Here is a 72,089-nt window from a genome sequence, read left to right as displayed (position 1 = left end):
GCCAGAGATTCTACAGTTGGACTACACACTAAGTCCACATCTACTCACTCCTCTTAGCATGTTCACATTATGAACCGCATGTATATACACTATTATGTGTGTTAGTCACTTTATCTTCTTTGTAGATCTCTTTTGTTGTTGCAAAGAAGAAGAAAAAGAATTTTTAGCCTCTCACATTGTGTGCTCTCTTCTAGGGTTTGTGTGAGTGTGTGTGCGCTTGCAAGAGCTCAAGCTCTCTTCTCTCCTACATCTTTTCATGGTATCAGAGCCTGTTCATGCTAAGGGCTGAGCAGCAAGCAAGAGAAGCACAGGATGCGGTACGAGGATAAGAGCTTCATCTACTCTTCCCCCTTTGTGTTGGCTACTGTATACACCCTTATCTCGGGAGATCTTTGGGAGGCACCGGTAAACGAACTCCGATTGAGGAGCTTTCTTTGCAGGAGGAAAGCTATAGGGAAACTATATAGTTCTATTGGACAAAGTTTTTTGGGCCGAAAACACGTTTTGAGCGTGTTTGGACCTCCGTTTTTCAGTTCGCCCCAACAGGCATTCACAAGCACTGCGGGTAAGCTTCGATTCTCTGCAGAACTCTGTTTTTGGAACTGCAACAAGGGTGATTGGTTGTGTAGACACTGTGTGTGCTGCAAAGAGGTCTTAAAGTTGCCATTGGGTTTATGTATGCAAAGTAAGGTCACTGGTTGTGATAGTTTGGGTGTAGTATAGTATCGTTACATAGAATACAGTAGTTTGTGTAGGTTAAACAAGAGTGCTGTTGTTGGTAAATTTGTGTTGCAAAAAGATGTCGAATGATGGAATAAACCAGATTGTTGCAGAGAAGCTTGACAAAAACAACTTCCATGCTTGGAGGTTTAGATTAACCAATTTCCTGATGGGAAAAGGTTACTGGGACTACATTGAAGGTGAACATAAGGAGACACGTGAGATGCTGGAGAATAATCCAACTACTGCAGATATAAAAGAGTTCAAGGATTAGAATCAAAGAGCAAGGAAAGTCATGTATTGTCTTTCTATCAACATACAGGACACTATGATTGGGTATATACAGGATGCCAAGTCACCTAAGGAGGCTTGGGACACCTTGGTGAAGCTGTATGAAACCAACACCAAGGCACAAAAAATTCAGTTGAAGAATGATCTTCATACTGTGGAGAAGAAGAATAAGTCCGTGAATGATTATGCCTTGAAGATCAAGGGCATTGTGGAATCCCTTGTATATCAATTGGTGTTTCTGTGGATGATGATGATAAGGTGGAAGTGTGTCTGCATGGGCTCGGGCCATAATACAAGGCGTTTAAGACATCTATTCAGACTCGGGAGAACATTCCCAACTTCACAGATTTGGTATCAATGTTGATCATTGAAGAGAAGAACTTGGGTGAAGATCAACAGTCTTCACAAAAAAAAAAAGTTCAGAGCAGCAGGCCTTCTACACAAGTTCAGGTAGAGGGAGAGGTAGAGGTCGTGGACGTGGCCAAGTTGGTGGCCGAATAGGTAATTATAATTATGGTCAACATAGCAGCAACAGTCCCAGGATGATTCACTGCAAGATTAAGCATAAAGGCTTCATACACATAGTTGGCACACATGACCGCCTCAAGTCAAAATCTACGTAAATCCTTGATTTTAAGCATACACTTGGCCATCTCCATAAGAGTATGATTACGTCTCTCAGCAATGCCATTTTGTTGAGGAGTATAAGGTATAGTACATTAACGAGATATGCCACAAGACTACATAAAATCTATGAACTCATTGGATAAATATTTGCCCCCTCGATCTGTACGCAAAGCAACAAGCTTATGGCCACAAGAATTTTTAGTGAAGGGTTAAATAAGCACGGAAGGATGATGAGTATAGTCATCAATGAAAGTGACAAAATATAGCTGTCCCCCAAGAGATGAGCTTGCATTGGGCCACAAACATCATCACTATGTATACAAGCTGTAATGATCGAAGCCATAATTCATGTTGCATAAGTCTTCATGCATCAAGCCCTTATTCATAAGATTTAATCCATATGCATAAAGCCCTTATGCTTAAGCCTCTATGCTTAAGCTCATATGCATAAAGCTTTGAGGGTTAAGCATAAAGTTCTTATGCATAAAGCCTCCTGCAACAATAAAGCCTCCTGCAATAAAGCTGTTATACATATGTGTAATGAAAAAATTTACTCCCCCAAGCACTTGGGGGTGCACCATAAACAATTAAAGAAATGAAATATAAAGACAAGTACTCTTACCTTGAAAAAAAGATAAGTAGGCAATGCGTTGCGAAGTTGAGCTTATGTTGCAAGGACAATCTACAAGCATAAGAATATATATATGTTAATGCTTTATGCATAAAGCTTTATGTATGTGGCTTATGCATAAGCCTTATGCATATGGCTTATGTATTAAGTTCTAAGCATATGTCTTATACATTGAGCTTAATGCCCTTATGCATAAAGCTTAAACATTATTCTTAAGCCTTATGCTTAAGGGTCAAAGCTTTATGCATAGAGGAAAGATGCATTAAGCCTCTATGCATAAGGCTTAAACATCATGCTTAATCCTTGAGCATAGAGGATTAATACTTAAGCCTCTATGTATAAGGCTTAAACATTATGCTTAAGCCTTAAAGCTTTATGCATAAAGCTCATGCATAAAGCCTCTACGCATAAGGCTTAAACATTATGCTTAAGCCTTGAGAGTAAAGGCTTTATGCATAAAGTCTTTATGCATAAGACTTCATGCAATAAGCCCTTATGCATAAAGCTTAAGCATAAAGACTTCATACAATAAGCCCTTATACATAAAGGCTTCATGCATGAAGCCATAATGCATGTTGCATAAGCTTCATGCATCAAGCCCTTATTCATAAGGTTTAAGCCTTATGCATAAAGCCCTTATGCTTAAGCCTCTATGCAAAAGACTTAGACATTATGCATAGAGCCATTATGCATAGAGCCATAAAGCCATTATGCATAAACATTATACATAGAGCTATTATGCATAAAGCCCTTATGCTTAAATATCTATGCATAAGGCTTAAACATTATGCTTAAGCATCTATGTATAATGTTTAAGTCTTTTACATATAGGCTTAAGCGCATAAGGTCATTATGCATAATAGCTCTACGTATAATGTTTATGCATAATGGCTTTATGCATAGTGTTTGTCTTTTTTGCATAGAGACTTAAGCATAAGGACTTTATGCATAAGGCTTAAGTCTTATGAATAAGGGCTTGATGCTGCATAAAGCTTATGTAACATGCATTATGGCTTCATGCATGAAGCCTTTATGTGTATAAGGGCTTATTGATGAAATCTTTATGCTTAAGCTTTATGCATAAGGGTTTATTGCATGAAGCCTTATGCATAAAGGCTTTATGGATAAGGGCTTATTGCATGAAGCCTTATGCATAAAGGCTTTATGGATAAAGCCTTTACTCTCAAAGCTTAAGCATAATGTTTAACCTACAAAAACCACATTCAGAAGCCACCATCCCCATCCCCCAATCCACTCAGGAGGAAGATCCTATCATCTCTACAAGTGACATGTTTGAGCCACAAGACTTCTTTCCATATGACCGAGGTGCTTGGAGCCTAAGTTGAGGTTGCCCCTCCAAGAAATTCACCAAGTGACCCATGAGTAGGGTCCTCTTCTCCTCCACAAATCCATCACCCACTCCCATAAGAGTTCTTTACAAAGGACCGAGGTGCTTGGAGCCTAAGCTAAAGATGCCCCCACCAAGAAAGTGACCAAGTGACCCATGAGCAGGCTCCCCTTGTCCTCGACAAATCTATCATGCACTCCCACATCATCCTAACCTCTACCACATCCTAGAAGACTTCTCTTCATAGGAGTGAGGTGCTTGGAGCCTAAGCTAAAGATGGCCCCACTAAGAAAGTCACCAAGTCACAAATCTATCACCCACTCCCACATCCACTAAGAAAGTCACCAAGTCACAAATCTATCACCCACTCCCACATCCACTTTGATTTTCATGCCATCATCAAGACCATGCCCACCTCCAAGAAACTCTCGAAAGGACCATCTTATTCCATAATATTGTTCTCTCACTGTCTCATGGGACTCAACCTATAACGACCTTCTGCCTCCCTCACAATCACTTTAGAAATCAACACTCACCGGTGGGTGGACCTTATCAATGTGGCTAAGACATCTAAGTGGGACATCCTCCTACAAGAACATGAGCTCAAGGGTTGGGATGTGTTTATCCAAGAAGAGTGTCAAAGATTAATCACTCCCAACAAGCGAATAATGTGAAGAATGCAAAACTATAAGATAAGTAAGAAAAAATAGAAGTTCAACTCCTAGCCATCTCATTAAAAATCGACAATGGGAAAGGATCCATGACCAAGGTCAACACATAGTTCACCAAAGAAGATCTGATTCAATGGGGATAAATTTGAAGACATCATAGTTCCCAAATTGGTGCATGCCCTTGGTGTGGGCCCTTGGCCCACGTGCTCACTTTCCTCACCCAGGCTGGGGATCAACACAATAGGGCATCACCCGCGCCATCCTAGCCAAGCTTCTTTCAAGCCACCAGCTAGCAAATTGGGCTAAAGCCTTTAACACTGAACTCAAAGGCTTGTTCAAGAACCTCACATGAAGGTCCGGCCACATGCTTACAAATATCCTTTGTCATGCGCCATGCCTTGCCAACCCTTTCCTAGCTTATGAAGCAGTGTCTCTTTAACAACCCCAAAGCCTAAACTCCCTTTGAAGAGGTAAAATCTAGAGACATCTTGAAACCCCTCCATTTCCTTGCCACGTCCACCACCACCATGGAGGAACCTACACAACTAGCCCACATGCCTCTAGCACAAGAACAACAACAACTACTACATTCAAAAGCCACCATCCCCCATCCCCCAATCCACTTAGGAGGAAGATCATATCCGCTCTACAAGTGATATGTTTGAGCCACAAGACTTCTTTGCATATGACCGAGGTGCTTGGAGCCTAAGTTGAAGATGCCCTCACTAAGAAAGTCACCAACAAGTGACCCATGAGCACGGGTCCTCCACAAATCTATCACCCACTCCCACAAGACTTCTTTACATAGGACCGAGGTGCTTGGAGCCTAAGCTGCTGAAGATGCCCCAACAAATAAAGTCACCATGTGACCCATGAGCAAGTTCCCCTTTTCCTCCACAAATCTATCGCCTAGTCCCACATCATCCTAACCTCTACCACATCCACTTTTGTTGGCATGCCATCATCAAGACTACCCCATGCCCACCTCCATGATACTCTGAATAAGGACCATCTTCTCCCATAACATTGGTCTCTCACATACCATCTTATCTCATTAGAGTCGACCTATAATGACCCTCTAGCTCACTTGTAATCATATTAGAAATCAACACTCACCAATGGTGGGTGGAGCTTATCCACGTGGCTAAGACATCCAAGTGGCACATCCTCCCTCCTACAACAACATGAGCTCAAGCACTGGGATGAGCTTATCCAAGAGGAGTGTCAGAAGCTTAATCACACCCAACAAGCGACCAATGTGAAGAATGCAAAACTAAAAGCCAAGTAAGAAAGCAAAAAGAGAAGCTCACCTCCCAGCCACCTCATAAAAATTCCATAGTGGCAAATGAGCCATGACCAAGGCTTGACACATAGTCCAATGGGGCTAAATATGAAGACATCATAGTCTCCAAATTGGCACGCGCCCTCAGCCCACGTGTTCACTTTCCTTACACATTAGAAGGCTAGGGATTGACACAAGGCATCACTCAGCATCTTAGCCAAGTTGCTTTCACGCCACCAGCCAGCAAATTGGGCTAAAGCCTTTACTAGTGAACTCCAAGGCTTGTTTAAGAACCTCACCGTATGCAAGGTGCACCCACATGCTTACAAAGAGATCCTTTGTCATGCCATGCCTTGCCAGCCCTTTCCTAGCTTATGAAGGGGGAATTTTTTATGGTGAGCATTTTCACTTTTTGAGAATCAGGCAAGCGGATTCCAAAAATATACGCTCCCTCCCTCCATCAAGAGAGAGAGGGGTGAAGAGAGTTGGAGAGACTTTCATGACATAATTATTTAAGAGAAATAGGGTGAGAGAGAGCCAGAAGGAGTGAAAATAGAAAAACATGACATCACATCCTCTACATCATCTCGAGGTTATTACTTTAAAGTGAAAATAAAACCAAGTTCATTCACGTAGAACTTCTAAATATAGAAATGTGAAAACCATTATCTTTAATACTATGGGCCTCTCTTGTCCTCCGAGGTGAAGGCACAAAGTAAGCGAACCGCGTTCGTACCCTTCCCGCAATTCCTCTAGCAAGACACGCTCAGACGATTCATCAATAAAACCATAGGCTCACCATATCGCAATTAAGCCAACCACTTTGGCCTTCACTTGAGAAATAGCATCATCATTACCAAGAAGTGGAAAGGATGTGAGACCTTTCCATACTTGTGCACCATCTATGGTCTTCTGCTTGACCTCCACATTGGGCCTCCCTCTAGATACGCGCAACAACAACTTCAATGCTAATATTTGATGAGGTAATTACAAACAATACAAAGGAGGGTTTAGGGTGGTGTACTCTACTAACAAGGCTTGGTGGCAATGGTGATTAACAAAGTGCTTTGGAGCTTATCTCTATATTTATAGTAGTGGGAGTACTTTTGCAACAAACAAAATAAAAACACATTTTGTCTTTTTTAATGTCAATAATAAAGGCATCTTTCCTCGAATTTCTACACCACAATAATAAAGGCATCTTTTTTACTTTTTTGTAGAAGAGCGAGTATGTATTGTATTTTTTGAATACATGCAATTTCAAGTAAGGGGCTGTGTTTTATAGAGCACCTTGACCCTCTCTCTTCTCTCTCTAGCTCACCGTTCCCCTCTCATTTCTATAAGATTTCAAACCATTAAATGCTTGTAACATGAATACCATTCATCAATACATGACCACGTTCTACAATACCATACATGCTTGAAAATGCACAACCCATAGCGAGAGGGAGGAGAGGGGGGGAGAAAGATATTGCACAATTGAGCCCTCTACAATGAGGTTACTTCCACAGAGGTTACAAAAGTCCCAAAATACAAGTCAATTGATAATCCATGCATTCAATTGTCTAAATTAGGGTAGGTTCTCTTACAAGACAAGGCATTGTAAAGCTCAAGGTCCGATAGGATAGGTTGGTGGATGAACATATTCTCATTGGTGGATAGGATAGGATAGGTTGGTGGATGAACATATTCTCATTTTGGCTCAAGCCTAGCACATGCAAATAAATGAAGTACAAGTGCTTGCATGTAAGATATCTCATAGGACTTAACTTATGACGACCTTCTACCTCCCTCACAATCACTTTAAAAATTAACACTGACCGGGTGGAGCTTATTGACATGGATAAGACATCTCAGTGGAACATCCTCCTACAAAAACATGAAATCAAGTGCTAGGATGAGCTTATCCAAGAAGAGTGTTGGAAGCTTAATCACTCCCATCAACAAGTGACCAATGTGAAGAATGCAAAACTAGAAGCTGAGTAAGAAAGCAAAAATAGAAGTTCACCTCCCAACCACCTCATCAAAATTCCACAATGGGAAAGCCATAAATTCCACAATGGGAAAGGAACCATGACCAAGATTCCATGCATGGTTCACCAAAGAAGATCTAATTCCAATGGGGCTAAATTTGAAGTCTTCATAGTTCCCAAATTGGTGGCCCACGTGCTCACTTTCCTCACCCATTAGAAGGCTTGGGATCGACACAATAAGGCATCACTCACCATCCTAGCCAAGCTATTTCCAGGCCACCAGCTAGCAAATTGGGCTAAAGCCTTTACTAGTGAACTCCAATGGTCATTTAAGAACCTTGCATACAAGGTGCGTCCACATGCTTACAAATATCCTTTGTCATGCCATGCCTTTCCAAGCCTTTCCTAGCTTATGAAGTAGTGTCTCTTTGACAACCCCAAAGCCTCAACTTCCCTTGAAGAGGTAAAAGCTAGAAACATCTTGAAACCCTTCAGTTTCCTTGCCCACAGCCACCAGGATGGAGGAACCTACACAACTAGTCCACATGCCTCTAGCATAAGAACAACAACAACAATTGCATTCAGAAGCGACCATCCCCATCCCCCAATCCATACATGTGGAAGATCCTATCGGCTCTACAAGTGATATGTTTGAGCCACAAGACTTCTTTGCATAGGACCAAGGTGCTTGGAGCCTAAGCTCAAGATGCCCCCACCAAGAAAGTCACTAAGTGGCCCATGAGCAGGTTCCCCTTGCCCTCCACAAATCTATCACCCACTCCCACAAGACTGTTGTGCACACAACGGAGGTGCTTGAAGACTAAGCCGAAGGTGCCCTTAAAGAAAGTCACCAAGTGACCCATGAGCAAGCTCCCCTTGTCCTCTACAAATCTATCACCCACTTCCACATCATCCTAGCCTTTATTACATCCACTTTGGTTTGCATGCCTTAATGAGAGGACCATCCCATGCCCACTTCGTGAAACTCCCAAGGACCATCTTATTCCATAAGATTGATCTCTCACACAAACCATCTTATCTCATAGCACTCAACCTATAATGACCCTCTAGCTCACTCACAATCACTTTAGAAATTAGCACTCACCGGTGGGTGGAGCTTATCGATGTGGTCACATCCTCCCTCCTACAATAACATGAGCTCATGTGCTAGGATGAGCTTATCCAAGAAGAGTGTCGGAAGCGTAATCACTCCCAAGAGGCAACCAATGTGAAGAATTCAAAATAGAAGCCGAGTAAAAGCAAAAAGAGAAGTTCACCTCCCACCTCATCAAAATTCCACAATGGGAAAAGAGCCATGAGCAAGATTCCACACATAGCTCACCAAAGAAGATCTAATTCCAATGGGGCTAAATTTGAAGACTTCATAGTTTCCAAATTAGCACGTGCCCTTGGCCCATGTGCTCACTTTCCTCACCCATTAGAAGGCTAGAGATCGACACAACGGCGCATCATTCAACATCCTATCCAAGTTGCTTTCAGGCTACTAGCTAGCAAATTGGGCTAAAGCCTTTACTATAGTGAACTATAAGGCTCCTTCAAGAACCTTGCATGTAAGGTGCATCCACATGCTTACAAAGATCCTTTGTCATGCCATGCCTTGCTTGCCCTTTACTAGATTATGAATTAGTGTCTCTTCAATAACCCCAAAGCCTCAACTCCCCCCGAAGAGGTAAAAGCTAGAGACATCTTGAAATCCCTTAGTTTCCTTGGCACGGCCACCACCATGGAGGAACTTGCACAACTGGCCTAGATGCCTCTAGCACAAGAACAAGAACAACAATAGCCACCATCCCCATCCCCCACCAATCCACTTAGGAGGAAGATCCTATCTCCTCTACAAGTGATATGTTTGAGCCACAAGACTTCTTTGCATAGGACCGAGGTGCTTGGAGCCTAAGTTAAAATGCCCCCACCAAGAAAGTCACCAAGTGAGCAAGCTCCCCCTTGTCCTCCACAAATCTAACACCCACTCCCACAAAGACTTTTTTTGCATAGGATTAAGGTGCTTGGAGACTAAGCTAACGCTCAATTTAGTCATCTAAACCTTGGTAGTGTGCTATGTCTCCAAAGGCATAACATGGTTTCAGCTTTGCCACCACTTGATGTACTCGTCAAGCATGTCTACGAGGGTTACATATTTGGCAAAATGCATCATGCATTATTCCCCAAAGATGGTTCAGTGAGGGTTGCCCAAAAATTGCAACTTATGCATAGTGATGTATGTGATTTGCGATGCGGTCACCATTTGTAGGAGGATGCCTTTACTTTGTCACCTTAATTGATAACCTTTCCAATTTAGTTGGGTCTATGTTATGAAGGCAAAATCAGAGGTGTTTATGTGCTTTAGGCACTTTCAACACACATGGTTGAAAATGTGTCAGGTTGCAAAGTGCAAACCCTTCATATAGATAGAGGGGGCGTACATGTCGAAAGAGTTTAATGCATGCTTATCAGAAAGGGGCATTCAACACTAATGTACCATGCCTTATACACCATAGCAAAATGGTGTATCGGAGATAATAAATAGGTCTCTCATAGACATGGCACAATGTATGGTTAAAGGCCAAAGCCTCACAATTTTGGTTGGAAGCTATTATGTGTACAACATACGTACTTACTAGGTGTCCGATGAAAGCGTGTTATGTATGTAGCATGCATACTTGCCAGGTGTCCAATGAAGGCCTCGGAGACTATCACTCCTTATATGAAGCTTGGAATGGCAGGAAGCCCTCTCTGGCTCATTTGCGTGTTTTTGGTTGTGTTGCTTATACTCTTGTGCATGAGCAACAACATGCTAAACTGGATGATAAGGCAATAAAATGCATTTTTATGGGATACAACAGCTCAGAAAGCAAAGGGTATAGACTCTACGATCCGGCCACAATGTGAATTTTGGTGAGTAGAGATGTTGTCTTTGTTTAAAACTTAGCTCAAACCATGCTTTTATGTAAAAAAACATGTATGCTCACGGGACACCTTTGATACACTCCTACCTTTGTACAATGTCACACCGCCATATGTGGAGCAAATGAATGCTTAACAAAACAAGGTGCTACAAATCATCCCATACTAGCTTCTGTGAAAATCAGCTTAAATTTCTTGAATTTCAACTCATAGATCAGCCTATTGATGAGGTAATTATGGATGATGTATTGGATGAGGAAAGGGTAGAGCATACAAGAGTATGCCAAAATGGCCAGTGTAAATATTACGGGATATCAAATTAGCTACTCCTTTGCCTAACAAGACACGTGCAGGTTCTCATCATGCATCTTATACTTTTGTGGAACATGCTCTCATTGCTAGTATATGCAATGAAGGGGAATCTATTTGCTTTGAGAAAGCATGTGAAAATGATCATTGGGGTGCAAGCCATGCAGGATGAGTATGACTCAATCCTCAAAATGAAGAGAAACCTATTTACTTTGAGAAAGCAAATGAAAAGGATTGTTGGAATGCAAGTCATACAGGATGAGTAGACTCAATCCTAAAAAATGACACTTGGTATTTGAAAGATTTACCTTATGGTAAAAAGGCCATTGGTATCAAGTGTGGGTTTATAAGCTTAAAGGTAATGGTAGCATTGTGACCACTACAAGGCAAGGCTTGTTATAAAGGGTTATGTTCAAGAGAAGGGAATAGATTATGATGAGACCTTTTCGCCCACATCTCGTATGACTACAACTAGTGTATTATTGCAAGTTAGAGCACCCTCGATGTAAAGAGGAGTAAAGATTGTTTTTGGTCATCGTTTTTATGTTGATGATATGCTGCTCACATGCCCTAATAAGGAGAAGATTTCAGCCTTCAAGGTAGAATTTACATGTGTCATTTGAGATGATAGATTTAGGCTCATTGCATTATTATTTGGGATACAATTTATGCAGTGTGATGATGGTATTATGATGTTGCAGTCAAAGTATGTTTAAAGAGACTACTTACATGGTTCGGTCTTGAAGACTATAAGCATGTTGCTACACTAATAGAGATTGCTTACATGGTTTGGTCTTGAAGACTATAAGCTTGTTGCTACACCATTAGAGACAAGTGCTCGGTCTCTAGGATGTAGATGAACCATTTGATGCATCACTTTATCAACAGAATGTTGGGTGCCTCATCTATCTATGTAATATGAGGTGAGACATTCAATTTGAGGTCTCCCAACTCAACAAGTTTATACACAGTCCAGGAAGTAAGCATTAGCAAGCTGCCAAGCAAGTTCCTTGTGCTATACTATGCTAAAGGGAGGTGATATTTAATTGCATGCTTTCACTGATTCTAGTGGGGCTGGATGTTAGGACACACGAGTGTCCACCACTAGTGGCTTTTGCTTTCATCTTAGTGATTCATGTATATCATGGCTAAGCAAAAAGTAGATAGTGATACTTTAAGCTGTGAAGCTGAGTACATGAAGCTTTTGCAAAAACAAACTGTGGACTGCATATGGCTTAGATGCCTTTTGTCAGATCTTGGTGTTAGATGATAGTCCCCTAACTCCATCTTCATTGACAACCATAGTGCATTAGCCGTTTGCGCGAGGAACCAGAACCATAAATTTAAGGTAAGCTATCTCATAGAAAATTTGTTATCATAGCTTGTTTGGCTAGCATGATGACAAAGTCTAAGGATTGTAGGTCTAGCTCCCTTATAGAACCCTCAGGACATTCTTAAATGTGATCCTCGAGACATTCTTAACAAAAGTGTGACATTAGAAGAATCATTGTTTGGAAGTTCAATAGGGCGCTTAGTTACATTCTCCCAAAGCGTGTCATCACCATCACATCTTTGGGTAGTGGAAATGCATCTCCATCTTAAATAGAAAAATTACCTTTATTTTGGCACTGTAATTCTATATCTTGTTCATGTTATGTCTTCGTTCATGCAATAAAGCATGAGAAAGATGTTTCTTTGCAAGATCCTCACTAGCAATGCAGCTCTTGTAGACATTTGAGTATGAAAGTTGATAAAGTTTAAATGGGCATATCAAAAATGGGTGTGTTCAAGGAGTGACGATTATAAATGATAAAAAAAATTGTATTGTTTGAAATGAAGCTTCCCTCATTATATATATATATATATATATATATATATATATATATATATATATAACCATACAAGATTTTTTATGTGCTTGGATGAGGCCCTTGTAATGAAGAACACTGTCATATAAAACCATCTTCATTATTTTAATGTATTATCAAGATTACAATAATTATCTTCAAAACCATAACCATAATTGTTAATCTTAGCCTATGGAGCCAATAAGGTTAGGATTATAGTGGAATGACAACCATAATCATAATTATGACCATAACCAAATCATAACCATAATCCTTAAGAACCATTACCAAGATTATGCTCATCACGATAAACCTTATAAATCAGAATCAGAATCATAATTAAGAATAGCGTTGTGTTCTCTTCACTTGTTTGTTTGCTGTAAGCGTTAACTTTATAAACACGTTGAGGAGCAGGGAAGCAACCACAGGGAATCATGTCTTGGTGTACTATCGAATCCGACCCAGGTGTGGTTTCGATTAATCTGCTGTTTAGTATGCTGATGTTAATAATCACTGCTTTTGTTAAGCTTAGTTAAAGCTTTCTTGTACTTCCTCCTTTTGATTAATTAAGTTCTTTTGTGCCCTCTTCCCCTTGATTAATTATAACTGGACTGCCCTAAATTTCAACTTTTTAGTGTACATTTGTTTTTTCTTCCTCCTATCAGGAGTGTCAAACAAATCCTTTGATTTGGAAAGCCTATGTCCTCCTTAAGTGTTATTTGCTAAGGTCAAAAGAATAATGGCTTCCAAATTTGTTGGAATATGGTATAGCCACAGTCATTATTATTGGTTAGCTAGGGCTAACCCTAGACACTACAAAATTTTCAAATAAGAAGAATGTTGTGATGGACTAACCTTTGGTAGGGACTGCCCTAAGTGGTTTACAGAGACTTATTACTACCTAGGAAGCTTGCCATAGTCCTTGGTCTCAAGGTTTTCTAGCTAGCGACTAGTGGATGTTGATTCATATCATCTCACGAATTGACCAGCTGGTGGTTAGCCATGTGCAGTCATGTTCTACATGATGTAGTAGCATGGTGTGTGTCGTGTGCAATCATGCTATCCACAAGGTAATGATATGAACTTGAGCAGGGGTTAGCCATGTCCAGTCATGTTATCCACATGGTAACGGCATGGGGTTAGCTGTGTCCAGTCATGTTTTGTACAATGATGGTGGCATGAGAGATGTGTGGAGGCGAGTGGATGTGTTTAAAGTAGGCAGCTAAAATCAAAGACCCATGATCACTAAATGGTGAAGCTCCTCATTTCAAAGAACAGTTTAAGTAAGCAGCTCAAATCAAAGACCCATGATCACTAAGCAGTGAAGCTCCGCATGTCAAAGCACAGTTAGTTGTGTGAATTCAGAGTGTCACACAATCACTCCTTCTGATGAAAAGACCGGTGTCTGTTGGTGGTGCTGCAACAGCTGACTGCTGCCCATATCAGATCTTCAGGCAGGACATCTCCAATTCTATCTTTTGGTTGGTTAAACTGCTCTAAATGGATAGAGCTTTGTGAGCTGCAGAATCTTACATTTCGACTTTTCTTTCCTCTAAACCAAAAACTATATTACAGACTGTGTAATCTTGACACCACCATGTCATCACATATTCTTCTTCATCCACACCACCTTGAATTAGGATTCAAATTGGTTTGCCCATGAAAATAGTTCAATTGGAGAGGCTTCTCATGAGAATATGGTATTATTATCTTTGTCTTCTTGTTTGCACAACCTTGAAGTTGGATTTGAGCTAGCTCATCCTTGCAAATAGGTTGATTGGATAGGCTTTTTGTGGGAAGGCCGCACAAGTTGTGCAATTGTAAGGCCATTGAATGTTCTTATTGGGGAATTGGAGCATCGGTTGGCAAATTTTGACGCAACTCACAAAAGTCATCCTCGAGTTGTGCTAAGTACTTTGGTTTGGGAATTGACGTATCAAATCGGACATGAATTGATTCCATGGGTAATTCTGGTTGAGGGCAAAAGGACGAAAGGACCAAAAGTATGAGAGATCGGAGCAAATCAACACAGCATGCAATGAGTGAGTGTATATATGATAAAATCCAGTACAAGAGCTCAGTGTGAGACTCTGAAGGAGTAGAGAGGGCTGCTGTCCCATGATAATGCAGGGGGTGGAGAAGGCCACAATCCAAGGCAGATAGTAGGCTGCTGTCATGAAGAAATGAGCAGAGAGGGCTGCTGCCATCCCGATGTCGAGGTCAAGGAGCAGAGAGGGGCTGCTGTCCCATGAGCTGTGGCGAAAACGCTGATGTGCTGATGTAAGCAGTGATGATCTGCTGATGTAAGCACTGATGATGTGCTGAAGTAAAACACTGATGTAAGCACTGAATGTAGCAGAGAGGATGCTCAGCCTGTAGCAGCAGCCGGAGTAGATAATCGGCCTGTAGCAGCAGTAGGAGAGGATGCGCAGCCAGAAGATGCGACAACTCCAGCAGCAGCAGAAGGTAACGATGCACTGCCTGAAGATGAAGGAGCACCGGCTGCAGCAAGACTCCGGGTTGTGATATATCTGGAAGTGAATAATGTTGAGTTTCTCTTATATGCTTGAAGGACTGCTGGTCGGTCAGGGTAAACTGTCGACCAGCAGCAAAGACAATAAATACCAAAAATACCCAAAAAATACCCTTTTGGGCTAGATAAAATAGCATGTTTTCACACACCCCCTCAAGCCATAAGGGGACCATGAGAGAAGATGAAAAAAGGGGTTTGAAGAGGATCATGAAGAGGAATGGGGCGTTGGTTTGTCGATGGTGTAGAACCGTTTGAGATTGGGTGGTACTGGATCAATGCCACAATGCAAGAGGTTTTCACATGCATGAATGCCCATTTTTGGGTTTTCATTCACACATGCGGCCCAAACACAAAAAACAGAATGCTATGCACAGGGAATGCAAGATGGTAAATGCAATGCAATGGGTTTTCACATGAGCCGTGCCCTCATGGGGTTTTCACTGACTCATGTGCCCAATACAACAATGATAAAAAATATGAAAGGAGAGGAAGATCCCCCTCTCAATATGCGGAGGGTGATGGTGGAGGACCGATGCTGATCCTTCGTGAAGACGCTCGAGGATGGGCCGGTTGACGGACTTTGTAAGGATGTCTGCATGGTTGTCCGCCGTAGGAAGGTACTAGAGTCTGATGGTACCAAGCTCAACCCGTTCCCTAGTAAAATGAAAATGGACACCCACATGCTTGGTATGGTTAGAAAAAATAGGATTGCCAGCAAGGGCAATCGCACTCCAACTGTCGACGAAGATGGTAGAAGCGGTGTCAGTGGGAACGTGCATCTCTGTAAGAAGCTAATGAAGATACATAGCCTTAGTGGTGGCATCATAGAGGGCATGGTATTCGGCCTCAGCGGAAGAACCTGCAACGGTATCCTACTGCTTGCTAGACCAAGAGAAAGGGGCAGATCCGAGGGAGTATAAATAACCACCATGAGAACGTCGAGAATTGAAATCATTGGCCCAGTTGTCGGAGTCCGTGTAACCACGCAAGGTGATCCCATGTCGGTAGTGAAGTCCAAACATATAGGTACCTGCTAGATAGCGAACAACCCTCATTGTTGACTCCAATGTGGCCCCTTAGGAGCATTGAAATACTGACTTAAAATGGATGTGCAATAGGAAATGTCAGGTCGAGAATTTGTGAGCCATATGAGTTTCCCAGCTGGTTCATAAGGTACACCGCAGTGTTGACCGATTCTGACCAAAGGCGTTTAGGCAGCTCAGCTGCAAAAAGCATGGAGTGTGCCATATCCATCACAGATCGGTTCTTATGCTCGACCACTCCATTTTGTGAGGGGAAGTTGGTGGAGGTGAGTTGGCGTTGAATGCCCTATTCTTGCAAGAACTCAGTAAATTGATGGGAGATAAGCTCACCACCATTGTCACTACAAGCAATCCTAATCGAGACGCCCATTTGATTAGTGACTAACCGAACCCACGTGGAAAAGTATTGGAAGGCATCTGATTTATGCTTCTAGAAATACACCCACATGTACCTCGAATAATCATCAACAATTAGCATGTATTAGAGAGACCCATTCAAGGAGGGGTTTGCGGATTGCCCACTGAAGTCGAAATGAATCAACTTGAGGATACCCTGAGCACGATGAGTAGCATGATGTGGGAACAGGGAACAATGCTCCTTACCCATTTCACATGGCTGGCAGACATCCTTTGTTAGTTTGAGGTTGGGTATGCCTTCAACTAACTGGTCTCGAGACAATTCATAGAGTGTATCGTAGGGCATGTGACCATAGTGAATGTGCCATAGTCGTTCAATGTCCGAGGGAGCTCTGGTCACATAGGCACGAACCCGATGAAACTCAGAATCCTCGGAAGATGGCTCAGATAAAAAAGTAGACATCCGGTATAAGCCATCCTTTTGTGCTTGGCCCATGGGCAACAGCGAGACCGGTAGTCTCATCAATTACCTCGACAACTCGCTTGTTGAAGTAAACTCCACGATCGAGTTTGGTCAGCTGGGATACAGAAAGTAAATTGAGGCCCAAGTTAGGAACAAGATAGACATTGTCCAATGTTGCTTGATTGGGGCCTGTGTTGGTGTCAAATAAAACGGTGCCAACAGATATGATGGGCATCAGTGTGTTGTTGCCACATTGAACTTCACCCTTAGCAGGTTGCTGAGAGATGAAAATGTCGCGTGCCATATGGTGTGCAGCTCCACTGTCAACTACCCAAGTGATTGGATGGCCACAGGGAAGAGTTGGGTGGGCTTCGATGATAGGCACAGAACGATCATCAGGTAATTGACAAATCTGAACAAGGGCAAATGCTTCCATGCGTGGACTGCCTTGTCTAGGTTGTTGTTTCTTTTTCCATTTGGAAGAGTAATCAATCTTAAATGTGACCTGAGTGACATTGGCCGAGGGGTCGGGATGTGGTGTAAGAGATGACGAATCAGACATCTCTTCTAGGGTGGTAAAAGAAACTGGTTGGGTGGGGGAGCCTTGAGCGACTTGACCAGTGGGTCGCCACGGAGATGATCTAGGCCAATTTGTACCATTACCTTGTTGCGGGTTCTTCGGGGGGGAACCTTGCAGAGCAGGTGCTACATTATTACCCCCTCTTGACCGCCAATTAGGAGCATTATTGCCACCTTGGTTGTTTTGGCGATTCGAGTTAGTGGGGTTGTTACCTCTATTTTCCTTGGCTTTAATGCCACACTCATCATCAACATGACCAGACGTTTGGCAATGAGTGTAGAATCTTTTCTTTTTGGGAATATTCTGCCAGTAGGTAGTGGGTGTTTGAGGTAGGGTTTTTTGGATCAGTATTGTTGCCTTGAGGTTTGCCTTTAATACCTGAGTTGCTGTTCCCCTTCCCTTGCTGCCCTTATTGGGTAGAGGTAGTATTGGACACAAGGGTCCCCTCTTGAGTAGAGGAGGAAGAGTTGGCACTGACTCATATAGGTTAGGCATAGGTTCTAGACTAATGGTCTATGTGACAAAAGTAAGGAAACTAGGAGGCAACTTGTTCAGTAAAGTGATAACCTGGTCTTCTTGAGACTTAGCAGAGCGAGTGGTGGCGTACTCCGCGTTAAGACGTTGGTATTCAACAACCTTCACGGCTAGGTCATCACTCTCTTTTATAGAGAAAAGTTGGATTTGATGTTCGAGATCAATGCGATGCGTGTGATCACGTGCTGCATCTGTCTCTGCGAGGTGTGCCCATCTCTTAGGGACATAGGGGAACTGCTGGAGTTGTGAATGAAACTCTGGCAGAAGGCCTTGCATGAGCTCCACTATGGCAGTGGCATTCCTAGCCTCCCAATAGCGGACGACGTCAGGAAGTGCTAGTGAGGGGTGGGGTTTTGGTTCAAGTCCCTTCACTAGGTTCCAGGAACCTTGGGAAGTGAAAACTTGTTCCATAAGATTACACCAGGTGGTGTAATTAGACCCATTGAAACGAGTCTTTTCTGTGAAAGCATTTTTTGGACATAAGAGACGCGAAAGGAAGGAGGTGGGGAGTCCAGGATGGTTGGTATCCATATCCGGAGTGTAAAGGGTGAGGAGGAACTCCAAAAAATCCACTAATACCAGGCATATGTGTAGGACCTGGCGAAGGTACTCCATAAGATGGAATATAAGGTTGGGCACTCGGCATAGGTGGAATACCTGGTTGAGGCACAAATCCTTGAGTGGGCACATAAGCAGGAAAAGCATTAGTGCCAGAGATGGGTTGGTAAACCACTTGATACCTCGGAATGCTAGGCGGCATCGCAGTGCCAGAAGGGATAGTGTTGATAGATGCCTGTGTTGGGTAAAACCCATACGCAGGACCCAATGGGGGTGCAGTCGGTAATGACTGCACTCCAACACTAGCAGGAAAAGACATGGGTTGGGTGGGAGGGTTTTGTGCTCGAGGGTGAGCAATATTCCAAAACACATCAGGAGCAGGAACAGAAGGTGAACCAAAAGAGAAAACAATGTTACCTCCTCAAACACTAGAAGTTTGGGAGTGAATTGTACTCCTAGACCCTCCTCTATTTGGGTTCACATAATTCTAGGGATCGAGGGTAGTTGATGGTACCATATGTTGAACCTGTGCTATAGAAGAAGACACCCAGGTAGAATTAGGAACATAAGTACTCTAAGGCACATACGAACTTGACGCGGTCAGCGGCAGGGTTGATGATGATGGATCTCTTAGTGTTAACTCCTAAGGCTAGCTTTATGACCAATACTTACCACCTACCACACGTCACATAACCATGTCAGCAAACAGTTTCACACGCACGGTTCGCAGGCGGGCGTCCGCTTACCCGGAACTACACATTGGTCAAGCAAGCATGAAAACAACATGCAATCCCTGGCATATACAACTGTCATGGACACCAGTCCAATGTACATATATGATGAGAAAGCACGGGTGGACCAATTGGGTGGCCAAATGGTGACATCCCCCCCTAAATAATTGTCCGCAACTGAAAAGCATTCAAATATGTTTGAAGCACATGCGGGCAATCTCTGAAGAACTCTTCATCTACCCATTTAGTATCAATGGGAAGATAGTTCTTAAACTTCACAAGGTAACGCTTGACAACTTTGCCTGCAGCAAGCTTGCGTTCCTTGTGATACACAATCTGCTCTGGCCGTAAGATCTCCTCAAGCTCACCCACTTCTGGTGGATCCTCAATGACCGTTTCACCGGGCTCCAGCCCTACATACTTGCGAAGGAGACTCACATGAAAAGCATTGTGTATGTGCCAATGACGAGGTAATGCCAATCTGAAAGCCGCTTCATTGATCTTCTCATCTGCTTTGGCTGCAAGATCTCCTCAAGCTCATCCACTTCTGGTGGATCCTCAATGACCGTTTCACTGGGCTCCAGCCCTGCATACTTGCGAAGGAGACTCACATGAAAAGCATTGTGTATGTGCCAATGACTAGGTAATTCCAATCTGAAAGCCACTTCATTGATCTTCTCGATCACTCGAAAAGGCCCATAGTACCTGGTTGCAAGCGTAGGATATGCACCCTCTTTGCCAAGTCTCTTTGCAAGTCTTGCTTTCTCAAATTTCAGCAATACCCAATCATTCTTTTTAACATCCAATTGCCTTCTATGCTTGTCGGTAGCCTTTTTATGCTTGTCTTGTGACCTTGCAATGGCTGTCCGCACCTGAGCAAAAGCAATATCCAATGTGCTGCATCCCTCGGTTGCATGTGCAACTCTTGAGCAATCATTGCCATTGCATGATCCATATAAGATTCAGCTTTCTTGGCTTTCAAACGGTCGTGTACCAATGGATCCTTGCGGCGGTAGAGATTCATATATATGTGTGTGTGTGTGTGTGTGTGGAGTGCGTGTGTGTGAAGTGCATGTGTGAGAGCATATCTTGATATAGAGTTTTACACCCACTATTGGGCACTGATGACGTTAGTGGGGATGTCGTAGTATCTAGTCCATACTATGCATAATGGAGTTAATAGTTATATAGTCTTGTGGGTTGACTACCATGAGTATATAACATGCACGTTCCTAAAGGTGAATTTGGGCATGTTCCAGGATTCATCTAGGTATATAATTTAGCCGTATTAGCGGACATGCAGATTTCACATTGTGAAGTTTTCGTCCGAGTTGCGGCCAATTGATATTGTGCTAATTCTTTCTATCTTTAGCGGTGCATTTGCCCTATCAACTACTTATTTGTTGTACTAATTCTTTCTATTTGCTACTTCCCTTAGTGCTAGGCTTCATTATGACTAAGTCTGCCCTGCATCTCCGGAGGTTTGACAGAAACTCAGTACGAAGGGCTTTGTGTGAATATGTGTGTGTGTGTGTGTGTGTGTGTGTGTGTGTGGAGTGCGTGTGTGAGAGCATATCTTGATACAGAGTTCTACACCCACTATTGGGCAGTGATGACGTTAAGGAAACGCTGAAGGGAAGCTTGGACCTGATGTATGCTGAAAACGCTGATGAACTGATGCTCTCCTTGTTACCTGGGAAGGAAACGCTGAGGAGATGGATGATCTATGAACTGCTGAACTGAGATAATGGGCTGAATGGATGCGCTTCTTATATATATGTGGGAATGATGCTGGTCGGCCAGTGTGCTCCAGTCAGCCAGCCCCCCAGATGCTCACGACTTGCCATAAATGCCTAACTGTTGTCAGCCCATACCATGTTGTCGGCTGGGCATAAAGTGCTGTCGGCTGGTGCTAACAGCCCTGACCTGATGCAAATGAATGCCTTACATGCTCATGAAGATTAAGGTACTGATGTTGGTGCTGAAACACCTCCATATATGATATATGCCTGAATAATACTTAAATGTCCTGTTTAATGCTTGATGATGCCATGCCACTTGTACACCTGATGGGTGTGCACGTGACAGAAGAAGAAGAGGCTGCAAATAATATGCAAGGTGGCTGTCCAACGGTGATAGCCACCTTCTACCCGATCTCCAAGTCCCGTACAGCCCAAACAATCTCCAATCAGCACCTCAAATCAGCAAACCCTTGACGCCCCACTGTCTCCAAGCTTCAAGCCACCTGGGGCTCTGATACCATGTCAGAAAGCGGAAATGAAGACAACTGCTGTAGAGAGCAAGACACAGATGAAAGAGAGAGAGAAGCTGTGTAACCCTGCTATATACACTAGAGAAAATCCCAGAATCTACAATGTGGAGTGTTGGGGCAAGGGGGCCATTTTATATGGCCTCAGGCTGCTGGTCGGCCAGCCTAAAACAGGCCGACAGCAGCCCATGCTCACGACCAGCCTATGGGCAGCCCCCCGACCAAAAAAAGCAAGTCGGCCAGGTGCCTGAAGTCGGCTAGGTCACCTGGACAGGTCGGGTACTGGAGCATGCAGGCGGCCAGCATCTGGGGACAGCCGACCAGCCACACCTCTGAAAAATGGGGAAAATACATGGAGAGTGAGGAAAAATGGGAAAACACTAAAACGGGCGGACACACCCACAAAACAGAGGCCCTGATATAGTGTACAGACAGGAGATGACTCCTAACAATTTCCTGTTGGCAGTTCTATGTAGTTGTTCCTCATAAAGGCCAAGGTTATCCATGACCAGTTTATTGGCAATGGGTGCTGCTTTGTCCTTTGTTCAGTTTGTTGCACTTATCCTCACCAAGCTTCCCCCGGAGTACGATGTGGTTTCTCGAGCTTTGCCAGGTCACAACCACTTAGCTGGATTTTGATGACCTTAGCTCCCTTCTCTTGGAAGAAGAGTTCGTCCTCGTTTCTTAGTGTAAGATGAAGGTGCCTCTTAACAGTTCTGATCAGGCACTTACTTCAGTTTAAAAGCAAGGTTGGAGTCGTTGCTTCTCATGTGGGAAGAGAGGACGGATTGTTTGTCCAAGAAGGATAAGACCAAGGGCAAGTCTTCATCTTAGAAGAAGGGTAAAGACTCGCCGCACGACAGTGATACAGATACTTCTAGTACCACATCTAGGGCTCCCAGGGCGCTTCGTGCTCGGGAGGACCAAGATGGTGTACTTCTCTAGTATACATGCTGTCACCAGCCTGGACATTTCCTAGTATGAAAGGGGTCTGGTGGACTACAGGATTTCTAAATATTTAGAAAGTACAAGCTTTGGGAATGGGGGATTATCCTAGAATACAAAGGACCGCACTCCTAAAAATTAGGAGAGTTGCTATTTTTGGCCCGACTCCGATGAAAATTTTGTTCGCGTCATTACATTTGGAATTGAGCAGATACCAAGAGTTGGCAAAGTGCCTATGACAAAATGTCTACGAGTTGGGATATTTTTAGAGATAAAGTTTATGGAAGGACCCATCTCTTAGATTGGGACATGCGGCAAGAAAGTGGACCAAAGTGAGACAAGTGGCCTGACACTTGTTAGAAAGTGGGTCAAAGTGAGACAAGTGGCCTCACACTTGTCACTTCAGCTATTGTGTGGCTCTCCACTTGTCATTGTAGCCTTCTCTTGCCATTTTAGCTCATGGGAGGCCCAAATCTATAAATTAGAGCCATCTCTCTTCATTAATAAAGGCTCTCTTGCTGCACACTAGTCTCTACCACCGTTACAGGCTGCCCAATGATGGCTACTCTCTTTCTCTCTCTCTTGAAGGCTGTCCATGAAGAATACCGGCTGTTGGGGACTGTTTTGGAGGCTTCCATCGCGAAGAAATACTGGAGGCAAGGGTATTTAATCATTTATTATGATTTCTAGCCATTGTATTTGTTGTACCAGTCCTTGTACCCGTTGTACTAGTCCTTGTACTTGTTGTACGTGCTGTACCAGCCATTGTACCGGCTGTACCAACTTTTGTACTTGTTGTACCAACCATTGTACTTACTGTACTAGCATTTGTACTTGTTGTACCTATTGTACCAGCCATTGTACTTGTTGTACCGACTGAATGGAGAGTTGTACTTGCTGTACCAACTCTATTGCATGAAGACCCGTGGTTTTTGGGGAAGAATCAGTACCCACATGGAGGTATGTGGATTATATTGTTGGTTCGGCATTTCTATAGCCTGTGTTCTGGCTTGGTAGCCTCGTGTTGGGTTGTGTTATGGCATTTGTATATGGATAATCCGGCATCTCCCGTGGGGAGAGTAAGGCCCTCAAAGCTTGTACATGATATTATTCTCCTTGGGTAATAAAATACTCCAAGGGGGGGGTCGGCCCATTCGGGCCTCTATGCGGTGTCACACGTGCAAGCTCCACTTTCAGCATTTGTGGATGTTTTGTCCAGCTTTTATGTTTCATGCAAAGTGATGATGCTGTGGCCATGTTTAAATGTTTTAATATGCATTGATGGTATCAACAAGTGTGTCAAAGGCCCTAGTCCCCCGGGCACCCGCCGCGAGTTTCACATGCAGTTTCCCCCATGTGCTTTCTGCCAGAGGAGGCTTGTGGGGAGAGGGGGCTGGTAGCAGCTCCATTATCTAGTGCATGGGAACCGTGAGTTGGAGTTCCAAGCATTAAAAATCTGGCAGGACATGGTCATCTTTGGTATAAGAGAGATTATGGACGTGATTTGTTTCGAGTTCATTGTGCGAGGCTTTTGGGACGTGATGTGTTCACAGTCCATTGTTGGGGATTATGGGTGCGGTGTGTCCAGTAACTCGTCATCTTATTCTTGGAGTGCACTGCACACTTGTGTGGGAATTCCGAGCCAAGCAAAGTTCCTTGCTGTTTGTGGTGGCATTTTTGTTTTGTGGAAACAGGTTGGCGGGTGCTCTCTTCGAGGTGATTCCGGTATCTGCAGTACTGGAGGGTCCATGGTTGCATCTTCATCAGCTTATCTTCTTCAGACTCTTGCACACTATGAGCTGCAGAGGGGGTGTTAGAATTGTGCATCTCAGTGTATTTATGCCATATGGGCTTTACCTATTTTTAGGTATTTTAGCTATTTCTCCTATTTTAGGAAGTCGTGAGCAAGTCGGCCAGCTATACGAGCAGTCGGCCAGCTCCCTTCCTTCACTATAAAAGGGGCCTCACATATTCACTTGATCCATTCCCGAGCACAGTGCAACACTCGACTTGCTGGCTATTGCCATTGTAAAGCTTCTTGCTATTATAAAAGGTGATCTTGTCCACAAGCTCTCTCTCCTTTGCTCTCACTTCTCACTTTTGTATTTTCTATGCTTCCGCGTGTGCATACTCCAACAACCATCTCCTATTTTTACAGCTGGACATATACATGGGACTCATGGGTGGTACTCTTGAGGAGTCTATGACATGTATGGGTTTACTCAAGACGGGCGGTGCCCGTGATTTTGCATGGATGGTTTCCATGACATTCTGGTCTTCGCGTTGTGCACGATGGAAGACTTACAAGTGTACAGATGATTTGCATAGCCATGTGTGTGCTAGCTGTTGTTTTATTTGTGTGACATGCTTTGTCTGCTTGGACAATGCTTTGTATTTGAGTTGTGAATGTTCTTGGGCCCTGGGGATGCCTGGTCACCCTGTGGACGCGTATGTGCACACCTGTTTGTGACTTGCACATCGTTTGCGACTAAGAGGGTATTCTTATGTGTTTTGCAGGTGGTAATGGTGAACTTTTGCCCAATTTATTGTTTATAGCCATGCTACTAAATGGTTGCAGGTACATACTCACTCACATGTGGGTGGGCAAAATTATAACTAGGCTGGACTTCTTTAATGTACAAGGACATTTATCCAGTTTGGGCATGGCATTCTATTTGGACTTCCATGAGTTACTAATTTGGGTTTGGACACACATAATTAGAAGGGTACCAAGCTAAAAGAAGCAAACCTTGGCTTGCTTGGCACTCCAAGCTGCCACGTCCTGCTCTCTTGCTTAGAATTGAGGATTCTCAGCTGGTTTTTGAAGCTACAGAGCTATGTGACTTCTTCTCTACTATTTCCAAAGCTTGATTCTTGATGCCAAATGTGTTCCAAAGCTGGTAGACTATTCTTTGGTGGACTTCTATCGTGTGAAGTGTTAGTTTTGGAGCTGATTTCTGATTTTGGAGCAATTCTGTCATGAGAATTGTTGATTTCTTGGCTGGATTTTTGTGTATTCAGTAATACCAGGGCTGGTCGACTGCCTCTTCATGCTTCTGTGGGCTGGTCAACTGCTCCCAAGGCCTCTACGAACAAAAGCGTTTTGCTATTGGCTCTCATAATCTATAGGCGACTCATACCATGGTGCTGAAAACACAAGATCCCCCATAGGCGAGGAGTGGCCTCCGCAGGCAGAGGGCTGAAGGTGCTCACCAAATGACCAAAAACGATGACGAGAAGCTGGCCGACTCCCTCATGAATGCTACAGGACCTGAAAGATAGGCATAAATGCCATAAATAGGGTGGGCAGCCCACATCAGAGGCCCAAAAAATAGGGGAGTGCTTGACCATATGAAGGGCCCTTGTAGACACCAGAATAGCCACCAATAGGAGATGATATATGCTAATACCCCCTCTCAGGTGCTAGGGTTGGCCCAAGGCCCAAGGAGCTGCCATGAATGCCAATAGCTGACTGAGATAATCCTTTGGTGAGTAAGGTTGCAGTGTTGTCCGGGGTAGGACAATATTCAAGGATAATGTCTCTTCCGCACAAAGTGGTACTAGATCTCTATCTGCTTGGTCCCTGCATGAAATACTGGATTCTTAGCAATAGCTAAGTAACTCTGGTTTTCACATTAGATAAGGGTAGGCTGTTGTTGTTGAAAACCGATCTCCTGAAGTAGCCGCCACAACCAAATCACCTCACAAGTCGCTTGATACTCGTCCCAGTCGATGAAAGCACCACTGTAGGCTGATTTTTACTCGTCCATGAAATTGCTCCAGATCCAAGAGTAAAGCAATACCTTGTAGTAGACCGTTGGGTATCCGCATCTCTAGCCCAGTCGGAGTGGCTCTAGCCACGTAAAGTGGCCCCCTCTCCATAGAAAATACCAAAATCCTTGGTACCTTTCAAGTACCACAGTACACGATTTGCTTTGAGGCTAGCAAGTTGATGAAGGATGGAGCATATGTTGCTGAGATGTTTCCCCAAGGTATTGTTCTCATTCATTTTCACATTAAAGATTTTTTGCTTGAGAAATACTATTTCCAAATAAATTTTCTAGCTTACCTTATATCTCCTGAATAGATTTGTTGAAGTCCACATGATGGATGAGATTATCTGCAAGCCCTAAGCCAATGATTTCCATAGCTTTGTAGTTCTTATCTTCCCACCTTCAAATGTTTTTGGTCTTTGCAGAAAGCCCCAAATTTTGTGTAGTGCAGGAGCTTCAATTTTTCAATTTCCACAAAATTTCTAAAAAAATAAGCATAAACACACATCACAAAGCTGTCCAGCAGATGCTACTTTAGAGGGGCAACATTCAGCCCAAGACACCAACTTTTCTGCACATCATGTAGGTCAGCAAAATCAAGGCTTTACAGCCCTACAGAAATTTGGGGCTTTTTTGAAAAATGGAGAATATCATCAAATTGGAGCTCTAGCATCTACAAAAATTTAGGGCTTTAAAAAAAAATCGAGCCTTCCACATCAAATTGGAGCTTCTATAGCTATCTTTTTCCTATTATGTTTGAGTCATGGGTTCTCTGCCTGAGAAGTCCCCCAAAATGTGAAGTTAATTTTTTGTTTGTGTTTTCTTTTCCTCTTTACCCATTCTTAGAGCAAGGGGGGGTGTCTTGATAGACTGATGTGGGCTGTCATTAGTGGTCAAGTTCCTATATCAGGCTCGACAGGAGCGTTTGGGCATTGGCATCACTATGTTCTTTTGTATTACGTGAGTGCAGTTTAGAGTCCATATCACTGTGACTAATGAAGGTTTCTCAAGCATCACCTCCATCACTCGGAAGGGGGGTTGGGTATTTCGGAGTTTGTTACACCCTCTTTGGGTGTGAACAACCCTTATTAGGTTTTGCTCAAAAGATAAGGTTTGATGCCTATAAAAGCATGTACTTGGATGGTTCTAATAACACGCAGTATCATATGAGTTGTGCAATCTTGCTCTCTTGAGCTTTATCACATCTCTCTCTCCCCCCAACGTGCACACACACACACTCACCATGGCTATCCTCCATCCACCATAGCCTTTCAGCAAACCCTAATCTCTCTTTGCACACGCTCCATCCTAGTACCGTGAATGCTACCAGCTTGTATAAATACTCCCTTTTGTTAGTAAAATACCTGAAGGGGGTTCGGCCCATCTTCGGTCCCCAATGTGGTGTTGATGGTCTTAGTATTCTTGTGACATGTAAATGGTGGTTGATTGTGTTTATCAAGTTAATGGTTAAGTGCTCCAAGGTGTGCGGCAGCTAATTACATGAGTCCTAAGCTTGGTCTCTCAGTTTTGTAATCTTGAGAATTTTTTTTTTCCATGAAAAAATGAGTATTGATGTAAATGGTTACACACTAGTGGATCTTCTTTATTGTTATTGTTTCTTTTAAATTAAGAATCCAGAGGATTTGGATCTATACGAGAAAGGAAAAGGAAAGGAATAGTGCTTTATTGATGTACCTATAAGATTCAAAACCTAAGGTCTCATTGGAAGTCACGATACCCTAGGCAACCAGCAAATAAATGATCATGACATTGCGTATGGAATTGTAACTAGACATGATGCAAGCCAGGGCTCGGGAAAACCTACAAAGTGAACCAGCAAAATATCCCCCTTGACCAAAGATGAACCGGCTTTGCCAAATTTGGACAAGCTTGATCCTTTTCAAACTGAATTGAACCGGAAATTTTCCTTTTCGACAAATCTATCGCTATTTCATTCAAAAATAGAATCTTGTTCTTTCTCATATTCAAATTTTGCATAAATAAAAAGACGACATACATGGTAAATCGTTGCAAGCTTTGAGTAGGTTGACAAAGTTTGCATTTGTCATCGAGCACGATGTAGCTGCACATAAATGATATCATCATTACACATATTCAAAACATTATAGTCTCACTCAAAGCTCAAAACACCAAAACCTCAACCATACCTTCAATGTGCCATGAAATATGACAACACACATGGTCATTGTAGACAAAAAAGCATCATCCATGATCTGTAAAACATCCTTCTCACATCACGATCTATGCTCAAAATGATTAAAAAATATATATTATTGAACACGTGAGGACATACAAGGAGAGAGTTGGGGAATTGAACCCCGTCACCATTTTGAATGGCTACACCAAGTCCTCTTGGGGGAGTGGATAAAGTGAATGCACTTCATCCACTCCCATAACAAGTTAGTAGGTGAATATGAAAAAAAAAGCGATCAAAAGAAATGATTAAGCTACAAAAAGCGTACCTTCATCATTGGATGATTAAGCTACAAATACCTTGCACCGTGTAGAGATGTCTATGAGCCTTAAGCTACAAATACCTTGCATCGTGTAGAGATGTCTATGAGCCTTTGCTCCCCATAAAACCATACTCTCCTCCAACTCTGAGTCACATAGCTTGGAGGGTCCTTCAATATTGATCTTCATAATAGCATCCAAGGTCCGTAACTCCACAACTTGGTCTTTATAAGTGTGCGTGTGCTAAAACCTCTTTCACAAATAGCATTACTTGAACATTGAACTAAAGCAATTTGACACAGAGTTAAAACATTAGGATAAGAGTCTCGCCACATTGGATTACATGCTATTGCAGCTGTAACATCAGGAAGACTGTAGCGTACCCAACTAATTGAAGCTTGCTGTTTAAAAGACCGAAACTCACTAATAAAATCATCTTCATCAATGATAGAAGAAAAATTCATTACCTCCAGAGACTTTTCCTTACCATAGAACGAGGCTATTTCTTGAGCCTCAAACTTACCATAGTCCTTGAGCATCTTCTCTAGAAGAGGATGTTGTGCAGGCGCTTAATATTGTATTGTCTGCAAAACGTGCTTCAAGGTTAGCAATAATTTCTTTCGAAAAAGATACCTGAAAGGCTACCATCTCTGCGCAAGCCTTGTCATCATTATACAAGGATGTTGAGAATGGCACACGACAATCCTGTAAAAGACTAATCATATCTGGAAAACCAACAAAAGCATATCTCGTTTTTGCCATATGATAGGCAACTTTAAAGAGAGTTGTCAATGCCTCATCTTTAAAATTTTCAACCTTTTTCATGCTAGTTTGAATAGTTTCCTTCCCTTCAAGTAGAACTGCTTCCATAGAATGTGCATGACAAAGTGTTCTACAATGTGCTTTTAAATTACTAAACTTAAAATTAATGGAACCATCCTTTGAATATGCACTATGGTGATGGGGATACTTTAAACAAAACTTACAGTACATCTTAGCTTTCTCCTCGTCGTAGACAAGCCAATCAAATGTTTGAAGCCAACTCTCTTGGAAAGCTGCTCTTGCTTCTATTCTCCTTTGAAGCTCTAATCTCTCTGGCAAAGACAAACTAGACAACACCTCATCAGTAGTACTTGCTTTAGATGAATTAGTATTCTGACTTTGTACATCACCTTTCTTTTTTTTGCCATTAACCTTTGAAGCCATCCGACCAGCCCACTGGAGAAGCGTACCTTGCCTTTTTTTGTTATCTTTCATACCTTGTCTTTTACCGGTTTCAACATTGTTGGGCTCCATTGACACAAAGCCACTATAACAAACAAATCAACTTACATGTTTAAACTTCCCATGCTATAAACTCAATCGCAAAAAACTATCAAATATTATACCAAGAACTTTAGAATTAAAGGGGCCCTTTGCCCTCTTTGAAATCTTTCCCATCTACCACCAATTATGGACATCTCTGCATTTCTAGCGACTGCAGAACTGATCGAAGACAGATCAGGTATACTGTCATTAGTGCTGGTGGTTGGCCGTGGCTCTCCATCGAGCCCTCCTCTATGGACATCAAGTCTGTGCAGTGTGAACTGCTGGTGGAGACAACTATGTGAAGCGATGCTGAGTGCCTTCCACGTGCCTTCCACTTTCCACCAGCACAAGGTGCCCTCTAACGTAAGGTGCCTCTCATAGTTCACTGCCACCTCTGCAAGCTATAAGAAATCAGAGGAGATGCTGGTCCGTCATCTTGCATGCAGATGTGGTTAGAAAAACAGTGAAGGTTAATGGGCAGAATAAGTCTTATAAGCTACGCCTCTCCCCTCCTCTCAGCACTGGTGGTTGGCCGTGGCTCTCCATCAAGTCAGCAAGAGCACCTTCTTCGCTCTCAGCCCCAGAACAACAAGGGATTCGGAAGGAGTTGAGGAGAAGGAACCTGCAGGCTGCATCCTCTGTTTCCCACACACTCGGCCACTCAGAGGTTACCTTCTCCTTCTCCATGGCTGCCTTCAAAGCAAAACCTCTCACACCATATCCAACGCACATCCCTCCTTACTACCCACACCCTGATGTGAACGCTTCTGTCAATCTAGTAGGCATGTATTATCTGTGCCTAAGCGTGAATTCACCCCTCTTTTTTGACTAAAGCTTTCGATGTATGCAGTGTGTACAGGAAGAAAAAGGGCACTATGTTATGGAGTGTGTATACTACGCTGCATAGAGGGAGAGAACATGTAGCCCTTCTCCCTACTGTATTGAGGTCTGGATCTCTCTCTCTCTCTCTCTCTCTCTCTACGTATGCACGTTATGGAGATCCTCGCGAGCAGATTGTGACATGTGTCCTTAAACAGCTTAAACTTCAAAGTAGGGTTTAGAGGATGGAGGCAGAGGCATGGGGACTCGTGGAGCCTTACACGAAGGTGTCTAGCCAAGTAATTTTACCTTGAAAGTTGAAAGTTGACAGGCTTGCCGCTCTGTTCGTCTTCGATAATGCAGATCTCTGGAAGGGACAACGACTCGGGAGTCGAGAAGACTTCGATGATCGATCCCACGGCTTATCTGTCTGCTGAATCAGGCTCGATTTTTGAGATGGTGCCGCCTTTCCCTTGAAGGCTTGATCTGAGGGCGATTGCTCCTTGCAGTGTGCACAGGCAGGCTTGGAAGTTGGAGACCTTGATGCGTTCAGCCAGGAGATGGAGGTTTGGCCGCTGGCGATTATGGAAGAGAACCATAAACATGCAGACTTGCAGTCAGGGTTAGGTGAGGTGACGGTGGAGATAAGGTTAAAGGAGGTGCCCACTGGCACACTGCCTGGTGGAGATAAGGAGGGTGACCGTTGACGCCGGACGGTGAAGAATCGAGATAATAGGAGGGAGAATCGAGATAATAGGAGTTTGAAACTTTAAGGTTGAATGAACTTTGAAATAGTAAGTGAAATTTGAATATATATAGAATATATATATTCACTTACTATTTCAAACTCCAGCAGCATATATATATTCACTGAAATAGTAAGTGAATATATATAGCATATACTACAATATAGTATATATTGTATTTTTAAAACCTTCTCAAATTATGTGAGTAGTGCTTTTTTCCTTCTCCCACGCGTCGAACCGGCCTAAAGCCTTTTGAGAAAAAAAATCAACAATCAGCATAAGCCTCCTCATCCGGAATTGAACCAGCCCATGTCGATCGCGAGCAGGTTTTGGATAAAGTAAACCTACCTTTTCCCGAGCCCTAATGCAAGCAGAAACCCAAGCGAGAGTTTAAATGTTTTTTGATGCAACAACACTTACACATGTACATACATACATTATATGCATATATGCTTATATGTATGTATGTCTATATGTATGTATGAATGTATGTATGCATGGATGGATGGATGCATGCACATATGTATGTAATTATGCATGTATGTTGCAAAATGACTTTTTATTGCTTATGTCTTTCAACTTCTTCTTAAGAGAAAAGGATGTTAGGGATGTGATATGTACGATTCAGTATCTAATTGCTTACTTTCTGTGCATCTTTGTATAGGTGTATTTACGGAGCTGATCCAGCAGATGCAAGTTAAAGGAGTCCAGGTACAATTAGGGATCCCTTTATCGTGGCATGGTTCTATCTTAGAAAATGTTCCTCAAAAGTTGACATTCAATGCAGACTGCCTTTGGTCCAGTGGGTCTTAGGAACTCATGTTGGAGAAGTAAATATATTACAAGTAAAGCACATTCAACATGATATCCTGTGTTTTGATCCTATGGGTAATAAGAACTTGTTCAGAATTTAACGGCATTTTCTTGGCCGTGGACATTCAACATGCAGTTTTTGCTGGCCAACGATTTGCTGATCCTTCATGAAATTTTAGAGGGGAGTGAGAATATTCTGATTTTGTCTGGCTGGCGATTTGGTTCTGTGATCCAATTAACAGAATTAAGCCATGCTTGATAGCAATCATGTGATGTATTACCTCGCATGATTTTGTTAAGTTTTAGGGTTAGGGTTTACAGGTGGAGCACATAATCTAAGGTGGATGGAAGATATCCATGGTATGAGTGTGTGCAGAGAGAGAGAGAGAGAGAGACAGAGAGAGAAAGAAAGATTTTATTAACGTCTTCCAAAAGACCGAACTCGGCCTATGAGACAAATCAGTGTACCTGTGTGGGGTATCCTTTGTCATCCCAACAAAATGAAAAAGTACTGAACTAAAAAGCTGAATCTGGGTGTGCAATAAGTACAATGAGTGGGGGAGGGGATGGAGCTCTACTACTAGAAGAATGCAAAGCTATATGCATGGAGTATACTATCATGATATGAAACCTAGCTAGCTCCATCTTGTACCATACTGGGGGTATAAAATGGTATACATCAATGAAGGGGGTGTCCAGAGCTCCCTGAAGAACATGCCTAGGTCTGCTCTGAAGCGAGCCAGTCGCTCCGCACCCTCTTTGTGAAACTGAGCTCTGATCTCTGTCATCTCTCTCTGGTATAGGTGTGGTGTCCGAAAGCCAGGTGTCCTCTGTCTCCTGCGGGCTCTGAGTGTCTCTGCTCTCTGGAGAGAGTAATTCCCTGCTGTGTAGGGTCTGGGAGTGGGATGGATCTCTGAAAAAATGTAGTGATCTGTGTCTGTCGTCCCCCCTCTGGAGACGTCTGAGCCTGTAATCTCTGTGATGCTGTATGTCTAGCATGAATCTCCCCAGTATGCGCTAGTCTGCTGCCTCAAAGACTTGGCGTAGGGAATGTGGCTCTCTGAATAAAATGGGATATCTCTCTCTGATGGCTGTATATGCCCTGCATCTGCATACGTAATGCTCCTCACTCTCCACCTCCTCTCTGCACAATCTGCATACCCTCTCCTCTCGGGGGATCCGTGCTGCTCTGCCAGTCTCGATCTCCAATCGATGTGATGAGACTCTAAGCTGACCAATAGCTACTCGGGAGCCATGTGGTAAAAAGCCCTCCATGTATCTAGGCCTCTCTATAAATCCATCATCAGTGATACTCATGAAGTGATCTCTGTAGTACAGCATCTTCGGTGGAAGAGGCTGTGTAGGCGATATCCATGTCTCTCGTGTATAGAGCTGCCATAGGTCGTGTCTCAATACTATGTTCCTCTCACTATGAGAGAGACGGATATGTGGTGCATCCCTGTCGTACTGGAATGGTGGTAGATGATCCCTGTCGTACTGGAATGGTGGTAGATGATCCATGTCTAGGCCATGCTGTGAGAACCAATGTGTGACCTGTGCATACCATGATCCTCTGTCTCCTGCCTCAGCCAGCTGTCTAGATGCCTCAAAAGCTTTGTATGACAATCTATCCTGTGGCATCTCTCTGAATCTGTCTAGCAGGCATATAGTCTGGAATATGTCCTCTACCATCATAGGAGGCGCAACAAACTCTGCTCGGATAATGTCATGAGGTACTGATGGTTTGCTGCGTATCATGCGTGCCATCATGAGGGCCTGTGGTCTCTATATCTGTGTCCACCAATGGGTAGCAAGGCCTGGCGCCCATACCACTGCTCCATACATCAGTGCCGGTGTGACTAATGTGTCAAATAGCCACCCCTTCGTCTGGGGCTCCTGAAAATGCGCCTGGTGGCACTGTCTCTCTAGCATAGCCAATGCTGCATATCCCCGTGTCAATCTAGCTTTGGCTGCTGAACCCATGGTGAAGCGCGTGGCTGCTGCAGCACGTATGATGTCACCACCTCCACCTGGCGTCCTGTGATGAGAGTGAATGTCAGCTGACTCATGACCTGTCTCGATGTATGAAAGACCATAACCTTGGTTTTCCCAAGGTTCACGGTAAGACCCCTCTGTGTGCAGAAATCATCGAGTGCATGTAGATGTTGCTGTAGACCTCCTGAAGACTGAGACACTAATACAATATCATCAGCATAAAGCATAATATGTATTGAGGTACCTGCTAGATTAACTCCATCTCCGCCTCCCCGTGTAATGAAGTCAGCCACCTCATCAATGTATAACCCAAATAGCGTGGGGGAAAGTGGGCATCCTTGCTTCACACCCTGTTAAATAGGTGTGCAAGAAAAGGAGCCAAAGAATCTACTGCACATATGATATGCTCACCTTGTAGGCCCATATGGTCGGCGGCCTGTCTATGCTGTAGGCGGCGGATAGCTTCCTTTACCATCGAGTGGGTAAAGAAGCTAGCTGTGGTAGGTCGAGGCTCCTGTGGCTGAGGTATAGGTGGCTGCTGTCGGGCGTGGTATAGGCCCTCTGCATATGTGTGCCATGTCTGTGGGTCTGCAATGGGTGTCGGTGTACGGGGCTCTCTGAAGTGCCACCATGAGATAGGGCTATCTCTACTCATGAAGAAATGGAAGATCTCTAGCTTCTGTATCTCTGCGAAGGCCCGCCTTTTACGGCGAGTAAGTCTCCTCATCTCTCTCCTTGACTCCTACTCTGTGATGGCTCCCAAGGCTCTCTGTATGCGGAGCTGTGAGTATAGGGCTCTGCACTCGTCATCATACCATTTGTTCTGGGGCAGTGTCCCAGATCTCGCAGGCTCTCCTGAGTGGACACGATGTGGGAAGCTCTATAATGCAACCGTGTGTAGGAGTGATGCCAGCTGGGCTGTAATGGTATCCATAGGTGCCAGGGGATCCATGAGTAGGAGCCCGTCTTCTACTCTGCCAGTGTATATGTCTGCCATGTCATGTGTGAAGTAGATGGTAGTGTGTGGCGTCGGTATGTGGGGGGCTGGTGATACTGGTGATCTGGCTAGTGAAAATGCCAAGTATGTATGATCTGTCCCAATAGGACGAGATGGGATGGAGAATGAGGTGACAAGCTGTGATGCCTCCAAAGACCCCATAATGTAGTCTACCACCGTGCCTCCGGTCCGTGTATGACCCCCATGTGGGAAGCATGTCAGCCCTCCTGATCCCGGCCACTGTAGCATCCCATTATAAATAACGAGACGATGCCTGGCTCCCAGCTCTAGTAAGTGGTCCCCATAATGTCCTCTGTCTGGTCCAGTGTCCTTTGATGCCCGACTAGCCCCTATCTCCTTTGGATCCATAGGGTGGAGGATCTCCATGTCATCATAGTCATACACCTCACACTGTCTGCTCTCTGTGTGGGCATTGAAGTCACTCGTAAGAAATACCTCCCATGGTGTAGAATAATGCATAATCTCCTCTGACAGACAAGTATATGGCGATGCTCCTGTCTCCTCCTCCTGTGGCATGTCCTCTGTAATGACATAGGAGGATCCTGATGGAGGAAATAAACATAGGGCTATGTATATAACCCTATCCTGTGAGAGCTGTATCTGGCCGCTGGATCCTGTGCTACCACTCTCAGTCTCCCCTGTAGTAGTCGTTTGAATAGAAGTGCGACTCCCCTCGACCCTCTCGAGGTACCCTGGCGTGTGGTCCTCCTGTATGCTGACTCCCACTGGAATCCCTCTACTTGAGGTAGCCCTCTCTCTGGGATCTGATGTGTCTTTGTCAGAAGTATGTCGTCTCTCCTCACAATAACATGCTCCAGTCGTCCAGGCTGCACCCATAGTGAACCATTACAGTTCCATACTGCCATGTGTATCTCTGTCAGTGGCCTGGTCTGTGCACAGACATCATACTTCTGACGGAGACACATCAGAGCCCAGAGAGAGGGCTACCTCGAGTAGAGGGATTCCAGTGGGAGTCAGCATACAGCATACAGCATACAGGAGGACCACACGCCAGGGTACCTCGAGAGGGTCGGGGGGGGGGGTCGCAGTTCTATTCAGACGACAGCTACAGGGGAGACTGAGAGTGGTAGCACAGGATCCAGAGGCCAGATACATGTGGATTAGCTTACAGCTCTCACAGGACAGGGTTATATACATAGCCCTATGTTACTTTCCTCCATCAGGATCCTCCTATGTCATTAAAGAGGACATGCCACAGGAGGAGGAGACAGGAGTCTCGCCATACACTTGTCTGTCAGAGGAGATTATGCATTATTCTACACTAGGGGAGGTATTTCTTATGGGTGACTTCAATGCCCACACACAGAGTAGACAGTGTGAGGTGTATGACTATGATGACATGGACATCCTCCACCCTGTGGATCCAGAGGAGATAGGGGCTAGTCGGGCATCAGAGGACACTGGACCAGACAGAGGACATTATGGGGACCACTTACTAGAGTTGGGAGCCAGGCATCGTCTCGTTATTTATAACGGGATGCTACAGTGGCCGGGACTAGGAGGGTTGACATGCTTCCCACATGGGGGTCATACACGGACCGGAGGCACGGTGGTAGACTACATTATGGGGTCTTTGGAGGCATCATAGCTTGTCACCTCATTCTCCATCCCACCTCGTCCTATTGGGGCAGATCATACATACTTGGCATTTTCACTAGCCGGATCACTAGCCCCCCACATACCGACGCCACACACTACCATCTACTTCACACATGACATGGCAGACATATACACTGGCAGAGTAGAGGATGGGCTCCTACTCATGGATCCCCTGGCACCTATGGATACCATTACAGCCCAGCTGGCATCACTCCTACACACGGTTGCATTATAGAGCTTCCCACATCGTGTCCACTCAGGAGAGCCTGCGAGATCTGGGACTATGCCCCAGAACAAATGGTATGATGACGAGTGGAGAGCCCTATACTCACGGCTCTGCATACAGAGAGCCTTGGGAGCCATCACAGAGCAGGAGTCGAGGAGAGAGATGAGAAGACTTACTCGCCGCAAAAGGTGGGCCTTCGCAGAGATACAGAAGCTAGAGATCTTCCATTTCTTCATGAGTAGAGATAGCCCCGGACACCGACACCCATTGCAGACCCACAGACATGGCGCACATATGGAGAGGGCCTATACCACGCCCCACAGCAGCCACCTATACCTTAGCCACAGGAGCCTCGACCTAGCACAGCTAGCTTCTTTACCCACTCCATGGTAAAGGAAGCTATCCGCCGCCTACAGCATGGACGGGCTGTTGACCATATGGGCCTACAGGGTGAGCATCTCATATATGCAGTAGATTCTTTGGCTCCTTTTCTTGCACACCTGTTTAACAGGGCACTAGCAAAGGGTTTGCCTGCAGAGTGGACGATGCACACCATTGTGCCGATCCACAAAACAGGGGATATGCTCGATCCGAGCAACTACAGGAAGGTTATGGTTGGCCACGTGTTGGCCAAACTCTATGGTGCAGTGTTGGAGCAAGAGCTTAGCTTATATGCTGAGCGAGCAGGTTTACACTCATTAGGGTAGGCAGGCTTCAGGAGAGCTTTCTCTACCACTGACCATGTAGTCTCTTTGAGATGTATGATTGATCAGGCAGAGTGAGAAAGAGAAAGCTCTATTGTTGCTTTGTGGATTTCCGCAAGGCATTTGACACAGTACCACGAGAGAGGCTCTTTCAGCGCCTGCAGTCTCTTGGCATACCAGCAGATATGACATGGGGCATCTATGCATTATATGAGCAGGTTTTTGGGTGAGTCAGATGCCCAAGAGGTATGTCCCAGACTATTGCTAGCACCATTGGTGTGAAGCAAGGATGCCCACTTTCCCCCACGCTATTTGGGTTATACATTGATGAGGTGGCTGACTTCATTACACGGGGAGGCAGAGATGGAGTTGATCTAGCAAGTACCTCAGTACATATTATGCTTTATGCTGATGATATTGTATTAGTGTCTGAGTCTTCAGGAGGTCTACAGCAACATCTACATGCGCTCGATGATTCTGCACACAGAGGGGTCTTACCGTGAACCTTGGGAAAACCAAGGTTATGGTCTTTCATACATCGAGACAGGGCATGAGTCAGCTGACATTCACTCTCGCAGGACGCCAGGTGGAGGTGGTGACATCATACGTGTACCTAGGGGTTACCTTCTCTGCAGTAGCCACGCGCTTCACCATGGGTTCAGCAGCCAGAGCTAGATTGACACGGGGATTAACTCCATCCAGTGCCATAAGAGGGATATAAGATATCATACATCGCCAACGCTGAGGCTGTGAATGGCGTGAACATGTACCCTGAGTGTAAATGAAAGCGAGCTAGCCTCTCCTGTGTCTCCATCTGGTGTCTCATTCGGATAGCTGCTATCTCTCGGTGATGGAGTCGGGGTGCTCTATGTCCAGTCCGTCTAGGTCTCCTCCTGGCTCTCAATTCCTCTGCTCTCTGTGCGATCACCCCACGTGGTACATCAGCTGGCACTGGCATAGCTCTCTGGAAGAAATCTGTGAGCTGGGACTGTCTCCCACCTCTAGTGGGAGCGGGTGTCTGGAGGAGTCTCTCTCGAGAACTATGAAGCTCTAGTAGTAATCTGCCAAGCTGTCGTTGGTCCGAGGCCTCCATCAACTGATGTAGTGAAGAGTGCTCCTCAAACAATCCTGCAAATCTATCTTTGACCCCCTGGTGGGCTCTACATCTACATACAAAGTGATCCTTAGTCTCCACCTCCTCGCGGCACAATCTGCATATCCGCTTAGCTCTGGGAACCCATGCTGCTCTCCCAGCCTCTATCTCTAGCTGATGTGATGAGACTCGTAGCTGTCCAATAGCAATGCGAGAGCTGTGTGGCATGTATACATCCATGTACCGCGGTCGCTGTATAAACCTATCCCCTGAGATGCTCATAAAGTGGTCTCTGTAATACATCATCTTCGGTGGTAGTGGGCTCTCTGGTGCTGTCCATGTCTCCTGTGTGTAGTGCTGCCATATGTCCTGTCTCATCACTCTGTTCCTCTCATTGAGAGAGAGTTAACCCCGTGGAGCAGACTGATCATACTGAAAAGGTGGCAACTGCTCAATGTCTATCCCATGATGTGAGAACCACTGTAGCATCTGTGCATACCAAGATCCAGTGTGTCCAGCCTCGGCCAGCTGTCTGGATGCCTCAAAAGCTCGGCGGGATAATCTCTCTGTGGGCATCTCCCTCATCCTGTATATAAAGGAGATCGTCTGGAACAATGCCTCCACTGCCATAGGTGGTGCAGCAAACTCAGCTCAAACAATGTCGTGCGGGACGGATAGTTTGCTGCGTATCATCCTCGAGAGCATCAAGATCTGTGGTCTCTCTAGCTGTACCCATGCGGAGGCTGCAAGCCCTGGTGCCCAAACCGCTGCTGCATACATCAAGGCTGGTGTCACTAATGTATCAAAGAGCCACTCTATCTTGGACTGCCTGAGCCATGGAGAAGCGTCCAGCTGAGCTAGTAAATGTGATGCCAAGGTAAACATAAGAGCTCACCACCTCGACCCGCCCTCCTGCTAATGTGAGAGTAGTGTGGCTCCTAACTGCGGGTGAGGTGTGGAAGATCATAACCTTGGTTTTCCCAAGGTTCACTGTGAGACCCTGCTGTGCGCAGAAGTCATCAAGAGCCACAAGGTGTCTTTGAAGTCCAACCTGCGTGTCGGATACCAAGACGATGTCATCAGCATAAAGCATAACATGGACAGTAATACCTGATAGCTCAACCCCAGAGCCTCCTCCCTGTGTGATGTAATCGACCACCTCATCAATATAGAGCCCAAAGAGTGTGGGGGAGAGCGGGCACCCCTGCTTCACACCAATGGTGCTAGCAACTGTGTCGGACAAGCCTCCTGGGCATCGGACTCTCCCAAAGACCTGCTCATATAGCCTGTATATGTCCCACATCATGTCTGAAGGTATGCCTAGTATCTGTAGTCGCCGAAAGAGGCGCTCTCTGGGCACAGTATCAAATGCCTTGCGGAAATCTATAAAGCAACAATAGAGCCGTTGCCTCCGTGCCTTGGCGTGATCAATCAGGCACCTCAATGTAAAAATGTGGTCGATGGTCAAGAAGGCTCATCGGAAGCCTGCCTGGCCTGCTGCTCTCAATCCCCCAACCTCTGCATGAGTGCTCAGCTCTGCCTTGTATAGTTTGGCCAATATATGGCCAATCATGATGGTCCTGTAGTTCCCGGAGTCTAGTACATCTCCCGCTTTATGGATCAGCACAATAGAGTGCATCGTCCGCTCAGCCGGAAACCCCTCTGACAGAGCTCTATTGAAGAGATGAGCAAGAAATGGTGCCAATGTATCAATAGCATAGATGAGATGCTCTCCTTGTAATCCTGTATGATTTGTCGCCCGTCCATGTTGGAGTTGGCATCTGGCCCTCCTAACCATAGGTGGGGTGAAGAAGGTGGAGATTGTGGAGCATGGCTCTGTGGGCTATGGTATAGGGGGGGGGGGGGAGAGAGAGAGAGAGAAATGAAATGATATATTAACGTCTTCAAAAGGCCAAAATGACCTATGAGACCAAAAAGGTTACAACAATTGGTGGATCTGATACAATGTCTGTGTAAGGAAAGCTAAAAACAATTAAACAACTAACTGAAACTGAAACAACTATGAGGAAAAGTACGGTACCAGGAGCTCCTAATGGATAACATGTGGGAGGAAAACTCCAGCAACAAAGGTAAGCATCATACACATCACTATCCAAAGATGTCTCTCATCGGTCGATGGCGGATATCCTCAATGTCCTCCATGGTGAGTACTCTGACTGGACGTCTCCCATGCCGTGCTAGTATGGTCCTGATCCTCTGTTGTAGTCTCCGCCGGTGTCGAGATGGACCTCTCATCTTGGGGCGCCTGGACCGCCCCAGCTCTATAGCCCGATCAATCAGTGTACCTCTGGTGCGGCTGTACTCTGGGGCTAGCTGCAATGCCTGCTGACCTGACTGCTCAATCTCCGGTCGAAAGAAGTCTGTAATCTGCCTCTGTAGGTGTCTCTCCCTCTCTGATCCCCTCCCTCTCAGGAGACCCTCTCTATGTCTACGCAGCTCTAGCAAGTACAATCCGAGGCATCTCTGATCCTGGTATCTCATGACTCTAGAAAGTGGTCCAAAGCCCTCTCTGAACAGGCAGTGAAAACGGCCTCGTATCTCATAATATATCGGACAGTGACATATGTAATGTAACTCTGTCTCTAGCTCCATCTGGCACAGCTGACAAATCCTGGCCTCAGCTGGTACTCCTCTGAATCTGCCAGTCTCAATCTCTAGCTGGTGTGAGGATGTGCGCATCTGACCAATAGCACACCGTACCCCATGAGAAAGATGAGTATCCATGTAGCTGGGTCTAATCACAAACCCATCCTCCGTGAGCTGGAGAAGATGATCTCTATAGAAAGCCATCTTCGTACCAAGCTCGTGTGTCGGCTGTATCCATGTCCTCCTAGTGTCCAGCTGAGTCAAGTCTAGCCTGATAAGTCTGGTAATCTCTGCCCGTGTGAGAGAGAGGGAGGGTGCATCCAGGGAGTACTGAAATGGAGGTAGCCTGTCCATACTAAAGCCATGTAGTTGGAACCAAGCTGTCATCTGTGCATACCAACATGATCCGTCTCCCTGTGATGCCAACTGTCGTGAAGACTCCAGGGCTAAGCGAGCATATCTGTCTCTAGGGAGAGCCCAAGTGCTATGTATAAAGGAGACTGATCGAGTGAGTGCCTCTACTACCAATGGGGGGGCAGCCATCTCTGCACGGATAATATCATGTGGTACGGAGGCCTTGGCCCTAATCATCCGGGAAATCATAGAAACCAAGGACCTCTCCATACGTCTCCATCCATCAGTGCTACCAGCTCGGCTGTGGTGATCCACTGAGGGTCCCCATATCTCCACTCCATACAGCATGGCTGAAGTGACCAAAGTGTCAAAGAGCCAGAGCTTTGTTCGAGGTTCCTGAAACTGAACCTGCGAACACATCCTCTCTAGTCTCCCCAATGCTGCATAAGCTCTGGTCAATCTGGTCTCCGCTGCTCTCCTCAAGGAAAATAGTGGGCCACTAAAAACCACACCAAGGTAAGTATATGCATCTGTATACTCCACTGTCTCCTGACCATATGTAAAGGTGGGCATTGACCTCCTAACCCACTGTGCTGTGGTGTTAAACACCATCACCTTGGTTTTACCAAGGTTAACAGACAATCCACTGTCCTCTGCAAACATGTGCAATGCATCCAAATGACGCTGCATCCCCTCTGGAGAATCTGAGATCAGCACAATATCATCAGCATACAATAAGAGCGGAATCCATGTCCCTGCTAGCTGTGCTCCTCTGTCACCCGCCCGCTCTACATAGTCCGAAACCTCATCCACATACATCCCAAATAAGGTGGGGGAAAGGGGGCAGCCCTGTTTCACCCCAATAGTGGAGTGAACCATCTCAGATACACCCTGGGTAGTACGTACCTGCCCCACAACTGTCCTGTATAAAGCCATGATTCCCCAAATCAGCTCTGTGGGCACTCCCATCTCCTGTAGTCTGCGCATCAGTCTGGCTCTCGGTACCGTGTCAAAAGCTTTGCGGAAATCCACAAAGCAACAGTAAATCCTCCTGCCATATAATCTACCCTCCTCAATAATAGCTCTGAGTGTCAAGATATGGTCAAGAGTGGAGAAACCTCTCCTGAACCCTGCCTGCCCTGATGCACGTATGCCCTCTCTCTCTGCCCATCTACTCAACTCCTGCTCAAGAATAGATGCATATAATCTAGCCAATGTGTGACCAATCATGATGGTACGATAATTCCCAGGAAGCATAGGATCCCCTGACTTGAAGATAGGCACAATCGTGGACATATTCCAAGTCTCAGGAAAACCCTCACACATGGCTCGGTTAAACATCATAGCAATAAGCTCTGCAAGCATATCTCTGGCATGAATAAAGTGCTCTGCTACCAAACCATCATGATCATATGCTCTCCCAGTCCTCATCCTGTCAATAGCTTTCCTTACCATCTCAGCAGTAAAGAAAGCACACGTCTCTGGGCATGGCTCCGATGGGTCTGGCAGGGGCGGCTGTCCTGGTGCTGTGTACAGGGATGCTGCATACTCGCCCCAAATCTCTGTGGAGGTAATGGCTGGTGATGGTGAATGCTCATGGAATAGTCTCCATGCCTCGCCTGAGTCCTGACTCATAAACAATTGGTACAAATCCCTCTCTAACTGAGCAAGATAAGCCCTCTTCTTCCGTCGCACTAGGTGCCGGAAGGTAATCCGTGACTGTCTGTGAGTGGTAACACCCATGAGCACCTCTCTCTGTAATCTGATCCTCATCTCTCTGCACTCCTCATCATACCAACTGTTCTGGGGCATGTTCCCAGATCGTCTCTGTGTAGGCTGACTATGGGGATATGCCTTTGATGCTGCAGCATGAAGCGTCTCTATCAATATCTGAGTGAGCTCATCTAATGGCCGTCCCGGCTCCTCGGCACATAGGCGTCTGTATATCTCATCCGTGTATACGGTGTCAGTCTCTCTCGTAAAGGTATAACGAGTGTGTGTGGAGACCTGTCCCAATGGAGCGGTGCTGAACTGAAATGTGAGAGTGAAGGACAAGATAGCATGATCCACTGCTATTCCAACCGGCCTAGTGCCTACCATAAAATCCTGAAAAGAGGAAATGAGACTGGGCTGAGCCATAACATAGTCCACTGTACTAGCACCATGCCGATGTGGAAAGCTAGTGAAACCGCCCGATGTCGGGAATCTCTGTAGGCCATTCAGGATGGCCAATCCATGTGCAGTCCCCATGTCTATCAAATACCGCCCATACACTGTATGTTCCTCATCCTGTGAGAGTCTAGATAGGCCCATATCCCTAACATCAAGCTCCCTCAACATCTCCTCTGAGGTATCATAAAATACTGTCTGGCTATGGGCGGTCCTGGCATTGAAGTCCCCCAAGAGAATGATGTCACCATCCCTGGAGAACTCCCAAATGTCATCATCCAGAATAGAAAAGGGAGACTGCCCGCTAGGTGATGCATACACTGATGTACTAGGAGCAAAATAGCATATAGCAATGTAGAGATATCTGCCGGTCTCTGCCCTCAGTCTAACCCACATGTACCTAGCCTGCTCATCTCTGCGGACTATATGTATCAGTGGCTGTAGCTCCTCTCTAAACAATACTGCCACTCCTCCTGAGCCCCGTCCTCTATGCTCTGAACGAGTCTCCTGTCTACAAGCTGTCTCCCATCGGTATCCACTAACATGTGGCATGGACTGTCCAGGAGCCTGATGCGTCTCACAGTAGAAGATGATGTCCCTCCCAGTGAAACTATCCTCAAAAGCCCCTACATCAAGGCGTAGAGATCCATTACAATTCCAAGTAGCAACTTTGAGTGTAGTCCCATAGGTCTCGCGCCGTCATGAAGAGCGCCTCTCCATAATCACCACTCTACCATCTCTATAGAAGGCCACTTTCCCTTTCTCTCGGGCTGCCCTTATCTCGGGCATAACTTCTTTCATGTGGGCAAGTTGCGAGAGTGTGAGGTCATCTCCAAGAAATATTCCTGTTTGCTTGAGTGTAGGACGTCTCTTCAAGAAGTCCTTCTTCGCTTCCATGGAGGGGAAACGAATGATAAGTGCTCTCTCCTTAGAAGAAGATTCGCCACTACCTTCCCTCTTCTTTCCCACTCTCCATGCCTTAGAGAGAGAGAGAGAGAGAGAGAGAGAGAGAGAGAGAGAGAGAGAGATTAACGCGTGCAAAAGACCGCAAGGGTCAAAAGCTACAATGAATCCATGAGTAATGGAATCATGGAATAACAAACTAAAATTGAAACAAGAAATAAACTAAGAAAGCCTTGTGCTATGAAAGGATGCAGGGAGGAAGAGAGCTTGAGCTCTTGCAAGCACACACACTCACACAAACCCTAGAAGAGAACACACAAGATGAGAGGTTGAAAATTTTGTTCTTCTTCTTCACAACAACAAAGTTCTACCAAAGAGATAAGGGAAATACGACAGAAGTACTAAAGTACTATGTACATGCGGTCCATAATGTGAACACGCTGAGTGAGTGAGTTGGCAAGATAAGTATGCCATAACTCAGTGGTGGACTAGTAGCTGGTGTAGTCCAGCTGCTGTAAAATCATTGGCGAAGATCTATCATGTCAACATCCTACCAAACACTCTAGTGATGTAAGTGATGGAAATGGTCACCCATGCATATCATAAGTGTCAGCTCATGTTGAGCTTGACATCTCAACACTCCCCCTCAAGCTCAACTCCATCTCTAGGACTCCAAGCATAGTCCTGAATCTGCGAAGCTTCTCTGCTTCCAATGCTTTCGTGAAGATGTCAGCTACTTGCTCCTATGTGCTAACATACACGAGATTAATTTCTTCTGCTAAGACCCTCTCTCTGATGGAGTGATAGTAGACCTCTATGTGTTTGGTCCACGCATGAAAAATGGGGTTCCTCTCACAAACTGTATACTACTAAGGTTATCACAATAGATAACAATTTGTCTGTCAACCTGCAACCCTAAATCACCAAGTTGTTGCGCAACTAAGCTATCTCATATGCTGTCGTTACAGCACCCCTATACTCTGCCTCTGTACTTAACAAGGTAACTGTTGGCTGCTTCTTGTTGCTCCATGTCACAGGACCACTCCGAAAGGAGAACATAAATCCATTGGTAGATCTCCTATCTGCATATTATCAGCCCAATCTACATCGGTGTATCTAAACACCTGCAACTCCGTACTAGCCACATAAAAGAGACCATAGTCTAATGTAGATTTCACATAGCGCAATGTGCGCCTCACACCATCCAAGTGTGGCTTTTGAGGAACCTGTATAAACTGACTCTCCAATCCAACTGTATAGTTTAAATCTGGCCTGCTGATCATCATGTAGATCAAGCTACCGACTATCTTCTTGTACATAGTGGGGTTCTCCAAATTCTCACCCGCAACCGTACTCAACTTGTCATTTGAATCTAATGGCATAGAAATTGACTTACAACCAGCCATACCATATTTGGAGAGCATGTCCAATGTATACCGCCTCTGTGACAGCCATATGCCCTTGGCCGTCCTAATAACCTCAATGCCAAGAAAGTATCTCAGCTCACCCAAATCCTTCATGTCAAATTTTTGCTTGAGAAGACATTTCATACTCTCAACTTCCTCTCCATTGTCACCCCCAACAATCAAGTTATCCACATAGATTGTGATGACCACAAGACCCTTATCACTCTTCCACATATAAGTGAATGATCAACATCTGTTACATGAAAGCCAATGGTGATAAGATATTGTGCTATCTTATCATGCCATGCTCTCGGTGCTTGTTTCAAGCTATATAAGACTTTACGCAACTTGCATACAAAATCAGGGTGACCCACATCTTCATAACCTAGTGGCTGATCCATATACTCTTCTTCTTGCAATTCACCATGCAAGAACACATTCTTAACATCCATTTGATGTAAAACCTATCCTTTTGATGCAGCGACCACAATAACAGCTCTCCCAGTTGCCATCTTGGCAAACAATGGCAACGGGACTGAACGTCTCCTCATAATCAATGGCATAAGTTTGAGCATAACCTTTGGCAACTAATCTTGCTTTATACTTGCTTATACTTCCATCTGAGTTGTGCTTTATTTTGTACACCCACTTGCATCCAATAGCCTTCTTGTCCTCAAGCGATGGCACCAAGTCCCAAGTCCCAAGTCCCATTCACATCCAATGTAGCCATTTCTTCATCCATGACTTTCTCCCAATCTATATTCCCAACAGCTTCTTTAAGACATGCGGGTTCAACATCTTGCACAACTTTAGCCATATATGCATAATGATAATTAACATAACCATCTTATGTCAACCTGTCAATAGGTTTTCTAAATCTCCTTGACCTGCGTTGTCCATGATCACTAGGCATTTTTGCAGCTTCTCTTGCCTTTCTTACACCAGGTGTTCTAATAGTTGGAATCCCAAGATCATCATCAAGGCTCCGCTTTGAGCCACTAGACTCTCCATCAACATAAGAATGCCCTGCAGAAATGCCGAGCATACCAAGAGACTCACCAACCTTCTCTTTGCCATTTCGTGATGTACCAACTGCATTTTCAAGACTGGTATTTTGACGCAGCCTACCACTCCATGGTCTATCAACAAGCCTAACACAAGAGGACTCTCCACGTCCACTCAATGGGAGTCCTCTTGTATGCTGCTGAGAAAGATGCCATTGGAGTTGATGTGATTGGAAATATGATTCCGCAAAAAATCAGAGAACTCATTGGAGAAGTACTCTTCTCCTCCATCTGACCTTAGGCACTTCACATGCTTTCCTGTCTGCTTGTCAGCCATTACTCTAAAATTCTGAAAATGAGTGAAAACTTTACTCTTCTCCTTCATGAAATACACCCACACTTTCCTCGTGTGGTCATCAATGAATGCTACATGATACCTGCAGTCATCCATAGATGTAGTTTTTGCAGGACTCCATACATCTGAATGCACAACATCTAGTACATTCTTGCTCACATTTCTATCATGTGGAAATACATGCTTTGTCTGCTTTCCAAATTGACATGCTTCACATACTTTCGGCATACCATCAACCTTAAACTAAGGCAGTTTTGTCACAATTTCTTTAGATTGCATAGACTTCATTCTTTGCACATTTACATGCCCAATTCTCTTATGCCAAATGTCTGTATCTGCAACAACAACTCCTGATCCATGTGTAAACATTACAGCTTTCACTTCAAGCATATTTACATCTAGTGTAAACATTTTGTCCACTCTATTGCCTTTTACAACCAACCTGCACTTATCTTTAAAGTCTTCGACATAACAACCATCAGGGTTAAAGCGTACTTGCAAACCCTGCTCAATCATCTGGCCAATAGAAACCAGATTCTTTGTAATATTTGGAACGTGAAGAACATCTGCAAGATACTTCACCTTACCATCTTGCATAGACAATGGCACATTTCCAACATGGGTAATCGGATAAGTAGTATCATCCCTTGTTTCAACAAAACCTGGCTTTTCAGGGTTTTTTATATTCTTGAATCACTCGCCATGACTGGTCATGTGGTTCGAAGCACTTGAATCCACATACCATACATCATCATTGTATGCGGATATATCATTTTCTGACATAGTATTAAGCACATGCCGCATAACAAATATCCTTTCATTGTTCTCATTACTTCGGCAAGAGGACACATAATTATTTTGCTGCACTTTTTCACTTCTCATATCATTTTGCTTCTTATAGCAATCTGCCTGCCACAATAAAAACAGCCTTGTGTATCATTTTACTGCCTTTATCAATTTCCACGATCTCTTTGACTTCCCCTGCCTCTGCAGTGGCCTCTTTCACCTGTGTGTTGTCGTCGTGATTCATGGGACTCTTGTTGCTGACCATAATTTTGATTACCTGTTCGGCCACCACCTTGGCCGTGGCCTCGACCTCTATCTCGTCCTCTACCTGCACTTGTGTAGAAGGCCTCTTGCTTCTAGCTGCCTTTATTTTGTGAAGACTGGTCTTCACCCAAACTCTTTTTCTTCAATGATTAGCATTGATACCAATTCTTTTTATTTGCTACTTCCCTTAGTGCTAGGCTTCATTATGGCTGAGTTTGCCCTGCATCTCCAGAAGTTTGACAGAAACTCAGTACGAAGGGCTTTGTGTAAATATATGCTCTTATGTGTGTGTGTGTGTGTGTGTGTGTGGAGTGCGTGTGTGAGAGCATATCTTGATACAGAGTTCTATACCCACTATTGGGCACTGATGACGTTAGTGGGGATGTCGTAGTATCTAGTTCATACTATGCATAATGTTGTTGATAGTTATATAGTCTTGTGGATTGACTATCCCATGAGTATATAACATGTACGTTCCTAAAAGGTGAATTTGGGCATGCTCTTGGATTCATCTAGGTATATATATATATATATATATATATATTGATTGACACCAAATCTGGAAAGTTGGGATGTTCTTCCCAGTTTGAATAGACATCTTGAATGCCTTGTATTGTGGCATGAGACCACGTAGACATACTTCCACCTTATCATCATCATCAATATAAACATCAATAGATGCAAGGGATTTCACAAAGTCCCATGCCTCCTTGGGTGACTTGGCATCCTATACATACCCAATCATGGTGTCATGTATACTAATAGAAAGCCAATACACGACTTTCCTTGCTCCTTAATTTCAATCCTTGTATTTTTTTACATCTGCAACAGTTGGATTAATTTCAGGTATCTCTGGTGCCTTCTTATGTTCACCTTCAATGTAGTCTCAGTAGCCTTTTCCCATCAGGAAATTTGTTAATCTAAACCTCCAAGCATGGAAGTTGTTCTTGTCAAGCTTCTCTGCAACAATTTGATTAATTCCATCATTTGACATCTTGTCTGCAACACAAACTCACCAAAAACAACACTCTTGTTTGACATGCACAAACTGCTGTATTCTCTGTAGTGGTACTATACTGCACCCAAACTGTAACAACCAGTGACCTCAATTTCCAAACATACACCCAATAGCACCTGGAAGACCTCTTTGCAGTACACATAGTGTCTACACAACCAAATGTCCTTCTTGCAGTTCCAAAAACAAAATTCTGCAGGGAATTAAAATTTACCCGCAGTGCACGCGAACGCTTTCTAATTGAAAAACATAGGTCAAGACGCGTCCGAAACGTGTTCTCAGTCCCAGAAATTTCGCCCAAAGGACAATAGAGTTGCCCTGTAACTCTGCTCCCACAAAGACAGCCCTCAATCGGAGTTCGTTGCCGGTGCCTCCCGAAGAGCTCCCGACAAGGGTCTAGTAGTCAGTACAAAGGGAGAAGAGTAGGTGAAGCTCTTACCTCGTACCACTTCCTGTGCTTCTCTTGCTTGCCACTCAACTTCTTGGCATGAACTAGGCTCTGATACCATGAAAGGATGCAGGGAGGAAGAGAGCTTGAGCTCTTGCAAGCACACATTCACACAAACCCTAGAAGAGAATACACAAGATGATTGTTGTTATTCTTCTTCACAACAACAAAGCTCTACCAAAGAGAGAAGGGAAATACAACATAAGTACTAAAGTACTATGTACATGCGGTCCATAATGTGAACACGCTAAGTGAGTGAGCTAGTAATATAAGTATGTCATAACTGAGTGGTGGACTAGTAGCTGGTGTAGTCTAGCTATAGAATCATTGGCGAAGATCTATCATGTCAGCATCCTACTAAACACGCAAGTGATGTAAGTGGCGAAAACGGTAACCCAGGCATATCATAAGTGTCAGCTTGTGTTGAGCTTGATATCTCAACATGCTACACCTAGGCCCAACCGTAAAAGTGCAATACATCCTCATAAATAGAGATACAATCCACTTAAGCGACAAGTGTGTAAGTGTCGGGGGTGGTCGTTGACATAGGATAGAACAAACCAAGATCCAGGGTACCCTTAAGATAACGAAAAATGCGTTTGACTGCCTGCCAATGCTTTGTGCCTGGGCTGTGCATGAATTTACTCAGCAAAGACACCCCAAAAGATATGTCTGGCCTCGTGTTACACAAGTAAATGAGACATCCCATTGCCTGGCTGTAAATGCCGGCCTCAAAAGGCTCTCCAATATCATGCATAGTAAGCCGTACACCTGGTTCTACTGGAATAGAAATGGGCTTACATTCATCCATGTGAAACCTTTTCAGCAAACTTTTAATGTACTTAGTTTGGTGCATAACAGTGCCATCATCTGTATGCATAAACTGTATGCCGAGATAGTAGTGTAAAGGTCCCAAATCTGACATATCAAATTCAGCTTTCAAACCAACTTTGAAATCTGAAATTTGTGCTTTGCTAGTACCTGTAATGAGCATGTCATCTACATACAAGATGACTATGAGAATATCGGCATCGGTTTTCTTCACATACAATGTGCTTTCAGCGGGACTATTCTCATAACCTTGGCTGGTTAGATGAGCATGTATCCCATCATACCAAGCTCTTGGAGCTTGCTTTAACCCATACAATGCTTTGTGTAACGTGCATACTTTATGTTCCTCACTAGGAACTACAAAACCAATGGGCTGATTCACATATACTTCCTCCTGTAAATCCCCATTTAAGAATGCAGTTTTGATGTCCAATTGATGCACTTTCCATCCTTTATGTGCAGCCAATGCAATCACTGATCTTATTGTGGTCATTCTCGAAGTAGGAGTAAAAGTCTCTTCATAATCTATTCCCTTTTTCTGGGAGTAGCCTTTAGCCACAAGTCTTGCTTTGTACCTGTCAATAGTACTATCAGACTTTCTTTTGACTTTGTACACCCACTTTGTTCCAATGACATGCTTGCCTTTAGGCAATTCCACAAGATCCCATGTATTGTTCTTCATGATAGAAGAAATTTCAGTTTGCATAGCTTTTGTAACCAATGCTCATTCTCATGTGCTTCTTCATAAGAAGAAGGCTCTTCTGAATCAAAGAGACCACCCATTGCTAATGCAGACTCCCCATGATGTATATTCAAAGCATGGTTGGAACTAGCCCTTGTTCTACCTGTGAGTGGAGCTGCAAGTTTGCTTTCTTGCAAAGTTTTCAGCAACCATCTTGGCACTGACTTGGTTGTGTCTATGGCTGTTTGCTCTTCCCTAACAAGATCTTCCACTTCTTCCATAGAAGGGGGCTGAATGGCTGGCTGTTCCACATGTTCTACATGAGGATTTTCTTGTGTAGGGGCTGGCTGATCTGAATCCCCCCTAATTGCAATGGGTAAAAGTCCATCAAACATGTCTTGTATGCCTGTATCATTACTTTTATACAAGCTGTACATGGGGTGTTCTGAATTTTCAGCAAATATCACATCTCTACTGACAAAAATCCTTCGTGTAGTTGGATTATAAAGACGGTATCCTTCGCTCTCATTGCTGTAGCCCACAAAAATGCATTTCATTGCTTTGTCATCTAGCTTTGTTCGGAGTTGTTCTGGCACATGTGCATATGCCAAACACCCAAATGTACGCATATAGTCCACTGTTGGCTTTCGGCTATACCAAGCCTCAAATGGTGTTATGGTTTTCAAAGCTTTTATTGGACACCTGTTCAACACATGAGTTGCACACATTATAGCTTCCATCCAAAATTTGTGAGGCAAATTTTGTGCTTTCACCATGCATCTTGCCATCTCCATGAGAGATCTATTTTTCCTTTCAGCTACACCATTCTGCTGCGGTGTATAAGGCACAGTACGTTGGTGTTTGATGCCCTTTTGAAGCATATAATCCTTGAATGCATTTGACATGTATTCTCCACCTCTATCTGAGCGGAGTGTTTGGACTTTACATCCATACATATTTTCAGCCATTGCTACAAAGTGTTGAAAGCATGTAAACACATCTGCTTTCGCTTTCAAGGGGTAAGCCCAAGCAAACCTGGAGTAGTCATCAATGAATGTGACGAAGTAAAGATGCCCCCCTATGGATGGTGTCCGCATTGGACCACATACATCACTATGTATGAGCTGTAATTTACTTTCAGCTCTAACAGCTCCATCTTTGGGGAATGGTTTTTGTTGCATTTTTCCCAAAATACACCCCTCACATACACGTCTTGGTGGAGACTCAAGAGGTGGCATATTATCAACCATATGATGCTTCTACAAAAGCATCAAACTCCGAAAATTTACATGCCCAAAACGAGCATGCCATAGCTCTGCATCATGCATAGCAGGAGTGTGGGCAGCCACTGTATTTGCATCATAAGTACGCTTGTCATAGCTGTCCAGCTTATACAAGCCTTTGTATCGTGTTCTAGAAGTGACTATTTCATAACCCTTTGATGGGTCTTTTACCAAAAACTTCCCATCTTCAAATTCAACCTTTAAACCTTGGTCGTTTATGGTTGAGACGGAGAGCATATTTTTCTTTATCCTTGGAACATACAATACATTTTTCATACAAATATTGGCACCATTGGCTGCAATAAGCATGACATTGCCAATTCCCTTTACTGGATATGTGGTATGATCTGCACATGATACAGTGCGACCATTTGAAGCATAAACCAAGTGCTGAAATACATCTTTGCATGAAGTGATGTGGCTCGAAGCACCACTATCAAAATACCATGATGCATTCTGTCTGTCAGATGCAGTGCAAGACATATCAGTGTCTGAAGCACTTAGTGTGCCACTAGTGCATGTGACCAAAAAAGTGTACTCTTGGATTACATTAGCTGATTGCTGTGCTTTGTCATCAGAAGAGTCTGCTATTGCATTGCTTGCTTCTTTTCTTTTGCAATCCGCTTCCTACATTCACTGATGTAGTGTCCAGGCTTATGGCAGTAGTGACATTTGTCCTTCTTTTTGGGCTTGTTTGCATCCCCTTTGTCAGACTTTTCACCACCAGAAGAGGGCTGTCCATGACCAGCCTTGCTAGACTGTTGTCCCCCATGCTTAAAGCTCTTTGCTTTACCCTTATCCTTGGCTGTAAATGCCTTGTCTCCACCATGGTTGCTCGATAAGTTTGCTCTTGTTTGCTCTTCCTGCAAGAGTAAACCCACCAGCTCTTCAAAAGTGACGGGATTACCACCTCCTCTCATTGAGAGGTTGAGAGAGGTGAAAGCCCAAATAGAAAGGTGGTAAAGAATGAAGAGTGTTGGTGACCATCTGTCTGTCTAGGATAACCTCATCAATGTTGAGCAATTGTTCCTGCAAATCTTTCACTTTGGTGAGATGATCTGCCATGGAGTCACCCTCATCCATAGAAAGAAGATCCAATTGCCTCTTCAAGTAGGCAACTCTTGCCTCATTGCGTACCTGATACATTGCTTCCAATGTGTCCCATGCAAGCTTCGATGTCTTGCAAGAAAGAATGTGCGGAATAATAGTCCTTTTCACTGAAAGGGCTATCAATGACATGGCCTGTGCATCTCTAGAGTCCCATCTCTTCTGCTCGTGTGGGAGCAGGTTCTACATCAGGAGCTCTTTGAGCACCTCCCCTTTGAGGCGTGGCTGGCTGTATGGTAAGTGGGCGTGTGTCATCACCACACACGATGCCCCAAAGCCCTTTGGCTACCAGCAAATTACGGATCATGAAACTCCAGAGGGAGTAGTTAGATCCATCCAACTTGTCCTCTTGGGTGAGCACACCAAATACTGTAGCATTCTGTGCCATGTCAACAAAATATACCTGCAAGCAAACCAAGCACCAATGTGCACTGCTAGGCAACCAAATGTCCTGTGCAAATGTATGCTTGCAAACCAAAGCAAGGGTAAACCTGCACCAAATTGTCCAATTACACACAATGTGTATACATACGTGACAAATCACAACTGTAATGCCCAATTACATGCTCCAATCTGAAAATCCCCAATTTTTATGCACTCCAATTGCTTCAATGTGCGCCAATTTTCACAAAAGCCCCAAATTTCTGCAACTGAAAGAGGTTCAATTTGCTGATTTTGACCTCAATTTGAAAAACCCCCAAATTCCAAACCAAACAAATTGAATGGCACCACCTGCAATTTTTCTGGCAGAGGGTAACTTTTGGCAAACCCCATAAGATTGCTGAACTTGCATTAGAATGCCTGCAACCTTTTTATTTTATTTTTTTTGATTTATTTTGAAGTAAGAGTACCTGCAAGCTAGTGCGTGGATGGTACATTACGGAATGGGCTTGGCGCCAGTCGGCCAGGCACAGGTGGCACTGTGGGCTGGCTGGCGTGACCAGTAGGGGATAGAGGCGCTGGGCGCGAGCAGGGGATGGAGGCGACAGGCGCAGGGCGAGCACGGAGCTGGAGACGGAGGCCGCAGGCAAGTCGCTGGGAGGTCGGAACGGGCTGGAGTCGACAGGTGGGTACATGCGGAGCAGTGACGGCATCCGGAATGGAGCAGCGACGGTGGGGCGGCCGGAACGGCGCAGCGACGGAGGTGGGCGGATGGGAGGCGCTGCTGGGCGGCGGCAGTTCTGCGAGCAGGGGATGGAGGCGGCGGTGGTTCTGCTGCAGGTTTTCTTCCAGGGGCAGAATTATAGGGCCAGCAACCTGGCTCTGATACCAATTGTTGGTGTTGGACTCACACACTCACACACAAACCTGCACATTAGGGTTAGGTGCAGGATAGAGAAGCTCACACACAGAAATGAGAGAGAGAGAGAGAGAGAGAGAGAGAGAGAGAGAGAGAGAGAGAGAGAGCCAAAAGTGTGGTATCCACAAAATGCAAGTCAACCCTTGCATGTGTGCCACATCCATATAATATAGAAGTACAAAATATTATATGTAGAGTGTCCTTTCACACTTGATATCCAAGGGGAAAAACCACATGGGAAAAAGTGCCCTTGGTTAAGCCCTGTTCACACATAGCACTACCATAAGTGAGCATATGCCTACAAGCTTCAGAGATAGTTTATCACTGCCTATGGTAATGCAAGGAAGCACATAGGATTTGGACCGTGATAGCACACCTATTTGGCAAGATTAGTAAGGATGCCTACATATCTTTTGGTGCTATCATTTGATTGACTCAGTCAGGCCCTAGCTTAGGTATGAGGGCGACGACAGGAGTCACGTCATTTTGATTAGGCAAGGAGTTGCTCAGCGGGGTTGCTTTCAGGACTTGCCAGATTCAGGATACGCCCCGCCGGCACAGAGATTGGACAGTGCATGGGAGATTATTGCTAGTGTTATAGCCTGACACATCTAGAAGGCTAGATGCACTGAGGCCATAGAGGGTACTATTGTCTTGGATACACAATGCCTTTGTAGGATTTGGAGTTGTTGGCAACACAAGGCACCCGATTGGTTGATCTTTCCACCTAGTTTGGTTTGAAATCTCCTTTTTGTATATTTTTTCATACTTAATAGAAGTCTCTTCTCCGGGGAAAAAAAAAAGCAAATCAGTCCCAAAACAGATATTTCAGCCTTCAACTAGCTTCCAGACACGGCCATCATCCCATACATGTGCCTTTGCAACTCTGTAGCAACCTTGCAATCCTTGGAGAGATATTAAAACAAATCGGCCAGCCTTGGAAAGCTCAAAACAGCAGTCAACCAGCCCTAGAGAGAGAGAAGAACAAGTCGACCAGCCCTGGGGAGGAAGAAAAGCAAGGCGGCCAGCTTCTCTTTGTACCATATGTGATGGGCGCTCTCAAATAGATGCATATCTGTTCATTAAAGAGTCGACCAGCTCAAAATATCAAACAAAAGCTAAAACACAACTCGACCAGCCTAAATATGTCATACAAATCACTTTTAGCTTTCTTTAGCGTGTAGCACAAATTTTATGCCTCTTTTAGGCCTATGACCAGATTTTGCCCAATTTAGGGTGCTTTTATCTTGCTCATGAAGGTAGGCGCCCTCTTTTGTCCATAAATCCATGCCCAACATGTAATGGAGGAGGTATTTCGACCCAAAAGAGAGCTAGTCGTAGGCATTGCAGCCATTGCCATAGATAAAACCAAGAATTTTTCCAAAGATAGATTTTAGGCTTTTCAACCATAAGTGTCTTCCTGAAACAAATTCAAGGAAAACAACACACTTCTCCTTGCACATGCATGCAAGGGTGAGATTTCCAGATCAAGAGAAAATCAACAACCTTAGACTTGCAAGAATTCAAAGATGCTTAGCTTTTTCTTTGATCAATCGAGCATGTCCAAAGGTTGTCACAATATAAAATCTTCATGCCTTGTCTCATGCAAAGAGATGGTTTCCAACCATGTCATCACCAAAGAGATACTCAATGATTATATCCTTGGATTACACGACTTTGAACCATATTTCAGGCTTGTCTTTGCCAGCATAAGTCACCATGAAGGTTCTGCCTCAACTTCCGACCATCCAAAGTCCTTCCAGGTCTTGTATGAAATCCACATATCTTGTGTAGGAGCCATGTGAGAGCAAGTCCATAATTCATAGAGTTCCAGATTGCCTGGCAACCCATCATACCTTGGAAAAATTCCCCCATTCACATCCCTTGTAAAGTAAGTTGGGGCCCACTGAACAATGTCCAAATCGTAAGGGTGGACCAAATGGTGACATCAGCCCCCAGAGGATGGCCATCTAGTGAGACCGTTATAAATGATGAGACCATGTGCTGCCCTTAGCTCCAAAAAGAATCTCCCATAAGCTTTGATGGCCCCATCATCCATAGAACACCTTTGATACCCCATCTTCTTTGTGTTTAAGTCCTGTAAGATGATGTGGTCCCGCCTAAAGGCAAAGAGACTGGCCTGTGCATTCCCTGTCCTAGCATTAAAGTCTCCCACAAGTAGTAGCTCCCACTGAGTTGCAAACTCTAGGATCTTTGTGTACAATGCTAAGTATGGTGATTGGCCATGTGTAGGAGCAAACCTCGAAGTGTCTCGAGGAAAGTATCACACTGCTATGTAGACCACCCTGGCATTCTCCCTGTGGACTCTCATCCACATGTAGTATTGTTCGGAGGTGTGATCGGAATACTAAATCCTCGAACTCCCCCACATGTCCATGTATCCCCTCTGTAGACGGACTCCCATACATACCTTGCTACATCTGGTAGTTCCCTCTCTAGGATTTGGTGTGTGTGTGTGTAGAAGATGACATGCTTGTTTGTAAATGATTCTGAGAAGCTTCTTGGATCAGACCATAAGGTACCGTTGCAATTCCATATCGCCACGTCCAAGATTCCTTTGGTCCCATAGACCGCGCACCCCTATTTGGGGCGTACGTCTTGGATAATCACTCTCCCATCTATGTAGGACAATGTTCAAAGTGTTGCACGACTCAATGATAATTGATTGATTGATGTGTTTGATATTCATGGTGAAGATACTGATGAGAGCCCGCATGGGAGCCAGGGCCTCCTCATCTAAGAGACATGAAGCGAAAGTACAATGCTTCTTATCTTTTGACCCATACAAATATCACACTCTAATAAGTGAATGCCACATGGCACATTTATCTTATCCACTTATAAGAGTGTGTTCACTCACTATTAGAACAATAACAATCCTTTAGGGGCTATTCTCTCTCTCTCTCTCTCTCTCTCTCTCTCTCTCTCTCTCTCACGCACGCACACACACACACACACACAAAAACACACAAACATGGGCTCACACACATGCAGTGGACACACACATGAGGCTTTGAATCCCAACAGTTGTTGCTGGCTCTATGAAATAGCTCACTCCTTCGTGAGGGCCTCTAAGTTGCAAGGGCCAACCTAAAGGAACTAAGAAATAACTGGCTCCTCCATGAGGAACAGCCTCATGATCTCTATTTGGGGCAAGGTTGCCATAGACGAGTGTTCTTTATTTATGGTAGCTCCATAATTATGGGAGGAAAAAAGAGGGTATATCATATAGGGCTGGATGGCCTTAACTCTTGTGTAAGAAGCAGGCCATTGGAGACATGATTCACCTTTTGTTGTTGGTTTAAAGACTTTTTAACACTTCAGGAGACTAAGTGTGATGGCATGATATGCAACAGAGGGTGAAGCTTTTACTCCTAGAAGGTTTTGCATGTTATTTTTGTTAGTATACACTCAATGCCCGCCTCTCAGCATGTATCTCACTTTGATGTATAGTGCACATTTGTTAGGCTCCCATTATGAGTAGTAGGCATGGTGCATATGTCTTTAGTGGGAACCCCGGCTTAGACATCGATGGGATCATTATTGTGACCATTGATGATGGCTAGGAGATGATCAAGGGTACGAGCATTAGCGACGGTATGAGGAATATTCCTTGAAATATTCCCTCGAATATCAGGTCCATCATTAGTGGGCGGTGGTCGATGGGCCGCGTTCTTGATACGCGGGCGGTGACCGTGTTTATGGAGTGTAACTGCTCTCGTTGTATACGCATCCACCACACCGCCTATAGTAATATATATGGACATGGTTGCCATGAGCTTAGGTATCCAATGCTTGTGACTTCGAACTCCCTTCTACACTTCGTACATCCTCCATCCAGAGTCTGTCTAGATCGCCATCTAAGCTCTACTTGAGAGCGCACGGGTGGACACTTGTACCTCTTTGATATAATCAGAATTTTAAATTCTCTCCATTGTGTATCTATTGCATTGTCTATTGTGCTTTGTCTTGCTATCTCTTTCCGTTGTGCCATATTCTTATATGGTATCAGAGCTTAGGTGCTCTTAGCAGGAATAGTGCATAAAGTTTAGTCTTTCTTTGCATAGAATTCTAGGAGTGATGGCTTCTATCTCTGCTGCTGTTGCTACTACTGCACCAGTCTTGCGCATTCGTCCACTTGCCTTCACGGAAGGAAAGCTTGATGGGACGAACTACACTCTCTGGAATTCAAAATCAATGACATTGTAGACTCTTATGAGCTTCTAGAAACTGTTCAGGAAATGGATGCAGAACCAATGGAAAGTCCCGATCCCAACAACCTTGCAAACATGCTTCTGCCAGATGCTACACTTCTTCGAGCATGGAGAAGGCGCAATGCTGATGCACTTTTGTGCCATCGTCTCAGCAATCTTAGCCAATTCCATCAGCCAACGATTGCAGCCTTTCCTCCCCGATTTGATTCCTCCCCGATTTGATTCATGGCACACAGGCAGGTTTTGTTTAGGGTTGGAGCATTTTGGACAACATCGTCACTTTTTGGGAGGTGATCGCTTCGGCTAGGTTGAGGCAGCAGGAGTTGATAGTTCTCCTTCTTGATTTTGAGAAGGCCTATGACAGAGTGGATTGGGGCTTCCTAGAGGGAACGATGTGCTGGATGGGATCTCCAACAGAGTGGTTCGAGGTGTTTCTGGGCTCTTTTCGGCTTTGCACATCCAGGTTCTCATCCAAGGGGCCAGAGGTGACAGATTTCTTCTCTCTCTCTCTCTCTCTCTCTCTCTCTCTCTCTCTCTCTCTCTCTCTCTCTCCAGTTTTGTATCACCCCAGTGAGATAGCTATATTTATGTTTTCTTTTTGGTTTATTTTCCATTCCATGGACAGTTTTGTATCACCCCAGTGAGATAGCTATATTTATGTTTTCTTTCTGGTTTATTTTCCATTCCATGGATAGTTTTGTATCACCCCAGTGAGATAGCTATATTTATGTTTTCTTTTTGGTTTATTTTCCATTCCATGATGAGATATGCCATGGACATTATTGTATCACTTTGGTCTCATAGGCCCATTGGGTCTTTAGTAGACACTTAATATATCTTTCTTTCTTTCTTTCTTTCTCCGGCAGGGCTGCCCATTAGGACCTTTTCTCTTCTTGTTTGTTGCCAAGGCCATGAGTAGTTTTCTTTCCGCACAGGAGATAGGGCTACCCTATCCGCTCTCACAGGAGGGGCTGCTTGACTCAGAGTTTGTAGACGACACAATGGCATACTTATCCAAGGATGATAGGAATCTACAGAGATTTGTTGATGCGATTAAGATATTTACTATGCATCCGGCACACATAGATCACCCGACACAAGTCGTGTGGGTTCTGGGTTGGCTCATCACCCGCCCCAACTTGGAGGTGAGTTGAGACTTTTCAGTGGATCCCGAGCAGCACTCTTGTTCTCTACCTTGGATGCTAGGTTGGTATCGATATCTCTTCGGAGCACTAGCTAGCCCCCCTTCTTGTGAGCATTTGGAAGACGTTGCTATATTGGAGTTGAGCTAGGCTCTCCTTAGCTGGCCGGGTCATGGTGGTGAACCAAGTTTTGCTTGCCACTATGTGGTACATCACCTCTCGTGGGGCCTTTTCCCAGGCTTGCATTGGTTAGGTTCAACATTTGATCTACAATTTTCTTTGGGCTGGTAGCAATGGAAGGCGCGTGCAGGCCAAGGTGGCTTGGAGAGTGATCATCCAGCCTCGACACGGGACCGCGGCGGGGAGGGGGGGGTGGAGGGCGGTGGGGGTGGTGTTTATCATCGGCCCATCTATCCAAAGTTGAGCCCTTTTGGGCAAGTTGATAGTTCATGGAGGCGAACCCTTTTGGGCAAGATGATAGTTCATAGATTTCTTTTGGGAGGCTAGCCTTGGAAGGACTTTCTCCTAGATCTCCGTTCGCACCCCCGTTTTGGGAGGCAGTACGAGATGGATTTTCACGGAGATGCGGGCTCGTGGCTTTAGCCTAGCATTTGAGGATAGATTTGTAGCTAGCCTTTTGTGAGCTTGGGACCACCTTAGGCTGGCCTTTGAGTAGTCCACTCCAGTTTCATCGGAGGATCGCCTCCGTCAGCCCTTGATATGGAACCCCTTGGTCCATTTACCCAATGATGACATGGTCACATGTTGGGGGCCTCCCCACACGTATCGTGGGGAGCCTTGAGTATGGTCCTAGCATGGTTGCTTGGTTTAGCCTCACTAGTATACGGGATAGGGACAGACTTAGCCTCGACACATCGACTCTTCCATCTCCTTGGAGTGGCTTGCCCCGATTCAGGACACCCCCCCCCCTCTCCCCGGCGGCAATGGTTAGCTGTGTTCACCAGATACAACATACCCTTGGTTGTCCATGGCACTGATGAGAGCTCCGCCCTCCTCACCTTCTCTATCGGACCACATGGTAGACTCAACAGAGCAAAGCCCCCTTTGTTCTAGCTTCCGCTTTTGATGGTTGGACTCCTAGTTCCTGCCAAAGATGGGAGTTTTGCAGCAGTATTGTTGCGTTGCATATTTGGAGAGCTCATTGTAGTGTGGCCATCGAGGGCTCAGGGCACCCTCACCCCGCCAACGGAGTCCATACAGAGCATTTGATTTGATATCATTCATACCCTTCGTGGGACATTGGGGGAAGCTGCAGGGTCGCTCTAATCGCATGTGGAAGCGCCGCGAGGCCTTCCTGCGGATTTGGCGTCATGGTCCTTGTAACTATTTGGCCCTCCTAGCTGTATTTCACATGATGAAACCCATGCCCGGACACCAGACAGGTGGAAGAAGACATGGGGACAGGGTCCATAAGGTTTGATTATGAAAAAGCACCATTCTTAGTCAAAAAGCAAGAAAAAGCAAAAAGTCAAATAGGGTTGACCTCACCATTGGAAAGAGGAGACTGAGCCGGACCAAAAATGTAAAGGCCAAGCAGCTCCAAGGCCAAAAAGCAAGGCCCTGAAGCTAGAAAAGCAAAATAAGAACTTTTGACTAAAGTTGAGTAATATTTTACTATTAAAAAGACCAAAAGCAAAGTAAAAGGCAAAAGCGTCACTTTTTGGCAAAAAGCAAGGCTTCCCCAAGTATAAAAGAAGCGTAAGCCTCTCTTGAGCATCAAGTTGAAGAAGAACCTCTTCATCGCGTTGCCATCTTCGTTGAAGTGTGGAGATCATCTTCTCCATCATCATCTATGAACCAAACCATGGAGTTTTTCATCGTTGCCCGCTGATTTCAAAGCGCCTGCATCGGCTGTAGTGCCACATCATCACATGCCCGTACGACTGTATGGATCCGTACAGCCATACGGACATGTGCAGAGCTGTACGGACATAAATTCAGAAACCCTAAAATTGATCCAAAAACCCTAAAAACTGCTTTTTGGAGGTTTTTATCGCCTGAAAACCATTAAAACAGATTTTATATCAGTTTTTCTTGCAAGAAAGAGCTTTTCCATGGTTTTCTTCATCGACAAGGCTGTAGGAGTTGTGGAGATTACTCATGGGATGAGCGAGTGATTCTTGGACTTGGACTTGGACTTGGATTTGAACTTGGACTTGGACTTGGATTTGAACTTGGACTTGGATTTGGATTTGGATTCATTGAGAGATACTTGTGGGTCATCCCTACGGTGTGCTCAGCATGAGAGATCTTGTGCCTCGACCTTGACATGGACTTGGATATCCTACATCAACATATTTGTTTGTTTTGTATTCATTGATTGTATTGATCCTAGCTAGCGTGCCCGTGGATTGTTCCTAAATAAATTCCTGAAAGGGGGCGGGGCCTGTTCCCTGCTCAGTGTGGTGTAGTGTGCAAGATCCTGATTCCCTTCTCTCTCCCCTCTCTTCTCTATATCTTTATCTCTTGGACACGTGGTTGAGTGTGTCACTGCACGCCCCGTTGGGCTTACAGTCCTTTCCTCATTGACAGTGGTTGAGCCCATTTCTCATTATAGACCACCTGTGTGGTTGTCACCCCCCCCCGGCCCCTTGTATGAGGTAGCCTTCTCCTCTCAGAGTAGTCAACCGAGAAACCCCACGCGCACCCCCCCCCCCCCCCCCCCCCCGTTTTTTCAGTTTGTTGATTATCGCTCCCCTCCATGGAGCTGAGTTTGCACTTAGCTAGCATGGTTGTTTTCCTTGGTAACTAATAGAAGGAATCTCTTTCTTAGGGAAAAAGAAAAAGAAAAAAGGGAAGCTTCCTGAGAAGACCTGGTTTTGCTCTCATTTTAGAAGCTGGGATTAAATTGTGCTGCTCTTACAGGTGGAGGAGCTTTACAGCCTGGATCTCGAATCACTTAGTTTGCTAAGGTATGGTTTTGGTGCCTTTTCTTAATAATTTCAGCTCTGTGATTGGCAAAGCTTATTGTTTTGAAAACAATCAATGCCGTCTGTATAGGCCTGTATACGGGTTCATATTTTTGTTTAAATGGAGACCTGGGGAACGAGATACACGTCCTGTCCTTAAAGAATACGATTCGAATTTGTTTTTTGCTAGCCAGGTAAGAATCCCTCATGTAGGTAACCCTTTTAAAATTTAAAATCCACCTCAGGCTTGTTTCGTCTTTCACTTCAGTCTGTTTCTGTCCGCTTTGGAGGGGCGGAGGTTGTGGGCACCCTTTTTGGTTGAACCTGAGTGCACAACTGTGGCTATCTTGATTGTTGCAGGTTATCAACAATGCTTGTGCAACACAAGCCATTCTTTCAATCCTTATGAACCGGCCAGAGATTGACATAGGCCCGGAGCTTTCCATGCTTAAAGAGTTCACAAGGGATTTCCCACCTGAGCTCAAAGGGCTTGCCATTAACAACAGTGAAGCGATCCGCACTGCCCACAACAGCTTTGCCCGGCCGGAGCCATTTGTTCCAGATGAGCAAAAGATGGCGGACAAAGATGATGACGTGTATCATTTCATCAGTTATTTGCCCGTTAATGGGACACTGTATGAGCTGGATGGATTGAAGGAGGGGCCCATAAGGCTTGGAGATTGTGGAAGCGGGGATCCTGACAGCATGGAATGGTTGAAGATGGTGCAGCCTGTCATTCAGGAAAGGATCGAAAAGTACTCAAAAAGTGAGATCAGGTTCAACTTGATGGCTATCATAAGGAATCGGAAGGAGATGTACAGTGAGGAGTTGGATGTGCTGCAGAGGCGGAAAGCTCATCTCTGGGAGCAGATGGGGATGGGTGGCAACTCAAAACATGAGGATCGGATGGATGTCGATTATGGTCCTGCTTCTACCGGGCAGCTGAGGAATGCACTGGCTGAAGTGGAGACTGAAATGGCAAATGTCACAGAGAAGATAGCCATGGAAGAGGAGAAGTTCAAGAAGTGGAAGACAGAGAACATTCGGCGGAAGCATAACTACATCCCTTTCTTGTTCAATTTTCTCAAGATCTTGGCAGAAAAGAAGCAGCTGAAGCCTCTCATAGAAAAGGCCAGGCAGAAGACGTGATTACCCTTAATGTCAAACAAATGGCACTGTCCTTTACATGCTTATTGACCAACCTGTTTGTTTTGAGACTAGATAAGGAATGAGAGAAGAATCCTGTGTTGTGTGTGACTTTTTGACATCAAGCATCGCTTTGGGTTTTGGTAGGACTATGCTAAGTTGGATAAATCTACTCTCCAATGGAGGGACAGGTAATGCAAGTGCAGAAGTTAAAATAAACCAATGCTATCTTATCTTTGAAGCTGTGGTTTAAGCTAGATCTGGTATGTTGCATGGGGGTTGCACATGGTAATCTGTGCATTATGTGTACCCTAAAACTATGGTGCTTGATAGTGTACTTCAACTTGTTCTCGGTACACCTGTTGAGCTTTTGTTTTATGTGAACCTAACTTTTAAGCTTTATCAACAAATTAATCCATTCTTCGTTTAATGCCTCACTGAATGAGCTGCATAAAAGCTTTAAAAGATTTGTTGTCAAGTTTCTAATGGCTTAGCATGTAATGCAGAGTGTGCTGCATTTGTGCATTTGCAATTTCTAACAACTGTACGTATGTGTGTGTGGGTATGGGCTTGCCTGTGCAATGAGCTTTTGTAGTTCCCCCAAGGACCAAGCATGTGCACGTGTCTTATTCATTTTTTCATTGAATTGTTTAAAGGGTATGGGGTGTAGACACATGCCATCACCACCGCTAGAATGTCCAGATTCTGACTTCTCTCTAGTGTGCTGCTTAAAACTAGCCTGCATGAACTATAATAGAATGCTCGGCTCTATGTAGCTAATCATATGCAGGCATATGCCTTTTAGTATGTCCTGATGTTAATGTTATCACACAAAAACCTTAACATGAGCTAGATTTTTGTCTGATTAGATCAAGGTAATACAAGGGGACTTGGGACTTGGGACTATAGGCTATGAAGATAAAGTGGAGCATTAAAACAGGTTGTCAAACCTGGCATGAATGCTATGGCAAAAGTATTTTATATATAAACCTTAGGCATGCCTTAGTTGCATTGAAAATAATCTAAAGTTTCCTTTTCAATCAACCGGCAATTCGAAATTTACACTACTGGATGCAGTCATTTTTTGGGTGAGGTGAAACGGCAAAAAATGAATCTTTAAATGGCTTTAGGATAAGAAAGAAGTTAGGGGGGGCTCTAGCTCGAGTGGATATGCAAACACAGGTACAATAGCTCATGGTTGGGAAGCCTCTCCTATTAACACTACAAAAAATCTTGCTCTGAATATACTCTAAATGAGTCTAAGATTATCAAAACATTTGCCAAACTGCAGCAATCATCACTCCATGTTGATGCCTCAGGCATAATGGATGCTGGTCAATCACCTGTTCTAGCTACAAGTTGGAGTGCTAAGATAATTATGGACCCTTGGCGGTTGGCCCTAGAACTTGTCACAAATCAATCATCAAATTTATGTAAAAGTACATAATATGGTATTCCCACATGCCGTTACCTTGTCCACGTTGTAGCTTTGGCCATGCTAGAACATAACTAAGTCAAAATAGGCACACTTGGTACTTTGAAAACTGTTAAAATTTTGGCCTGCCATTGAGTGTTAGTCTCTCTTTGAATAGGGAAAAAAAGTTTGCCCACCAAAAAGCCAAAATTGGTTGAATAAAAGTGGTGTTACATACCATGTATGGTCTAGACTAAAGAGATTGCTCACATCTTTTATCTTTTTGCCTTCGTACCATGTATGATTGAGGTTACTCCCCAATAAGCCCACTTCTAAGGAGTCCAAACTATTGAGATTGTCCATAGCTTTATATCTTTTTGCCTACATATCTTTGATATCTTGGATCTTTTATTGCTTTTGTTTTGAACCACCCAACCCTAGAAAAGTAATGGCCGATCTGTAGTGTTTGCTTTACTTGTTTTGGAAAACTTGGCCGCCCATGTCATTTGTTGAGTGTGGATATAAAAAGGGTTGTAAATGGTAGTTAAAAGTACTATTCAATGATAACCAAAACAGAAATTTCAAAATATGGACCTTTGCTTTTGCCCTATCCTTAAATCCTTGCTCTATTAGATGCTAAAGCTCCTGCTCACCCATGCTTGCATTTCTCACCCCTTATCAAGTTGCACATTCCACCACCAATTGCTAAGGCCAAGAGTCCTTGCACCCACAAGAAAGTGCTAATATACATCCATGTTTTATGTGTGTGTGTGTGTGTGAGAGAGAGAGAGAGAGAGAGAGAGAGAGAGAGAAAGGGAGAGAGAGATTAACGTCTTCAAAAGGCCCAAGTGACCTATGAGACCAAAACAATTACATCAAGTCCATGTGATACAATGTGTGAGTTACATTTAAAAAAATGGAAATGCTAGGAACTAAAAATGAAAAGCTAAGGTTGGTACTAGAACTAAGAGCGTATAGCTCTTTACCCTCATCCTAAGATATCCCTCATCGAAAGTTGTTGCATGGTGCTCAAGATGGTGGGACTGAGCTAGTGAGATAAGGTCCTCCTATGGTGGGAGATGATGGTTGTGATTGTGATTTGCTTGAAGTATAGAGATCGTGGGTGAGGCCCCATGGGTGAGGGCATCGTGCTCTGCAAAGCTCAGTGGCTCTATCTTATCCCACTCCTCTCGATCGGGATCACACTTTTGTCACCTAGGGTTTGGGTGCAATAGAGGTCACTACATGGGATCCAGATGGAGGGGGGAGTGCTCTAAAAATCTCTGCTTGGAAGAAATCATGCCCTCTGCCTCGGTCCCCTCACTGATGGTGGCCTATGGTGTAGTAGGGACTCTTTGTGTCTGTGGAGCTCCAAGAGGAAGAGTCCTAGGCATCTCTGATCATGGTAGTCCATGGCCCTAGAAAGTGAACCAAATCCATCACAGAAGAGACAATGGAATCTCCCCTTGATCTTGTAGTACACGGGGCACCTACATATGTAATGCTCCTCTGTCTCAGCCTCTATGTGGCACAACTCACATATCCGATTTGCTGGTGCAATCCTCACTGGTCCATATCTAGCTATCTCTATATGGTTGATGGGAGGATGTACGGATCTGGCCAATCACACACCTCACTCCAAAAGATAGGTGTGTATGCATGTATCTCAGCTGTTTGATGAAGCCATCCTCTGTCAAGTGAAGAATGTGGTCACGGTAGAAGCTCATCTTTGTCCTAGTGGTTGTGCGGGTGACCCCCGAGTCCTTTGAGTATCAAGCCTGATGATATCCTGCAGGATCACTCTGTTCTGCTTTGTGTAGCTCAGGTCATAGGTGGGGGTCTCTATACTATATTGAAATGGTGGCAATGTATCTGCCTACATGCCATGAAGTCCAAACCATGTATCCACCTTTGCATACCAACACTTTGTATCCCCATCCCGTGTGGCTAGCTGTCTAGAGAGGACATGAAAGCTAAGTGAGGGTATCTATGTAGATCTATGTAGAGGGAGGTCCCATAATCTGTGTACGATGTCACTATCTGGAAGAGGGCCTCTATTACCATTGGGTGGGGCTCCCATCTCAACCCATACAATCTCATGTGGCACAGATAGCTTTCTCCTAATCATTCGTGAGATCTCATCACAAGAGGTCTCTCCATTGTCCCCATCCATCATATACATCCTGAGTCTCTAGGCATGTGGGCTCCACCTCACCCTCCATTTCTATTTTTGTGAGCTTCTCCTCACCCTCTATTTCTCTGTCACATTGGGTTCTTGTTTCTTCTTCCTTTTCTTGTGATATAAGCTTGGCCCCCAAATGGTAGCACCATAGAATAGTGTAGGAGTGACCAACGTGTCAAATAGCCATAGCTTTGTTCTAGATTCTTGGAACTATACATGAGCACAGTTCTTCTCTAATGATCCCAAGGTTGCATACCCTCGTGTCATAGCCTCTGCGACCCTCCTCATAGATTCCCAAGTGCACATATGAAGTGACATACTCCATTGTCACTTCTTTGTATGTAAACTGTGGGGCAGATCCGCCAATCCACTATGGTGTGGTGTTAAAGATCATAACCTTGGTCTCTCCAAGGTTCACAATAAGGTCCTGTGCTCACAAAAAGGCATGCAAAGCATCCAAATTTCTCTGTAGCCCTTTTCGTGAATTCGAGATGAGGACTCTATCATCTGTATACAAGAGGATTGGTATCCGAACTCCTGCTAGTGGTGCTCCCTGCCCTCCTTGTATGACACCTCATTAATGTAGAGTCCAAAGAGGGTAGGGGACAATGGGCAGCCCTGCTTTACTCTAATCGTTCTATGTATGATCCTTGATGTGTCTCCCCTTGGGGTGTGTACTGAGGCCCATCATCACTGACTCATATATGAAGTTAATTGCCAATGACATCTCCACTAGGACTCCAAGTCCTATAGTCTCCTCATCAGCTAGGCTCGTGGAAATGTATATCAAATGCCTTGCCGAAATCTACAAAGTAGCAATAGATCCTCTTCCTACGAGCTCTCCCCTCCTCAATGTGAAAATATGATCTACTATGGAATGCCCTTTCCTAAATCCTGCCTACCCTTTTCCTTTGCATGAGGTGATGGAAAGCAATGCAGGCCTGTTGATGTGTGGTGGAGCCCTACGCGAGTCTCTCGGCATTTCTCATCATACCAACTATTCTATAGGACATTTTTGCGTAGGGTGGCTTGGGTATGAGGGAAAGCTATGGATGTTGATGTGTGGAGTTTGATAGCTAGCTGGGTAGTAAAGTCATCCATGGGACCATTTGGATCTAGGTTGAAGAGGCTGCAGTAGAGGTGATTGGAATAGACGGGTAAGGTTTTCTTTGGTGAAGTGGTACTTGGGTTATTGGGGGGATAGGGTACGATGGATGGCTGAGTGGTGTATGTGTAGGTGAGAGAGAAGGCCAGGTAGGCATGATCAGCTGCAACTCCAATAGGTCTGGGTGAGACAGTGAACCTCGTAATTAGTGAGTGATCCCATGAGATAGTCCACCATACTAGATCCATGTATTTTAGGGTAACATGTGAATGCTCTTGAGCCTAGCCAATAAGCCATGCCATTGTCCATGAGCTCCCCCCAAGTCGAGTAGGTAGTCTCCATATGTTGTGTAGGGTGTCATATTTGCTGCTGAAGTTTGGCTCTAAGCTCAATTTCCTCAATATCAACCTCCTAGTACATGGGGTCCTCTGTCACAAAAAACGGCACCTGAACATTGGCAATTCGGGCATTGAAGTCCCTTATGAGAAAGATTTCTCCTATCTTGTAGAACTCAGCTATGTACCTATAAATGGCCTAGTATGGTGAGTGTTCCCTAGATAAAGGGAGGTGGTGCAAGTGTGCCGGGTATCCGGCAAAGTAATCGGGGTCTGTTGTGTGTGGCGAGAGGATAAATAGGAATTAGATCTTCACTAGTGTTTAGTCGAGCCTTTAGTAGATAGTGAGACTCCTCACTTAGATTTGTTGATTTGTATATGTTTCTCTCTCTCTCTCTCTCTCTCTCTCTCTCTCTCTCTCTCTCTCTCTCTCATTTTGTCCTTTTTTTTCTGGACATCCAGAAGACATTGACAGTTGTACATTGATTTGTCTCATAGGTCGAGTTCGGCCTCTAGTAGACGTTAATACAGCTTTCTTTCTTTCTTTCTTTCTCTCTCCCTATTCGTATCCACCCGCCCGTGCTGCTCTGCTGCTCGCGCTGCCCTATCCACGCTGTGCTGCGCGCCTGGCGCGTTGCTGTGCTGTGACTAGCAACCGGGAATCCGGTGCGCGGAGGGGGCAAAGGGGTCTCACAGTAGCTGGTATCAGAGCGCTGTTGTAAACTTACGAAACAGCAGCAGAAATTGCCTAAAATTTTAAAGTTAATGTGGGAAATAATGTTTTCACTTGTTAAGATTATGTTTGAAATGAACTTTATAAATTGAAAACTCATAAATTGAACTGGATTTTTGGATGGATACCCCAAATCTGTCTAGCATTCCTGGACTCTCCAGGATATGATCGCCTTTGCCTTCAAAAATCTCATCAACTCCGCATCAACCCGAGGAAGCACAGTGAGATTCGCTCGTCACTTTAAGGATCTATACTTTCCTGATCCAGTAGAGCGACATTAGCAATATGTGGTTCTCTAGAGGGTGAAGTATTCGCGTCAATACTAATCAACGACAGAGACTCGGATAGAATATCTCACTAGCCATGATCTTGATAAGGCTAGGAGTTGTTCATTATGTACTGTTGAAATTTGAGCATAATGATGAGCTATGGTGGATCAAACACTAGAATCAACATCATTAACAAAGTGATTAGTAAATGATTAAGACGTAATTAGTGAATAATTAGCAAATAGATTAATGTAGGCATGGATACTCAAAAACCAGCAAATTCTCATTAGGGCTATGCCTCAATTTATAGAGTTTACATCAAGCATCAAATCCCTTTGATTTCTCCATGATTCACTCCCTGAATATCTCCACCTTTTGCCTGATTCTCTCCACCTCTTCTCTTTTCCCTGAATATCTCCCAGAATATCTCCACACTCCTAAATTCCCTCATGCTACCCATTATTCTCTCCCAGTAGATTCTTCTCACCTTTTCACAGGTTCTTTCACAATTACATCTCCTCTTTTACAGCCTCTATCCAAGAGCTTGTTCCCACACACACCCTATTCACTTGTATATTTCAACACCTCCCCTCAAGTGAATACTCCTAGTACACCTAGACCCTATACCAAGTTTGCCACCCATTACTTGATAGTCCGCGACCAGTGTCTACTCCTCCCCTCAAGTTATCTCAGCACACCTGGACCCTGTATCAAGTTTCTTTCTTACTTGACAGTCCGCGACCAGTGCCTCAAGTCCCTAAACTCCATAGTCCTTGACACTCTCTCTCTCTATGTGTCCAAGGCTACTATAAGTGCCCGCGACCTTGACTAAAGTACTCACACATACATCTACCACA

The 72,089-nt window shown here is 44.5% G+C and overlaps 1 protein-coding gene across 1 annotated transcript; it reads left to right on the top strand.

The window, feature by feature from the left end:
* Positions 1-12,868: 12,868 nt before the first annotated feature.
* UCH2 (Peptidase C12, ubiquitin carboxyl-terminal hydrolase 1) lies at positions 12,869-65,628 on the top strand. Its single transcript, XM_086800656.1, has 5 exons — positions 12,869-13,089; positions 32,423-32,469; positions 64,005-64,051; positions 64,140-64,242; positions 64,409-65,628. The coding sequence occupies exons 1-5, from the start codon at positions 13,059-13,061 to the stop codon at positions 65,195-65,197; spliced, it is 1,017 nt and encodes a 338-aa protein (XP_086656782.1). The 5' UTR covers positions 12,869-13,058; the 3' UTR covers positions 65,198-65,628.
* The last annotated feature ends 6,461 nt before the right edge of the window (positions 65,629-72,089 follow it).

This window comes from Cibotium barometz, chromosome 1, assembly GCF_041138505.1.
Source record: "Cibotium barometz isolate CiBa-2024 chromosome 1, ASM4113850v1, whole genome shotgun sequence".
Lineage (NCBI taxonomy): Eukaryota > Viridiplantae > Streptophyta > Polypodiopsida > Cyatheales > Cibotiaceae > Cibotium > Cibotium barometz.
The sequence above is the reverse complement of the archived record's forward strand: the minus strand, read 5'-3'. Positions and strand labels throughout refer to the sequence as shown.

Coding starts and splice junctions, on each gene's coding strand:
- UCH2 (XM_086800656.1), top strand. CDS start 13,059: ATGTCTTGGTGTACTATCGAATCCGACCCAG. Junction 32,470..64,004: donor TGCAAGTTAAAGGAGTCCAG/GTACAATTAGGG, acceptor CTGCTCTTACAG/GTGGAGGAGCTTTACAGCCT. Junction 64,243..64,408: donor ATTTGTTTTTTGCTAGCCAG/GTAAGAATCCCT, acceptor TGATTGTTGCAG/GTTATCAACAATGCTTGTGC.